The sequence below is a fragment of the Medicago sativa genome, chromosome 6 (genome assembly GCF_051527215.1).
Source record: "Medicago sativa cultivar Bolivia chromosome 6, Bolivia_mono, whole genome shotgun sequence".
Lineage (NCBI taxonomy): Eukaryota > Viridiplantae > Streptophyta > Magnoliopsida > Fabales > Fabaceae > Medicago > Medicago sativa.
This window is the reverse complement of record NC_140754.1, coordinates 8,384,610-8,444,880: the sequence shown is the minus strand read 5'-3', so window position 1 is coordinate 8,444,880 and position 60,271 is coordinate 8,384,610. Positions and strand designations below refer to the sequence as shown.

Below are 60,271 nucleotides of genomic sequence, written 5' to 3'. Positions count from 1 at the left end.
TACTTATTATTGCATTGTACCATTAATTTGTTGGACAAAATTTTTAGAATTTTTGTCCTCAAAGTTAAAAATTTCTTCCGAAAAGTTGGAAATTTTCCGGAAGAAATGTTTTAGGACAGGTGAGGTGTATCATGCCAGGTTATGGAGAATCACCAACATCATTGATGATTTATAGAAGAATTTACGTATATTATATCGATTGTGGAACTCCAAATATAAACCTAGGGCATAGCACGTGTGAGCGAAATGTTCAACCATATGTAACAGTTGCAATTGGTTATTTTTCTATTTAATAATGATAAGTTGTTTCAAACTCAATACAAATGCATAATATTGCTTTACCTAACTCCATAAAGATCAACTACATGAATTATAAGTTCATAAGTTGTTTTAGGAAACGTTGTTCCGTCACTAATGACATTGGTGGAAACTGGAATATAGTTAAGGGAATATTAATTCTGAATGTTAACCAAATTTTAGTCTGACAATTCATTTTCAGATTTTAATTTTTTTAACTTTGGAGTAAATTATGTTGAATAAGTTCATGTGTACTAGTCGTAATAAAGAAATGTTATTTTCTTTCATGCCATTTTTCTCTTGCTTTATCCTTTTTCATCTATCTTTGTGGTCCTTCAAGTTAAATTTTTTTCCTCAACATATTTCCACTTCTATAGATTGGACAAGGTACATATAGCAGTGTGTTTCGAGCACGTGAAGTTGAAACTGGAAAAATGTTTGCTCTAAAAAAAGTGCGGTTTGATACTTTCCAAGCTGAGAGCATAAGGTTCATGGCAAGAGAAATAACAATTCTAAGGAGGCTTGACCATCCAAACATAATGAAATTGGAAGGAATAATCACTTCTCGAATGTCAAATAGCATATACCTTGTGTTTGAATACATGGAACATGATCTTGCTGGCCTTGTATCTCGTTCTGACATTGTTTTCACCGACGCACAGGTTTGTTATCATGTTTTCAGTGACTTCATAGTTCATGGTGCCTAATCTTTTTTCGACAAGTTCAATCTAATTCTATGTGTCCGACACAAATCATCTAATTACATTCAATGTATAATTTTGCTTTTCCACAGATAAAATGCTACATGAGGCAACTATTAAGCGGACTTGAGCATTGTCATGTACGTGGAATCATGCATAGAGACATCAAAGTATCAAATATCTTGTTGAACAATGAAGGTGTTCTTAAGATAGCTGATTTTGGATTGGCAAACTCGATTAGTCCTAATAATAAGCATCCTTTAACAAGTCGTGTAGTAACGTTATGGTATCGTCCTCCTGAGCTCTTGATGGGAGCAACCAACTATGGATTATCAGTTGATCTTTGGAGTGTTGGATGTGTATTTGCCGAACTTTTTCTTGGAAAGCCTATTCTTAAGGGGAGAACTGAGGTAATAATCTCAATTGATGTATTGTTTTAACCAATCTAGAGTGTTGATCTAGGAATGTTCATGGTTCGGTTTTGCACGTTAACATGATATATATTTTTCTTGATTGTATAGGTTGAGCAATTACACAAAATTTTCAAACTGTGTGGTTCTCCACCTGAGGAGTTCTGGAAAAAGACCAAGCTTCCTCATGCAACAATGTTCAAACCTCAGACTAACTACGAAAGCTCTCTTCGAGAGAGGTGCGTTGATTTTCCTGAATCGACCATAGGTTTACTCGAGACTTTACTGTCTATTGATCCGAGCAAGCGTGGAACCGCCTCCTCGGCTCTAATATCAGAGGTTAATTCCTTTGCCTTTTCAATAAGATTCTTGTTTTGTAGTAGAACAATTACCTTCATTATTTTATATCATCATAAATTAAGAGTTGAAGTTCCATTCCAAACATGTAAATTTATTGTGATGTTTAATCATTTTAGTTCAATTGTGTATAAAATAAGGTTTAATTTCTAATTATATGTATCATGGCATGTCCTTTATAGTACTTCAACACTAAGCCATTTGCTTGTAATCCATCAAATCTGCCAAAGTATACACCTAGCAAAGAAATGGATGCTAAAGGTCATGAAGATACATCCAGGTAAATTTTGAGGTCTTTATTATTCATAAAAAAAATATTATCATGTAGATAGCCATTTACATGAATAATAGAAAGGTGCTAAATTTGCTCTACAGTCAGTGACGTACATACGATTGGCCGAACTTTGAAATCAAATATTGAGTGATTTTTGTACGCGTTTTTTGTATTTTTCTACTTTGAACAAGGGTTGATGTTCTAAAAGTATTTGAATCACACTAGTTATTTAAAGTGGATATTTTATGTGATCAAACATCATTTGATCTATGTATTCAATCTTGCCTGGTCGAATAAGGCTTGATTGTTGTTGTAGTTTACTCGGTTATATCTTCCAACAGAAATGAGCATTTTATTTTATAATTTTGCAACTGAAGACTAGAAAATTTCTCACAGGAAGAAGACCAGTGATAAAATGCGAGAGGCTGCAACATCTAGAAGGCAACAAAGACGGGTCTCTAAAGCTTTCCATGACCATAACAATTTTGTTAAATCAACTTCAAAAGAGGTACCACTTATTCATGTGTAATGCTACATCTCTCGAATATTACTCACTGTGATTCTCGAGAGAAACATCTCTCGAGACTAGAGAGAGTACTACTTATATTTACTCATCTTAATTTTTTTGCGATCGAAACGCAGAATATTTCTCAAAATGCTAGAAAAGATGATGGTAAAGCAAATCTTCCAAAGGGAAAAGAAGGAACTATGCACAAAGATCACTCAAAGACTTCAATGGATGCAATGTTAGAGACTTCTCAAAAGTTGAATGTTGTTGATGGTAATGGCTATAGTGTACCAGTAAATGTCAAGGGAGTGTCTAATGATTTTTCATGGACAAAAAGAAGAAAACAAGATGCATCATCAACACTATCAGATGGATCAAGAAGTAAAATTAGTGCATTGGATCCTAACTTTGCAAAAGGCACATATGATTTACCTAATCAAAGGGTTTCCATGGATTTTAATCCTAAGGAACTAATGAATGCACAAGTAAATATAATATCTTCATGATTTAATCATACATGTGCATGCAAATGTTACTTCTTCTTTTTTAATAATAGCTTAAGATATGTATTTTTATATTATATAAGGATCAAATTATATCTTGTTTTCATTACTAAAAACAATTTCAGGCCCAAAAAGAAGAAAATGGTGCATATTGGAATGATGGTGTGCGACGTGCAGCTCGTAAATCAAGGTTTGGAAGAGGTAAATGATATACTTCATCTGTAACAAAATATAAGTAAAATCAACCACTTACACACTTATTAAAATATTTGGTTATTCACATTTACTCTTGTTAATCTCATTTAAAAGTTCAACTTCATTACCTAAATTATGAAGCACATTTTTGGTGTACTATCATTAGATAGGATAAAAAAGTAGTCTATTTTTGCATTACAACTTAGATGTATCAAATTTTGTTTATATTTTATTAGGGAGTGAGTTATTTATTTGGGACAATGTTATAGATACATAAGTTAGTGCACAAAATTTCACCTGTTTTGAAATAATATTACACGATTAGACTTATTTACCTTTGGGACTTATGTTAGGGTCCTATATCGACGTCTAATTTAGTAACTATGCATGCTACTTGTCTCTCTATACTTTTTATTTATTTATAGGGGAATTAGTCACTTTAGTCCCTGAATCGGAAGGGATTCGTCACTTTAGTCCCTGAATGCAGATAAATTGCAAAATAGTCCCTGAATGTAGATTTTGTTAGTCAATTTAGTCCCTGAATGCAAACTTCGTTAGTCAATTTAGTCTCTGAATGTAGACTCCGTTAGTCACTTTAGTCCATGAAATTGACCATGCAGGGACTGTTTTGCAATTTCTCTTCATTCAGGGACTAAAGTGACGAATTCTCTCCCATTCAGGGACTAAAGTGACTAATTATGTAGACAGACACTTCTGATTAAAAGTGTGTTTGGTATTTGACACCAACATGACATCAACATATGTGATTACATTCAATTAATTTATTTTCTTAAAATGTGTCGGTGTCGTGTTTGGTGTTCTTTTCTAAGTTTGTGTCGTTTGGGAGTAAATTAGAAGTTATTGTTGCTTGGATTACAAGTTAACTCATAGTGATTATTGAAAAATCGATTTGTGGTTTACAGATATATGATTCAAGGATCTTATGGGTGGGATGATTCTAACCTCTAAAAGGGTGCTTGAAAGGAAATTATGGCCAATCATGATATTTGTTAGCATCATCTGAACTTTTAGCTTATGAATTGGCCTATCTTGACATCTTGGTGATACACAACCCTCTTTTAGATCAAGAGTTAAACGTTCATATTCTTCTGTCATAAGCTGAATTTACACTAAAGTATAGGATTATACATGTCTCATACCAAAATGCAAAATGTAATGGTTAAAAGAATTGATTTATTTCTAGATTTTTTGTCTCCCAAGTGCATATCTCTTTTTTATTTTTCACATAAAAAATAGTCGTACAAAAAATAATCATATCATTTTGAAATATTTACATTTGGACTATACAATTAATCAACGATAACAAAGAGTTATGACTATGGTCACTACTATGTTTACATGTATCGATGTTTTACTTACAAAGTTGAACTTGAATGTATAGTTTTACTAATAACATCAACCAAGAATGCACAGAGGACTCTCAACTTTTTCCTCAGGGCCGGCCCTAGGCGTAGGCCGAGGGTTCAATGGCCTAGGGCCAATGCCGTTAGGGGGTCCAATTTTTTTTATAGGGGTGAAGTGTATATAGCTAGCCTTGGAATATTAGGGGTATATTTAGAAAAGTGCATCAAAAGGCCCAAACTATACTGAACTGAAGTTTGTTAATGTTTTGGTGTGATTTGCTATATATACTCAAATATTAAACATAGCTTTTTATATACACCTTCCCTACAAAAAAATTGGGCATTTTGTTCCTAATATTGTGCCAAGAAATTTATCATGCAAGAAATTGATGATATTTTATTGAGCCCTTGTTCATAATAATGTGCTTCACTAATTATAAAAATATTGGTAATATTTATTATCCAAGAAATTGGGAGACTCTTCATAACAAAACAAATGATATTTTAGTTGAAAAGGAGCTACTTGAGAAATAAATCTTAATCTTTCCTTAAGACTATCCTAAAAAATAAATTATATTAATGTAGTAATGAACTTTTATGGATTGATCGAAAGCATTGCATAATTGAATTTGATAATGCAAGATTATGTAAGGGACATTCATGATCAAGAAACACGACGCGAGACACAATTAGGATCATGCGGCCCACCCAACTTTTTTTTTGTTTTGTTTTTCTTTTCTTTTTTTTATCAATAATATATAGGATGAGATGCATTTGACACACAATATTTTTGGGTGCCACATAGTTGAGATATTAACCGTCAAAATTAACGCATGTCTCATTAATTTCAGTGAGGCAATTTCTTATCATAAGTGTGATAAAATTATTGAAATAAGTGATTAAGCATGCTTAAATTCCTCATTGGAGGCACACTGTCACAGTGAATTTCATAGTTACTTGTAGTTGTAGCATATAAAATGAGGAATGATGTTCTTGTAACATATAAAGGAGTTCTTGTATCTTTGATTCCTCTAAAAAGTAACACTGGTTTTGTATCAAGTATAATTGTTGCTATGGGTTTAACATTGGAGAATTCTGCATCCAAGAGGCTAAAATTTAATTAATTAAGTGTTGATATTCTTTTTTTTTCCTGATATTATTCTCATGTGCTAAAATTCCAGTCTACTTTGTTTGTGCTATTGTTATCTATTTTTACGAGTTTTTTTTGTTTTGGTTTCTATCGAGTATTTGATTTATTTTAAGATGTTGCCTAAAAAACATATATCTAGTAATGGAAAGCGAAAACAATTGAAATGAAGAGCTAACAAAACCACAACAAAGAGCTAAAAAAAGTTTATGATGTATAATGTAGGGGACCATTTTCTCATAATATGACTAAGGCTCATAAAACACTAGGAACAATCCAGCTTTTCCTTTATCTACCTTGCAATTCAACACATTTTCTAACGTTTGTTTTTTTAGTGTTTGAAGCACCGCCAAATCATAAAATCAAAAGGTTGATTTAAGGAAAAACAAACTTTAAGCACCGCCAAATCATAAAATCAAAAGGTTGATTTAAGGAAAAACAAGCTTTCATATAAAGTTAAATGAATTAGGAAAATAAAAATAAATTAAAAGATTAAGAAAATCAAGGTTTGGACTTTGGAGAATAACAAAGAGAGACTTATGGTGTTTTGATTTGTTAAAGAATAAAGAGATTAGACAAAACAACTCTAATTGTACTTTGTTTGTTTGTAAAATTGTTCCTGGATTGGACAAATCGGGGGACAAAGGACTCGACAAAAACTAAAATTTTGTCTCATACTAAACTACAACACAGCTTTTTGTCCTGAATACAAGTTGCTTAAAATACCAAAATAGCATTTTGTCCGTCAAATGTCGTACAAGACAACAAAAAATATCTGATACCTTAAAATTTTGTTTATACCACTATGTATTGTGTTATTTTGTCCAATACATTTTTTTTACGGATGAAACAACACATGACAACACAAAACATAATAGCACAACACAAGGTAGAACCAATACATGACAAACTTTTATGATATTAAATAATTTAGTTGTCCCGTGCAATGGGTACTCCGACTAGTTGTGTTATTACTCTCTTCTTATTTCTCTCTCTATTGTTTTTATTCCAAAAGTAGAAGGAAAAAAGTTGTTCCAAAAGTTATCTTGGTACAAATATCATTTCTCTAAAGTTAATTTCTTATTATATATGGTTTTATTTTGTTTTCGACATATATCTAAAATCGATTAAAATTTTCAAGGTTTCAAGGTATATAAAGTGAACATCGAAGGCTATTTCTAGATTTACGAAGATAATACTTAGTTTGTACAATCTTAAAACTCTTATTTATAATTTTTTTATGAAATATATTATCTTTTTTTCTTATATTTGTTTTGCTCCTCTAATATTTGTTTTGTTTGTTGTTGCCATAAAGTGTGCATTTATGGTATGACATGTAGTTTTTGTTGTTGTTGATGTTGCATTGAGTAACTTTAAATAATTATTCAATATAATTGTTTGACGATATTAACATTGATATATTGTTGATTAAATATATTAATTATTGTGTCAATTATGTTTTGATATAATGTATGAACATTTCACTTGTTTAAGGTGTTTAATGTAATAATATAATTTTAAAATTATTTTAATTTGTGTTTGATTAAATGCAGTAAGTTACTTTTAAGTGTGATGATTACTTTTAATACAATGTATGAACATTTCACTATGATGATTATATTTTGATATAATGTGCATACTATGTTTGTTTTAATAAAATTGTACGAAGTTATTAACATTGATATGTTTTTGATTAAGTACAAACTATTGTGTTGATTATGTTTTGATATAATGTATGAACATTTTACTCTTTTATCATTGCATGTCAATAGTTTGATATAATTTGATTATTAAGTTTTTTCTAGTTTGTTTAACTAAGTGCAATAAGTTGCCTTTAAATCTGATAAATATCTTTTGATATAGTGTATGAACATTACATTGTGATGATTATGTTTTTATGTAGTAAGCATATTTTTTTTATACAAAAAATAATGGTTATACAACCACTTTCAGCAAGATTACGTGGTTTTTCAAAGAAAAACCAAGATCACATGGAGGACAATATCTCTAAATGAAATACACAACTCAAAATAAACCATTCACTAGACTAAGTATTGAGCTAAAGTTGGTTGCATCATCCATCAACAATATTTAACAACCCAGCTAACACTTCATTCAACTTCAAAATAAAATCAATCAGTTTGCATTTCAAATTAATTTCTACTACAATGTCTACGGCCATAGACTTGTAGATCATGTTTGGATTACACACTTCATAGCCAATCAAACAATGAGAATTTCTCATGGAACTAGCAAGAAAACTTCGAAATGGCTTGAGCACTGGTGCAGAACAACTGAAGTTGTTGGAGGTCTTTAACCTTTTCACATTCCTTCCTCAATTTCTTAGTTGTTCGATTGATCAATGGTTTATTGCAGGGAATCTCTTCATTATGTTTCTTGATAGCTTTCTTGGCAAATGTCAAAAATGATTCAGCAAAGTCATAACTTGAGATCTTGACCCACTTCACAATTTTATTTTTATTTTTGGAAAAAGTTTGAAAGCCTTTGATATAACCGGTGAACAACATGGCTGAAATTATCTTTTTCTTTTACAGAATACTATCGTCATACTACCTTCATTCCTCCGACATTACCCTATCATGATAGCTGATGAAATAAGACCGCTCAACTTATATCCAGCAGTAAGTGGCGTAATTTGTTCATCTGCGAGTCCTTGAAATAAACCCAAACTACAACAGCAATCTAAGATGAAAGTCAAATCAATAGAATGTAAGTTAACAAATTCCATAATAGATTGAAGCATTGAACCCGTAATGTAGGTGTCCTCCGAACAGCTCATGTAATAATCCTCTCAATCTCATTAAAGGGCGGTTTGTCTTTGTTGTAACCACCCCGATGGCCGCAATAATAAAACAAAACTTTATCACTAGTATGAGCTTTAGGTACCATCGCAATCAAATTTCTCAAAATATTGGTAGCAATTTAAATTTTAGAATTATTTCTATCAAGAAGTAAAGTAACATTTTTATGTTTAAAGCCAAAGTATTTCATTGAATCCAACCTAAATCTTATGGTAGCTTCGTCCGCACCTTCCAAAAGAGGATCCTCATTTAGATATTCTCCAACAACCCTCTCCACTAGTGAATATTTCCCGAAACTTATCGGAATCTATCTTATAACAATACCCAGCACAAAGTGAATATTTCTCCATTTCCTGCTTTTGATTCTCGCCAAGAGGCTCTCCCTTTTGTGCTCTTTTTCTTGTTTTTGCCTTTTAGCAAATTCTTTCTAAGAGAAAGATGTGCGCGTTGCAGTGACGAACTTGCCATGAAGATCGAGCGGGAAGAAAAAGAAAGAAGAAACCAACGAGAAGCGCGATCGATTTAGTAAGCATATGATATCAAGTTTTTACTGCAAATGTTTCTAGCATTTGAAAATGTTTGATAGTCTCATTCTTAAGGAGATATTTTAGACGATTACATGAATAATTGTTGGTTTTGATTATATGTTATTTTTGGATCTTAACTTAAAAAAAAACCTCAATGTTTCCATTTGTTTTTAGGGTTGCTGTGAATTGTGATTTTGTATGTTTGTTAATTTATTTTTGGTTTTGCTTAGAGAAATCTTATTGACTTATATGCTTTGTGATAAGTCAACTTGATTTAGTTCACTTGACTTTTCATGCGTATTGCAACTTATTGAGAAATAGTCTATTCAATTTTCTCATGTTTCTTCTTTATTATATGCTTCATAACTTTGGTATATGTTAAAGTATGAGTTTGTGTAATAACTAAGGATGATAATGTTATGAACTAGAGTTGTTTAGCCAACTTTTGTGTGATTTACAATTATGTTTATTTTGAATTACTGTTGTTTTCAATGATTGATTTTTTTGTTATTCTTGTGATTTTTACAATTGAAGAATCATTGAATATGTATAAAATTTCTTTCAAATTGTTTTTAATTCCATTGGTTAATAAAAACTATGTTGTGTTAATCAACATTATAGAAGATATATGTTTGTTGCATAAGTCACACAGTTTTCTTCTTTCTCATATGTCATCACATTATTGTCAGGGACAAATCTACATACACGCACATTATTTTATTTTTTTACTTGGACATAAAAAAAGTGTTTCTTATGCATATATATTTTATATGAATACACACTTATATACTATATTTTAATATATCACAAACTTTGTAATTATAGTGTTTATTTTTCTATAATATAAGAACAATTTATAGTCGAAAGATAATGTCACAGTGCAAAATATAAAAGATTTTAGGATTCAAAGATGTGATTTCTATTTACCTTCCTTCAAAGAATCAACATGGCTCACGCATGCAACTTGCATATCCAAAGCCAATCTTTTTATCACTATTAATCCTTTGAAATTTTGATAATGTTTATTTTTACCATTACACTTTACATACGTGTGCACATACACATTAAGTTCCTTTAAAATTTTGATAATGTTTATTTTTACCATTACACTTTACATACGTGTGCACATACACATTAAGTTCCTTGACGGGATAGGTAGCTCATTTGGTTAAACTAAGAAATTAAACGAGTTAATGAGTTAACGGTACCGGGTTCGAATCCTAGCAAAAGTGAAAAAATGTTATAAGAAATCTAAAAATTGAGTTATGACTAAATTATATAACTAGATACTTTTGAAAACAACTTTAAATACGAAGGAGTGCTTTCATAACTTCAGATGAATAACAATTTATATTATATTTGAATTTTGATAAATCGATTAACATACTAAGAGTTATTATTAAAAAATAATAATTTTGAATTTTGATAAATCGATTAACATACTAAGAGTTATTATTAAAAAATAATAATTATAAACATCGATTTATCAAAATTCAAATATAATATAAATTGTTATTCATCTGGAGTTATGAAAGCACTCCTTCGTATTTAAACTTGTTTTCAAAAGTATCTAGTTATATACTTTAGTCATAACTCAATTTTTAGATTATTGAGTTATGACTAAAGTATATAACTAGATACTTTTGAAAACAACTTTAAATACGAAGGAGTGCTTTCATAACTTCAGATGAATAACAATTTATATTATATTTGAATTTTGATAAATCGATTAACATACTAATAGTTATTATTAAAAAATAATAATTATAAACATCGATTTATCAAAATTCAAATATAATATAAATTGTTATTCATCTGGAGTTATGAAAGCACTCCTTCGTATTTAAAGTTGTTTTCAAAAGTATCTAGTTATATACTTTAGTCATAACTCAATTTTTATATTTCTTATGTGTCATCGGTTTTCGTCAAATAATAACTTTAACCTTCTTTGCATAGTTGATGGCTCATGGACCTTTCATCACATTTTTTTTATTCTAAAATGTTTATAACATTTCACTCATAACAATGGTTTGTGTACAATTAGGTATGTCAATTTCAATGTTGAAACTAGTTAGAGATGTGGCTGGTGTTACAAGAACATGAACATGAGCTATCCACTTCATCATGTCTTGTATACATATTTTTGTGATTTTTCATTGCTTTCCAATATTTTTTATTATTTTTCATTACAAAGTAAACTAGAGTATAAAGAGTACATACTATTTTTTTTACACAGTCATTCAATCATATTACATCATAATATTTCCCTAAAATAAAAGATTACATCATAATATCCCACTAATCACTTTATTGTATGCAATTTTTAAATATCTCAATTAATATCGTGATGAAATTTGATGATAAAATAATTCTTTCCATATTTTTTTCTATGCTATCTAACATGTTTCAAATTTCACTTGAATTTTTCTTCAAAAAAAAATTTCACTTGAATTTTTTTCTTTCCCATTTTCATATTAAAAATTCCTCCCACCTCTTTTTTATTCACGAGTCTTGACTTAAATATTCTCTTATATCAATGAAGATAATCTAATTCCCTTCTAAAGTTGGTTAGTAAGTTCTACAACGTCATGTCACTTTAAAATAACATATTATTGTTTTTTCAAATGGTGAATGTTAATTCTAGGCCTCTTTTGAAAAATAAAGAGTAAGTTTTTTTTTTTTTTTTTACTAAAGGAAACTTAATTTATATCATTAATCGAAAGTAGCTTTAAAATAATCTCAATAATATGATGATTAGTTGAAGAAATTAGTTGAAGAAATGTCTGTCCTCATAGCAGAATGAACAATCGCATTTGTTTGTTGTCTAACAAACTTTACTCCACAATTAGAAAATTAAGACAAATTAATAATAATGGTGGAAACTAACTAATTTCAAAAACACCTTCTTTGAGAGAGTAATAAATATATTTAATCTCGACTCATGCATAACACAATATCCTTTTCAACCGAACTATGCTCACCTAGTTATGTCTAACTATTTATTAAAAGGGTCTTACTAACAAAGTGCCCTAAAGACATTGTTAAAGGAATACGCAAAAAGAAATTATATCTTAAAAATACAAATCAAACACATGTTAAAGTCATAATCGTACAATTTTCAATACAAAAATTGCTACTTTTAAATGCTTAAACAATGTGCCTAAGATATTTGTTAGTAGGGGTGGGAATGAGCCGGGCCGAGCCGAGCTTTGCGTAAATAGGCTAGGCCTAGTTGAAAAAACTAAGGCCTAAGCCTTGACCTTTTACCTGTCAAAGGCTTTATTTTAAGCCTGACCTGACCTTTTTAAAAGCCTGGTCTGGCCTATTAGCCTGTTTAAAAGCCTAGTTTGTGTTACAAATTTCAAACAGAGTCTGCTCATCAATTTTTTTCCTTTCAATTTGTGCAACGTATTTAATATAGAGATAAAACATTAATTAATTACAGATTAAACTAATGAAACACAATTGTAAAATTTATAGATGGATAAAAACTCAAGAATAATCATGTCTGATAACAGCAAAGATTTCAATTTCAAACTTAATCTAATAACTATATTAACCTTAGGTATATTAATATCAAGCCTTAATAGTTCACACAAATATATCAATAACAATGTCATACAAAATAATAATTGTGGTATGAGAATTTAAAGGATCAGTAATTCTTTTTGATATATATATATAAATAATATATATGGAAAAATGTAATATACTCGTATACGGGCCAGCTTGGTAGGCTTGATAGGCTTTTTTATAAGCCTAAGCTTGGCCTAATTAAATTAATAGGCTTTTTAAAAAGCTCAAGCTTGACTCATTTATTAAACGAGTTAGGCCAAGCCGAGTTTTTAGTAGGCCGAGCCATAGGCCCTTGACGAGCGGCCTGACCTATTCCCACCCCTATTTGTTAGCATTTTCTTTATTAAAAACATATGTTGGATCTCACAAAAACTTAACACATTCTTAAGGCTAAGCACCAATCAAAACCCTTGCCTTTCCACTTATTGGTCTGGAACTGTTCATCAACAATGGTATTTTCTCAGAATTTTGATTTATTTTGGATGGGAAAATAATTTTAATAGGGGATGGCCCAATGAAATTACTAGGAAAGGTAGCTGTTTATAGGTTAATTAAAAATTAGTAATTGTCCAATCATAGCTGTTTATAGGTTAATTTAAAATTACTAGGACTGTTTATAGGTTCATCACCACAACCTGCAAAAATCAAATTCATACATCCAGATTCCAAACAACACAGTGCACAGCCATCAAAGAAAAAGCAAAAGGTAGTAATTCTTTTTTTTAGATCTAGGTCAGATCGTGTTCATTTAAGAAATTTTGAGTTTAAAACGAGAAAGTTTGTTTGAAAAAGCAAAAGGTAGAAATTTTGAAGAAGGTTTTTCTAGATCTAGGTTGTTTGATTTTGTTTTTGTGAATTTTGAGTCTGAAAACGTGTAGAGGAGGGGGAGTAGAAGAGAAAGTACAAAAAAAAATAAAAAAAAGGAGCGATTTTAACTCCAGTGCGGCGGCGCCGCCGCGATGGCTCGCCGGCCACCGCACCGGAGACACCTCCAGCCACCACCTTCTCGTCGGAGAAGATAAAGAAAGGAAGGAGAGAGAAGAGACCTTCTCTCTCTAAAAGAAGGTAGAGAGAGAGAGGGAAAGAAAAAATGAATAAAAAAAACCAGTACAACCATTATATACTACTAAACCGAACCGGTTCAATCTTTGAACCGGTCTAACCCTGTCAGGCCCACGCCCCCTGCATCCTTTAGGTCCAATCTGCATCATTTTCTTCTTCTTGCACCCCCATATTACTGCCCGCACCCCCCTTCTCTTTTATTTTCTATTCTATTTTATTTTATGTCTTTCATGCATTTTTTTTTATCTTATTTTATTTTGCATTGCACTCTATTGTTTACTATTATCATATGCATATTTAAATTCTGTCATTTATTTTATTGCATAGCCCTTAGAATATATTTTAGGTCAATGTAAATCGTAAAAAATGAGAAAATTGTGCGTGCGTGGGTCTTTTTCAATAAACTCATTGGTCTCCACAAACACTCAAGAGTTTGGGGCTGAGCACTCGTCAATAGTCCTTATATGAAAATACATAGCGGAGGCAAGATGCATAAACAGAGTAAACATTATACGTGAATTAGAGATCTCATTCTAACTCACGTACGTAAACATGTATGAAAATAGTGTTCTTAATAAAACTCATTAAGACTCGATTCCTAATGCAATATTTATATGTCGATGCATATGATTTCAGAATTAATACCACTCTCCAGAGGGTTGTGGCAACGTCACTGGGGAGATGAGTATCTCACTAATCTGTCAGACTCGATGATCCACATTGGGATAAATTGGTTCCATTCTGGAATACACACCCCGTGCCACCTCTCCAATGTGCACCTCGTGACTCCTCTCTGGTGGCCACGTAACTATGAAATGCATCAGCATACAATTCTCCATATATGCATAAGCATTTCTAATCATATGCAATTTCTCAAATATATCATCAACATATGTAACTCATTATTCTCAAGAATACGACTTTGCATATGTAAACATTTACTCATCTTGACAACCACATATTCTTGAACACGTAAGCATATACGAAGCAATTATAAAGATAAACATCACGTCAGTTTTGTGGAAAAGTATATAAAAATATAGAGGTGTCCTTGCCTCGATTAGCTTTTCCCCCAAACAAATACGTCCTTTTCTCTTCTACCTCATTTAGTCATCAAAGTCCCTCAAGAACTGAATAGCCTTCCCATAGATGATATTCTAAATTTTCTCACATCAATAACACCTCCAAGTAAAGGCCTTTCTTTCTCCTATCACTGATTTTTCCAACTCCCACTCTAAATTTCTCATAATCTCACTTGTCTCTCAAAGTTCACAAAACCAACACTCAAGAGAAAGGAACGAGAAAATGACGAAGTAGGGAGATGATTGCACTTGAGAAAGAGCAAGACAACTTGATCATTTCCTACTCTGGAAAGCCACGATTTTGAAGGTTAGGAATAGGCCAAAGACGGGTTACAGGGTTAATAATAGGCCCATTTCCTACTCTGGTTTGTAGAAGAATGGATCTTGGCAATTAGGCATGACACCAAAATTCGTACATGCGGGTACCCGTCTAAACCCACTCCAATTGGACGAGATTTCTCGCTTTGACTAGGTTTGGATATGAGTTTGGGTTTTTCTCGAGGTTACAGGGATATAGGTATCCACCCCAAATCCTCACCTGAATCCATCCCCGAATGCTAAAAATTACTTTATCGCTCTTTTAATATAAATAAAAACGCAAATCCTGAACCATTTCACGCAATCAGTAAGAATGTCAGTATGTGTTTACATTCACCCGAGTTTTCTCTCTTCTTCCACATCTCACGCCCTCAATCTCTCTCTTCTACATTATAACATTGCCCTATGGGCTGGAAAAACTTCTTTCTGTATTTTAAAAAAATGATTCGCTTTGGATACGTGGATGGGGCGGGGATACTCGAATCTGCCAGAGACGGAATTTCTCATCCCCGTTGGGTATGAGTAGGGTAGTAGGTAAGTATATGACAATAGGGGGCGGGATGGGAAAGGCAAAACTTGTCCCGACCTCGCCCCATTGTCATGCCTATTGGTAATTTGGAGTCGATTGTGAGGCAAGTATAGTCGGACAAAAAATTGTTTCATCCAAAGAATCAAACTCGGGTTCTCCCGAACAATTCGTCGTTTAGTGAAGCTCATTAATCACTTAAGTCGGGTTAATTTAGTTGTTGTAGCTCGTTTTTCAACCTAAATAACATTACTTCTTACAATACAAAAAAAAAATTTATTTTTTGTTTTTAGTTGTGTCAAAACATGTAATGTTTTTAGTTGAATGTTTATTCTATGTTGAACATAGGATTTGGATGTCATTATTATTTTTTTGTTTTGATGTTTTTAATGTATATTTCTATTTCAAAATTTCAGTTATTTTTTGTTTTTGTATTTAACATATAATTTATTTTTCGCTTTATATATGAACTATTTTCTCTTTTTACATTTGTTTGTGCGAGTCAATATTTTTTTTTCTTCCATTTGTACGTGCGAATCAATATTTATCACCGTGTTTTTAATTCAGCAGGGACAATTGTTGATATATCTTGATTTCATTTTTCTATCCTTTGTTTTGCCTAACTATTGGTTTAGTTTCAATTACATTTATGTCGTCCGAGTTTGGATTGATTTATCATATTTGGTTATGCATTATTATTGCAGATCCATAGCTATGGCATCAATGTTACTGGATTAAGTTTGCTTTTATCATGAGAGGTTGAATTGCATTGCTTCAAGGGTATCATGCATACCAATGATTTTATCAAAATATTTACTATTTTATTTCTGCCTATTGAATAGAAAGAATAAATTCATCTATGAAGGTTGATTCAAACTCTATCCGATAATATTCTGCAGGTGTGGGGCAAAGTTTGTTGTAGTGTTCATTTTTCTTTCAATAGCTTATTGTGGAGATATCTACGGTAGATTGATAAGAAACATAAAATTAATATATTGTGTATTTTTGTGTGTGTTTCTGTTTTTTGACTATCCGTGCTTTTTTAAAAGATTATTACATACTTTTTTTTCATATTATATACTGGGAAAATATTTGATATACCTTGGTTTCATTTTTCTATTTTCTTATTACTACTTTAGATCCAATTACGTTTATATGGTCCGAGTTTGGATTGATTTACCATATTTAGTTCTGCATTATTGTTGAAGAGTCATGTCTATGGCTTAAATGTTACAGGATTTAGTTTGCTTCTATCTCGAAAGATTGGGTTTCATTGATACAAAGGTATCGTGTATGCTGATGATTTGTTCAAAATATTTGGTACTTTAATTCTGCATATTGAATGGACAGAATAAATTCATATATAGAGGTTTGCATCTATCTCTGCATATTTGATACTTTAGAATTTGTTTCTCTTTTTCATGTTGGACTGTCTCTGTTTTTTTTTAAGAAGTTATTACAACCCTGTTCTTATTTGTATTTTCGAATTGTTATTTTTGTTTGGACTTTTTTTTTCTCAATGGTGTTTTGTTTGTATAAGGCTTTAGATTTCTACGAACTAATCTCTTTATTTTTAGAGATACATTTTGACTTAGAGTATGTTTTCTGGGGTTGACAATGTATTATGAAATATGCATAAAACACGGTAGATACATCATTTGTTTTTGTGGCTTCGAGGACTCCTTGGATATTGTGACGGATATTTTATGACTTTTGGTGACTTTAATGTGTACGTGTGTTGCCGTAGTTTTTGTATTTTTGCAGCTATTAGTTGTTATCTACAACGTTGCAGAATTAGTTGTTATCGTCGTTTTTATCTGTCTACAGCTGTGTGGAATTGGTCTGTTCACGTTGTTTTCGACCTTAAATAAAAATTAATCAGTCAAGGCTCCAAACTAACGTGTTGTGCGTAGGATATTCCAGCCGTGCGTTGCACGGGTTAGTACACTAGTTCTTACCACAAACAAACAAAAAATATAAAAAAGACAAAAGGACCAAATTGCATAGGGAATGTAAAAAAAGGAAAATGAGTGCAAAACGCTGCGTTTAATTGGCGTCTTCTTCAATCATCGTCACGTTTCTTTTCATTCATTCTTCACCTTTTTAGGGTTTCTTTCTTCACTCTCTCTGCAACTTCGATTTTCTCTCTCTAATCTCTGGTGAGCTCTCTCTCTCTCTCTCTCTCTCTCTATTTTTCCGCTTTTCGTGAATAAGTTATTCGCTTTGATTCGTTGATTTTTGAATCTGGATTGCTTTGGTGATGAATTTGTGAATTTATCATGCAAAGATTTGATTTATTTTTTCGATTTGAATTCATTCAATTCGAGCTTCTGAAGTTTTTTACTCAATTATTGTTAATTAAAATGTGTTTATTGTTAATTGTGTTATTGTAGATGGGAAAAAAAAATCATTGAATTTTGTTAAGGTTGGATTTTAGGTTAGTGTAGAAAAAATTGAAAGAAATTGAGTTAATTGTATAAGATGATGGTTTTTGAGAAGTAAAAAAATATGGTGATTGAGGAGGGTTCATGTTATTGAGGGAAAATTTGTTGTAACTGTGGTGGAAGGGAAAAAATATGGTTTTGAGAAAAGGGTAGTATAAGGTCATTAATGGTCAAAACCTTAGAGGATTTTTGGGTATTAATGCGAGAGGTCCTAATCGAAGAAAGGTGCGAATGACCACAGATTTGTTTTATTTTATTTTCAACTGTCGGCTGGACTGTATTACCTTATTAGAATAAAAAATGAGCAAATTAGGACGTGTTTATAAGGAATGCCTTGCTTGACCTAGTAACGCTTGCCAAAGGTCCCACATGCATGCACCTACCTTAAAGGGACAATATCTCGGTGCGTTACCTTCGCGCGTTAGATTTGCTCTTTGGTGTATTTGATGTGTCGGTTTCCTCGTTTCTGTTGGATCTTATAGTGTATTCTATTGGTAGGTAGAATTTTGTACAACAACTTAACGTGGATTTAAGGTCAAAATCCTGGTGGGTTTATGTGGCATTTATGCGAGAGATGCTGATAATTTGTATATCGAATTGAAGAAAGGTGCCACAGACCTAACGGTTTGTTTTTTTTAACGGTCGGCTGGATTTGTTTTGCCTTATTAGAATCAAAATGAGCAAATTAGAATGGTGGTCTTTTAACAGGTTCCAATTAAGAAAATTATGCCTTGCTCGAACTAGTAATGCTTGCCAAAGGTCCCATGGGCATGCACCTAACTTAAAGGGACAACACCTCGATGCGTTACCTTGCTTCTTTAGATTCACTCTTTGGCGTACATGATGCGTTGATTTCTTCTTTTTTGTTACCTCTTCTATTGTATTTAAAATTTTGTATACCAACTAAATATTAAGAAAAAGTATATTTCTTGAGTTGTGTATCAAATGCTGGCAATTATGAGAAGATACTTTCTGTGAAAACAACGGGCTTTACGTGCTATACTGTAGCCTAAAAAAAAATGTATATTTATTTTGCTTTCTGTGATCATTGTTGTTTGCATCTCTGATTATATACATTGTTTAAGATAGTCAAAGTTAAAATATTCCCTTAAGGCCTTAACTCAATAAAGTAAATCATTAAATGTGTTTTAGAACACGATCATAACTCATCCCTTATTAGAGGAAAATTATGCCGTGGACAGTGGACACCAATTAAATTTATTGGCATTTTTTAATCACTTTGCGTATGATCCTTTCATTTATGTATTAGATTTCATATCCAATGATGGCTTCAATCTGTATTTTACACATGTATCTATTTTCATATGCGTCTGAGTCTGAGTTTCATATTGTTTCTTTCTGAATTTTCCTCTAGATTTTGAAAATGGATGGATCTGCTGGACCTGGTGGTGGAAATGTGAATGCATTTCTACGGAACTATAAAATGGGGAAAACACTTGGAATTGGCTCCTTTGGCAAAGTAAAAATTGCGGAGCATGTATTGACTGGGCACAAAGTTGCCATTAAGATTCTCAATCGCCGGAAGATAAAAAATATGGAAATGGAAGAAAAGGGTATGGGCATAACTATGACTCATACTCTATAAAATTGCAGGACTTGATTTTAATTGTTTATAGTTTCTTCCATTATTTTTCTGAAATTTTTTATTTTTACGTTCAAAAACATATTTTGTGTGTATTTGGAGATTGATAATTGATTTTCTTAAGCTATAGTTTTCAAACTCTGTTTTTGCTTCAGCCAAGTCTTGATTGATTAAATATGCTTATAGTATTTTTTTCTTCAATCTGTTGCAGTGAGAAGAGAAATTAAGATTTTAAGACTGTTCATGCACCATCACATCATACGCCTTTACGAGGTTGTGGAAACCCCAACAGATATTTATGTTGTGATGGAGTATGTGAAATCCGGAGAGCTCTTCGATTACATTGTAGAAAAGGGTAGGCTACAAGAAGATGAAGCTCGCAGTTTTTTCCAGCAGGTATAATTACTTCTTTTGCGTACTTGAGAAGCTTATACTTGTCATGGAGTATTTAATCTAACTTCTACTTTAAATGCAGATAATCTCTGGTGTGGAGTACTGTCACAGGAATATGGTAGTTCATAGAGACTTGAAGCCTGAGAATTTACTTTTGGACTCAAAATGGAGTGTCAAGATTGCTGATTTTGGCCTGAGCAACATCATGCGTGATGGCCACTTTCTTAAGACAAGTTGTGGAAGCCCTAACTATGCAGCTCCCGAGGTTTGTACGTCTACGGATTTTAAATTTTAATTGAACAAGTTATTATTGTTGATGTTCATTTTGATAATCTACATTTCCTTCCTCCTATGATTCTTAGTTCTTGGTCAAACTGTTACTTTTTGTAGGTTATCTCTGGGAAATTATATGCTGGACCTGAAGTAGATGTTTGGAGCTGTGGTGTAATTTTATATGCACTTCTCTGTGGCACTCTACCTTTTGATGATGAAAATATTCCCAACCTATTCAAAAAAATAAAGGTAATTTTTTTTACTTTTCTGTTTTGTGAGTTTGCAAAGACCAGTAGATTTTATTACCCACCACTGCCATGTCATATTGATTGGATTTTGGGTTTGGGCCTAACTCATCCCCTGTTGCGTAGATAAGTCTGTTTTGAGAAACAACACTAGGTTAAACACTGAATCAGTATATTACTAGTACATTATTAACTTTTGTTAGAATAAATAATCCTCAATGACCCAAGTCTATCAAATATTAACAACACCAACAAAAAAATAACTGTATTAAACTAATTGAGGTCAGTAGCCACAAATGAAGATGGATTAAAGGAAAACAAGTGGGAGGTAAAGAACCATCAGTGCCATGGTTAATAAAAATGATGGGAAATGTTAACAAGTACCCTTAAGGCATTGTTTAGTAACTTTAAATAGTAAGTTTTTGTCAAATTTTGTGAAATCAATGCATTGGAAATTGGAGTTTTTGACTTTTTTAAAGAATAATTTCTTTATTAGGAATCCTTAAAGAGTGCCCTTAGGGCACTCGTTAACAAGACCCTAAAATGATCATCAAACTTGCGAATTAACTTAGAGATGATAGAACTATAAGATGCCACAAATCGATTCTACACATCAAAAGAGTCGGTTGTTTTTTGCTCCTTTGTTTGGTAAAGAACCATCAAGTGCCATGGTTAGTAAAATGATTATCAAACTGTATATACAATTTCATATTGTATAAATTTTATTTCTCATCAAATTAAATTACTCAATTTATTAGTATAATTTTTTTTAATTAATATTTCCTTGTAAGGAATATTTGTTTTTTTTAAGATATCTTTATATAAATATATTGATATCTTTACATTAATAATATTTTTATTTGTATAAATATATCATCTTCTATTATGGAATAGTTATGAACTAATCGTTGTATTTTTAGATATGTTTATATAAATATTTTGTTTTTTTTTCTTTAGTCACATTAATAATATTTTACGTTTATAAAAATAGAATCTCCTATTATGGAATACTTATCAACTTATTGTTGTCAATCAACTCATACAAATTTAGTAAATAACATGCATTTTTGTAATTTCATACATAATAACTAAAATTATTTGCATTTAATATGAATATGTATTTTCAAATTAGGTCTTACATGCTTTCGAATATTATAAAGAGAAGTGGGCCCCATCAGCTTTACTTCTCTCTTCTCTATTTCTCATCTAACCGAGAAAGAGAAAATCACTATTTCTCTTGTTTCAATCTCTCTTCCCTATTGACTCACATGTTTGAGGAGGTTTGAAAATAATTACCCTAGGTTGTTCATTTTCTTCAGGCATGCCTAAAATTACAACAGTTATCATTTTACAATTTCCAATTACAATAGTTTAGTGTCTTACAAAAGCCCATAATGCAACAGCTGAGTCATTGACAAGGCTCCACAGTACACCTTTTTTCTATCCTCATGAATTAGACAATAGAGAAGTGTTATTTGAACAATCAATTTGGTGACAACTTATTTGACAACCATATTTTACAAAGAAAAAAGTGGTATTGGCACGGAAACCATAGCAATAGAGAGATAAAGTAAAAAGTTATGTGAGTATGAGAGAGTTGTTGCAAAAGTTGTCACTAAATAGATGTTCAAATATCATTTCTCTAGACAATAAACATTAATCTCCAAATTGCAGAACTCAACTCCAGAGATACATCTAAAATCTCACCATATATCCATCTGCAAAGGAGGTGAGTCATGGCATATTGACTCTCAACCCCATAACTCCCTACACAAACAAGAACAGAACTAGAAAACACAAACAAATCCATTGTTGCCTGTTTGCAATGAGCCCAAGAGGCCATTGAGGTGAAAGAACCCAAACTTTACCAAGCTGAATCCATCTCCCACAAGAGGAACCCACTCCCACCATTCTTCAATCTTTAGTAATTTTGAACCTTTTGATTATTTTAATATCTCCATCAATTTTGAAATTGTTATACTCTGTTGAGTTCTGAAATTATCTTATATGATCGAATGAATTTTTCCATCAATTTTGAATACTTTTGCTATGTTTGTATCAGTCTTGCTCTGCCTTGTCCAGTCCAGTCCAGTCCAGTCTAGTGTTTGTTTACAAAGTATTTTAATTTATTATTTGGTTTTCTTCATTTCTGAGTTAGAAGATTGATTGTTTTATATGCAGTTTCTTTTCTTTTCTTTTCTTTTCTTCCAATTTTGGTTTTCTTCATTACTGATGAAAGGGGGGTCTTCATCATCCTCTCTGGTCTTATAATAAAAGGAGGCATATGCTCCACACGGAAGAAAAATTGGGGAAATATGCCAATGTTTTTGCCGGTTTCTTTCTTTAGCCTATCAAGATCGTGGAACTTATACCATTCTACTCATCTATCGATTTTGCACTAATTTCATTCCACAATCTCATGATTCTTTTCTGCCTGAGCTCTGATGCATGATCTATTTTGCTGTAGATATTTCATTATGTAACATAGTTCAGTTCTATGTTTAAAAGTGCACCATTAATAATAACTTTGAATTAACCCATTGGATGGCTTTTTTTTAAGAACCCCATCACACAAATTAGGTTTATTATTTATCTCTTCAATGATGCTCTTTAGAAATAGTTTTTATTTTGCTTCTGAAGTAGTCCTCTTCTCATTTGTTATAGGGTGGGATATATACTCTTCCTAGTCATCTATCTCCTGGGGCCAGAGATTTGATACCAAGGCTGCTTGTGGTGGATCCCATGAAAAGGATGACCATACCTGAGATACGCCAACACCCATGGTTCCAACTTCATCTGCCTCGATATTTGGCTGTGCCACCACCAGATACACTTCAACAGGCCAAAAAGGTTTGTGTTTTTTTTGAAGGGTTCTGCTTCCTTTTTGCATTTCTGTGGTACACTAGAATTTCAATTGGTTTTGCTTGTTTTTTGAAGCTCATAATTACACGTGTTGCATATAATATGGTGCTTGTGTTAACTAGTCCTAAATTTTTTCAACCAATGTCGTGATTTTGCAGATTGATGAGGAGATTCTTCAGGAGGTGGTTAATAGGGGATTTGCTAGGGAACCATTGGTTGAGTCCCTTAAGAACAGGGTACAAAATGAGGTTTGTCCCATTCATTTTCACATAGACTTGCCTGCTTGCCAGATTGCTTCTTATTACTCACATCGATTTATTTCAGGGTACTGTGACTTACTATTTGTTATTGGACAACCGATATCGTGTCTCCACTGGCTATCTCGGAGCTGAGTTTCAAGAGACAATGGTCAGTTTGTTTTCTCTTCAATTACTTAACAATTTCATTAGTTGTATGTATTCAGTCATTTATCTTATACCTTATCTTATAGTTGATACGACACATCTTTAACTTACTTTTAAATTATATCCCCGTGTGAAATATGCAGCAATCTCAAAATTGCTTGTATACTCTAAATAGTACTCCCATATGTAAATTATGCATGTAAAACTTATATTTAGCTTGATCATAGTTGTTTATGTAGTTTTTTACCATGGAAATTGTAGGTTTCCTATTCTTGATATTTTATTTCGTTCTCTACATCTTTTTAGATCAGGACTATGCAAAGGTCTATAATTTTGGTTTTATGATATGACTGCTCAGGATTCTGGTTTGAGCCGTATCCACTCCGGTGAAGTTGCTTCTCCAGTCGTTGGACACCGCTTTCCAGGGTATATGGATTACCAAGGAGTAGGAATGAGGCAACAGTTCCCTGCTGAGAGAAAATGGGCTCTTGGGCTTCAGGTGCAGCATTTTACTTGTTTGGTTTATGTCGAAACTGGATTCTGTAACCATTTATTTTGCTTGGCATCTTTAATTTACTCCACCATCACTAGCAACAATTTGTGGCTTTTAATGAAATAATTGTTGGATGTTTGTGACTGTTTCAACTTTTGAGGGTGAATTATCAAATTTATTGATTGAAGGTGTTACTTATGTGCTTCCTATTTTTCACATTGGGTGTAAACACATGACCTTATTGGTATTAATCTGTTGTCATTAATAATAGTTGTCATCTGAAAAATTGATGTTTGGCATTAATCTATTGTCATTAATAATAGTTGTCATCTGAATAATTGATGTTTTGACGTACGTGTTTTAATAGTTACCTGTAACTGATGTCTTTAAGCTGTTGGTTCTGTTTTTTGACATGTGACAGTCTCGAGCCCAGCCTCGTGAAATAATGACCGAGGTCCTTAAAGCTCTGCAAGAACTGAATGTCTGCTGGAAAAAAATTGGACCCTATAACATGAAGTGCAGATGGGCCGTAGGCATCCCTGGTCATCATGGAGGAAATGACAGCATTATTGAGAACGAAGCTGTTCCTAGGACAACTGTAGTCAAGTTTGAACTGCAGGTAGTTATCCCGATAAACCCTTATCTATGTTGCATTTCGATTTAAACGAATTGTTTAATTACCAGTGTGGTATTAACTTTTTCATTGTCATTCGTTGATGCACATGATCATCCAGAACCCTTTGCTAAACATTAGTAGTTTGAACCCCAAGTTGAAGGGTCTTAAAAAAAAATTCTTCCTCCAACCTCCTATTTTTTTAGTACTATGACAATTTGATTGGCTTGCTTAAGTCATTGTTGGCTGTTGCTATATTTTGGTTCCTTGGGCATGCAATCAAATAATTTCTTATAGGAATATTGTGTTTTGGAATCTATTAGAAAAGAGGCCAACTCGCATTTAACCAGGATTGAACTAGTTGTCCATGTAGCCCCGGTACTTTATATTGAAAGTGTGTCTGGTGTCCAACGAACTAGTTGCCTATGTAGCACCGGTATTTTATATTGGAAGTGTGTCTGGTGTCCAACTTGTGGCGGTGTCTAATTCTATCACTTTCATTTTTTAAATTTCTATTGTTTCTTACGTGTTAGTGTTATGTGTCATATTCAGTGTATGAGTTGATGCTTCATAGTTAGTTATTGCTTCTCTGTTTACAGGCTTGCGAATTATAATGCTAACAGGAAAACAATTACACACTTCATAGCTTACTTTTATGCCTGAAGATTGATATTCTCTTATAAGTTTTCGGTACTTTTTTCATGAACATTCTCAAACCTCTGTTAATATCTTTTACAGCTGTACAAAACTCAGGAGAAATATCTGCTTGATCTTCAAAGGCTTGAAGGACCTCAGTTTCTTTTCTTGGATCTTTGTGCTGCCTTCCTTGCGCAGCTTCGTGTTCTGTAGTGTGAATATAGTGCACTCACATGAGGGACTTGATGTGAATAAGCTTATGTTGTACATATAATTTCCCTTTCAGTATGGGCTGAACTTATATCTTTGCACTTTTTAGTATACCTCCAGTTTTTAATCGGTTGATCATGATTATGGGGCAATCCTATAATTGGTATTCACTTCCCTTTTCACAGTGAATTGTGTTTTTCGATCCTGTGAATCTCTGGGAATTTATTTGAAAAAATATTCCTCATTCGACAGTTATTTATGGCATTGAACCTAATGTTGTAATTGACTATTTATTACCGGGAAGCTGTGGGGTTGTTTGCTTAATCTGCGTCGAACATGAGCTTGCAGATTAGCTTTTTCTCCCCACTCGCCTTGCATTACATTGCTGGTATGCTTATTTAACTGCTCATATTTGTTACTTTTATTATTGTTTTTTTTTTTAATAAAAAACTTATTGGTAGAATGCTTTTTTGGTTGTGATTTGTAATTATTTTATGATCGACAAGTTTTAAGTATTCATCATGTCTTTGATTCGATTTAGAAGTTTGTGTATGGATGAATGTCTTTGGAGGAAAAATTTATCTACCAGGTATAAAATTGTTCAACATTTTTTTTAGGGCTGATTAGATGTTTGTATACCTTTTTTGTGTATTTTTGTATGCTATTATTTATGTAGATATTAGATGTTGAGTTGTTAAACATTTTAGAATATCGTTTTTTTTAGAATGGTTGAATCACATGGGACTTGTTTAACAAAGTTACAAAAACAACGTAAACAAAAGAAGAAACTAAATTTTTCTAATTAAAAAAAAAAAAGCTAAAATTTTATGACAAAAGAACTTGTATGGTTAGTTTGTTTTAATCAAGGGAAGAATCAGAACAACAAACATTATAATTAGAAAAGTAAATAAACATGAACAACGATGACTCGTTAGAATCAACTGTACGTCCTTATCCTTATTAGTTATTACCTGAAAATAGACGCAAGCCAATTAGAAGAAAGAAAATATTACTTTCTTTGTTTTCTTCGTATGTTATCTTTGTTTATTACATAACTGTTTTTTAGTTTTTGTTTTTCTTCATATTACATGTGTTGGTCCCTTGAAAAAAGATTTTTATTTGTTTTTGACTTGTGGATTCTTCCAATTTCTCACTGTTTCCTCAAACTCAATAATTTAGTTTCTATCTACCAATTCCAAGTTCTACTTTTCCTCTACAGGTACTATACTCTTATCAGTTCCTTCCATTTTGTTAATTTCTAATCATAATATGTTTGTTTTATCTCTTGGTTAAAGCAACTGTAATTCTTCAAAACTTTTGAACTCTAGGCTAGATTTTAGGTTAGGAATCAAGTTTGATGATCCATTTTAGACTTTACAAGAAAACTGACCATTTTATTTAGCCTGTTTGACTATTCAGTGAATTATTAGATTCAATTGTAAACTTATTTTATTTAATTATTCCCATATGAAACTTATTATGCAGAATTTTGAGCTGTTTGTTTAATCTTTTGAAAAAAAATAATTTTTCAAACTATTTTTTTAATACAATTTGTTTGATCACAGTAATAAGAAAATTACTCATCTGACTTATGAGATTACTAATTTCACTACACCAACAACATTCTCACTTATAATTATAGTTTTTTAGAAGCTAATTGAGAATAGTTTTTCCCTTTAAACACATATTGATAGTAATACGATTAACGCTAATTTAGAAAGAGTTTGATTTTGATATATTGTTAAAAAACGTCTATACACTCAACAAATCATAATCAATCATTTATGCGACTTCAAAGTAGTTATGATTAAAGTGAAACACTTTTAATGATCTGGTCATTATAATTGATTGACATTGTAAAATATAATTTTCATTGATAGTGTATATATCAATTCAAAAATATTTTGATGCACTAAGTGCTCGTTTGAAACCACGAAACATTTGCTCTAAATGTGCGTCTGCCAAGAAGGCGCTACATGTTGTGGCTTCTCCATTTTCATGTCTAAAAGTGCATAGAAACGTGATATTCAAGGTGCAAACGGGCATCCAAACACCTACTAAATTGGTAACAAGAGTTCTTTTTTTTTTTTGGTAGATGACAAGAGTTCTTTTTTAATATAACAAAAAACATGAAAATCTCTTGTTCTCTGATCATGACAAATCAAGATGATACATATTTTTTTAACGACAATTGTTTCAACAATAAATCTTATGATGGGCCGTGGATCAAATAATCGACCATTTTATCACTTTATTCTTTAATTCTGTCACGCACTAAATATCTATTCTAGTCAGCAATGAAATGCATGTCTGTGAAAGTCTTAAATCTATTTTGTATGTGTACATTCATGTTTATGTGTTTAATTTTCATTAATTTTTCCTCCCTGAAATTTCCTCTAGATATTGAAAATGGACGGATCAAATAGCATTGTTGGAGGAAGTGTAGGCATATGTCTAACAAATTATAAATTGGTGAAGACATTGTACAATTGGTCCTTTGGCAAGGTGAGGTTAGCAGAGCATGTATTGACTGGTGAAAAAGTTGCCATATATCTCATTGATTGCCGTTGGACAGAGAATGCACAAATGGAAGAAAAAGGTACTATGTCATTTGTATATCAACAATTTTCAAGTCGTGATACGTTGACCACTATAGATGGTAAACACCTCTTCTACCACAACACGCAAATGTGATTCGTGGTTATGTGGCCCTCACCACCCCATCTAACACTCTCTTTCACATGGGTGAAATTACTAAAATATCATTTCACATGTGGTGTATAATGAAGGTAAGGAAAAAAGGATGTCAACATAACATTAACCTTTTCGAGTATGGTAATTATACTCACTATTATTGTAAAAATATTATGCATTGTCCAAACATATCTCATCATAATAGTGTCAATAGGTTTTGAGAAGTAACATTGTGAAGTACCAATATAATGAAATATGATAATACTATTTATGTATAGTTATTAAACATGCACAATCAATGTTCATCTGTTTACATTGTCAATAAATCAGAAACACCTTATGAGCACTAACAATTTAATTGTGGAGTTGATTTTAGATGCTTACAATATTTTTTTTTAAGATTTCTTACAATATTTTAATTCTTCAATTTGTTGCAGTAAGAAGAGAAATTAATACTTTAAAATTGTTAAGGCATCCTCACATTATACAAGTGTATGAGGTGATAGAAACCCTAACAAATATATATGTTATTATGGAGTATATGGAATCTGGGGAGCTTTTTGATTATATAGTAGAAAAGGGTAGGTTGCACGAAGATGAAGCGCGCAAATTTTTTCGACAGGTATAAACTCTACGGATTTAGATCCTCTCCATCGTTCTCCCTATGACATGAATGGTGGACATTTGATCTTGTTTGGATAAACAACTTAATTAAGTGCTTATAACATAATCAGATAATCTCCGGGGTAGAGCATTGTCACAACAATATGGTGGCTCATAGAGACTTAAAGCCTGAAACTATACTTTTGGACTCAAAATTCAATATCAAGATTACTGATTTTGGCTTGAGCAACACAATGCGATATGGTCAGTTACTTAAGACAAGTTGTGGAAGTCTTAACTATGCAGCTCCTGAGGTTTGTATTGTTTGATTTTAAAGAAAAATTGGATTGTAATTTTATAAAAAAAAAAAATTGAGGTAATTGTTTTGATCAAACTATTATTTTTCACAGGTTATCTCTGGGAAGTTATATGATGGATCCAAAGTAGATATTTGGAATTGTGGTACGATACTATATGCACTTCTATGTGGTGCTCTTCCTTTTGATGATGAAAATATTCCCACCCTCTTCAAAAAAATAAAGGTATACATTGATGATAATAATAATAATTTTAATATAATTAATTAATTTTTATTCTTATTATTATTATTAATTTTTTTTTTTAAAACTCGATATCTGATCCAAGCACCAAACAATCAGAGAAGACCAATCCCACAACCCACTTGCGAGGCCCCATTTAAAGCCAAAGCAAAACTTTGTATGGACTTGTTCATCGAAATTGGCATCAGAGGGAATCAAACCCGAGACCTTGAGAGGAATAAACTCCAAGATCTCAAGCCAACCCTAAATGGATAATTTTTTTAATCATTATTAGCATGTTTAGATAAAAAAAATTATTATTAACTTTTCTTTGAGAGGATTATTAACATGTAAGGTAGTTCAATTTTGTGTGGTTAATTGTGGTATTGATACCTTTGAGTACTACTTATTTTATGAGAATCCCTTTATTCCAATGGAATTTGTCTCTTCCATTATATTGTCAACAAAGAGATTTAATTATGTTTCTGTGTTCATCTTTACATAGGGTGGCATATACAACATACCTAGTTATTTATCACCTGGTGCTAGTGATTTGATTACAAAGCTGCTTGAGGTGGATCCTATGAAGAGGATTACCATACTTGAAATACACCAACACCCTTGGTTCCAAATTTCTATGCCTCATTATTTGGCAATGCCACCACCACTAGATAAAGTGCAACAAGCCAAAAAGGTTTGGTTTTTTTGACTTATTTTCTGGTTTTTAATGCTTTTCTGATTTTTTTGTTCATGATCATTCTTGTTTTTTTTTTTTTTTGTGTGAAGAAATGATCACTCTTGTTTTAATATTCAGTTTTGTATTTATAGTAACAATGTGGTAATTGCTTTATAGGCTATTAGGAGTTGCGATCCAATCATTGTTTTTTGGATCGGAGCATAACTCTCGATTGTCTTATTTTAAACTAGATACTTCCCATCATGGGAAGGTTATGGCTTACATATTGGTAACAATTTTGACCATAATCAAGTGTCTAAAGTCCATTACAAATTGATCAAACACCGTAGGACTTAAGCATCATCAAACAAATCAAAATTAACATTTACTAAATTTAAGAAAACGTAAAATCATAATCGATTGTTGTCCACAATAATTATTAGAAAAAATATAACAATGTGCTGAACCAATTGTAAAATGAGGCTAAAAAGTTTCATGTTTTGTTGGATTTTTCAATTTCTCTTTTTATTTTCCTAAAAACCCGTTCTTTGGCTTGTGAGGTGAAAGTCTACTAGCAGCATCACCAGACAAGCTTGTAAAGATTTGCTCTCGATGTTTGGATGAAATTTTTTATACATCAACTAGGTTTTTCCCAAGAGAGGTTTGTTTGGCATTGCATATTATTTGAGTGTTATCCTTCTTAGAAAGAATTTTACTATGTTATATATAACTTATAAGCATACTAATGTGTGGTGACATTGAATTTGTGATTTTCAGGATACTAATTTGCTAGAGTTTGAAAAGATTCACAATGGTGACAATGATTCAAACATGGTGACAAAGACCTTAGAAGGGAAAATTTGAAGCTTGTCATTTGATTGCTATGTTTGGTTATGTTTGTAACCACTTCGAAAGAACTTTTGATGATAACAATGTATAAACAAAAACATACTATGTATATTCCAAAAAATCTTAATATCCTTAATATTTAAATGGAAAATAGTTCTGCCCCAAAGCCCTAACAAAACCCTAGGCATCCTCTTCAATTTTGTACTGATTTTAGGCATGGAGGGAAAACCCTAGGGTTTGAAACTGAGGGAATGACAATTTAGCCCTTAGGGTGTGTTTGGATCACCAAAGAAAGTGAGAGGAAAGATTGTAAGAGGAAAGATTGTCAAAGGAAAGAAAGTATGAGGAAAGTGAATGGAAAGTGAGATGATTGTTTTAGTTGTTTGGTATGAATGAAAGTGAAAAGAAAGTGAAAGGAAAGAAAGTTATAATTTTATAAAATGACATAAATGTCCTTCTATTAAAATGAATATGCATGTATATTTTTTTTTCAGAATGAATGCATACATACATATATATATATATATATATATATATATATATATATATATATATATATATATATATATATATATATATATATATATATATATAATATGCACACAAAAATTGACGATATAAAATAAAAATAAAACAACAGCGTAGCCTAATTTTTGTTATCAGGATGGATATAAAATTGAAGCCTTGTGACGCCAAAAGCAAATTAATTGGTAGTAAAAAAACTGTAAATTAATTGGTAGCAAATTAATCAAAAGTGAGGGCTATTTAGTAAATTACACAAAAAAGATGGCGGCTCAACCTTTCTGCGCAGTTTAGAGGAGAAAGTTTTTTTGATGTGGGACCCACCTAAAGAAAACTTTCTTTCCTATCTGACAGTGAAACCAAACAATGGAAACACGAATTTCGATGAACTTTCTTTCCTTCCTGCTTTCTTTCCATTCATCTTCTCTAGAACCAAACAATGCCTTAATGTATGCATGTGCAGTGTAATGAGTACAATACAACCAAATTGACCATTTAAAGAGATAAGTACAGCAAAATAAACCAATAATATAAAATGGGTCACGTGACCCTCTCCTCTCACAACAGAACTTCTTCTCTCTCTCTTCTCATAACCAGCTTCTCTCTCTCTCACTCTCTCTCTCTCTCTCTCAAAACCCATCTTCTTCCTCCTTTTCCCAAAACCCATTTTCAATCTTTCCTTCACAAATTCAAACTCCCTCCCTCTCTCTCTCTCGTCCTCTCTCTCTCTCTCTCACTACTCATGTATCGTGCGGAAACGGAGACGGCAAGCGGAACCGAAAGAGATTCAGTGAGTCATTGTGATAATATCTTCCCTTTGTTCATGAGTTCAAAAAATGATTGATAGTGTTTGTGGTAGCCAGAGCAGAGAAGATGAGAGGGAGGTTAGTGATCAGAGAGTAAATGTATGGAGGATATGGGGTTAAGTCTCATGCTATCTTCTTTAATTCCTAAAAAAATTCAATTATTTGGGGTTAATTGGGTGAACTTCCTGAGAGAAAAAAAAAAAAGGGTGATTCCACCCTCTTTTGTAATTCTGTTCTGTGGTTTTATGATCCCCCCTACAATTTCAGTTTTGATTCCCCCCATTGGTGTAGGATTAGTGACAATTTATGTTTGGTTGCATTGTGCATTTGTTAGCCACTGACTATCATCACTGTTTTTTATTTTTCACTACAGGTTGAAGAGGATTTTGGTCATGGTAATTATTATTAAAACAATGCACCACTCTTATGCTAATTTCGTCAATAGGGGAGAATTTGTTTCTTCAATTTTTTTATTGTTCGTGACCAGGTAAGATTTTGGAATTGTATTCTCATTTATTTTGCTACTGTAATTTGAGTTTAAATTGAGGACTGTAATTTTAGTTTTTGGATTTTTTTTTTTTTTTTTTTTTTTTTTTTATGTTTTTAACTATAACTATTGTTTTTGTGTGCGATTTTTTTTCGTTTGTTGGAGGTTAAGATGTGACAAATATGATACGATGTTTGATCGTTATTCTCTGTGATAAAGATTTTATTGTAAAATTTGAGACTCAATTAATTTTACATATGACATGTGCAATTGAGTTTCAAGGTTTTGTAGTTGGATATTAGTTATTATTGTTTACTTCTTTATATATGGTCCTTGCTTAAATGATCGAATTTTATTGATGCATCCGAGTTTGTCGTTATGTTATATGGCTTTTGGGAGGTTGTAATAAATATGCAAAGTAGAATGGAAAGGTGTTTTATTTGGTTTACAGTGAACTTTTGTTAAATCAAGCTTGCATAGCTTATGCGGCATCACAAAAAAATGCTTTTGGTTTTTTTATATCACTACCAACTATTCTGATTTGTGTTAAAAATCTTTACTTATTTTCCAAATTCATTATTTCACTCCTCCTTATAATTTTTCTCTCTATAAAGGCGTTCTGAAAAGCATGACAGATATTAAACGAAACTCTTCAGAAATGAAGTTTTCATACCAACCTGCATATTATTTTCCTTCTGCTTCAATCATTTGATCTTTTTTTCTTCTTCCTTTTCATTATTTTAGCGGGTTGAATCATTTTGGAAGATTTGATTTATCATTATTGATTTGTTCTTAAATGAATTTGCTGACAGTTAGCTACATACGAATCTTTCAGAGCGACTATGAAAGTGAAGTAGGTCGAGTGATTGCTGATCGAATTTATTGAAATGTGAATTGGATGGATTGAAGAATCAAAGACTGTAGCAGAATGTGACTAAAAAGATTACAAATGCAGTGTTTATTGATTCCTTAAATGATTTTCATGTAAGGATTTGATGTTAACCTTTTTTTTCTTCTTATTTATGTGATTAAATAATTTATCTGAATTTGTTTATGGTTTCTTCAGTTTATGATTTTGCTCCTGTAATTTTCTTTTTAATTGTATTAGTCCATCTTATGTTTGGAAGTGAATTGAGAATTTAAATAGTAGTTCTCCTAATTTTATATATCATGCTTGGTTCTCTTGGTAGTTTTGACGAACATGTTTGGAGGTTAATTTCTATTTGGCCATTGTTCTTGGCAGAAGATGGAGTACCACTATTGAATGCTCAAATGTATTTGGATATGGAGGACAAAGGGGAGATACCTGAATGGTTTCCTTCTCCAATTTTTCAGGTAAACAAACAAAGGATGCTTCATGCTTCCATTGGTTATAGCTCTACACTTCTAATTTGTTATGTTGTAATAGCATGTTTATAAGCATAGTGATAGTAATATAAATTATGGCACACAAACATTGAACACGACAGTGACACTGACACATAGACATATTAGTAATAATTTGCGAAAAGAGAAGTGTTTGAATGTATTGCATGCATTGGTGTCGGACACTGACATAAGTCAGACATTGAACACAACAATGCACAGACGGACATATATATGTCAATAATAATTTAAAAAAATAGAAGTGATTGAATGTATCCACGTAAATTGGTGTCGGGCACTAAAATGTGTCAGACACTGTACACGTCTTCAATATCAAGTCTCGGTGCTAGATAGAGTATAAGGTTGATCATTTCATATATTACTGTTCAGGAGCTTTTTGTAAAGCTTACCAGAATGGCAGGCATTGCATCAGAAGGTACAGCAAAAGTTGATTTTAGAAACTTAATGGTAATAGAATAAAATAATGTTGTTTTTGAGACCAAGTCAAGTTTTTGATAAATAATTGGACATGGAAATAATAGAATGAAATAACAATGATCGAAATCTCACTTAGGTTTTGCATTTTTCTCTGGCCTATATTCCTTTTTTTGTGCATTCAAGACATATCACAAAATTTGACCGAATTCAGTCCCATTTTCTTCCAGATTTTCAAATTAACTTCAGTTTTCTTTTATATATTTTGGATGAGTACTTATTTGTGTGGATTTATTGTTCCTTGGCTTGCTAATATTGTTTTGTGAAATGTAATTTTGGTTGCTTTGTCTGTTTTCTATGGCTATTGTTTTTCATCTCCTCTCAAGGTGAGAGGAAGGAACTATAGTGCCTTCCTCTTATTTGAAGTTATCTTCTTTTTGACGACAAAAAATCGGATATTATAAAATACAATACATTGATTATGTGAAATTTTATGCAGTTAATTTGATTTTACAAACCATTGTTGTCAGTTTATTGCATGCTGCTCCCAAACCATTGTTCGATTGGGGTGAGTGGTGGTGGCTGTTATAGGTGCTCTTTTTGCGGTGTTTCTGCTGTTTTTTCTGCTGCTTTTTCTGTCCTGTTTTAGCCTCTGTGTGCTGCTGTGTTTAGGCTATCTTTGTGTTTCTGTTTCGGCTGCCACATGATAGGAGAGGTGTTGACAACTTAGGGGCGCTGTGTGTGGTGTTTTTAGGTGTTTTTCAGCAGGTTTTTTCAGGCTGTTCCCCTTCTGTTTTTGCAGTTCTGCATGGGTTAGGCCTGCTATGCTGTTTAGCACATCCGCGTGTAATGGCTGTTGTCCCATTAGGACATATAGATGTCAATAATAATTTAAGTAAATAGAAGTGATTGAATGTATCCATGTAAATCGGTGTCGGGCACTAAAATGTGTCAGACACTGTACACATCTTCAATATCAAGTCTTGGTGCTAGATAGAGTATAAGGTTGATCATTTCATATATTATTGTTCATGAGCTTTTTGTAAAGCTTACCGGAATGGCAGGCATTGCATCTGATGTATTTGTGTGAAGGGAAATATTTGCAACTATTTTATTGATGAGACTTGCAGAAAGCAGTGATATTATGGCTTTTTGATTAAGATTTTTGGGCTGACGTTGAAACAGGACAAACTGTTTTGGGTCCTCTCGGCCTTCAACAGGTATATGAGTTCATAGAGTCAATTTTTTGTGATTTAAAGCATTGTTGGTGCTAGACAAAAAGCTTGGGTGTTGTGATATCTTAGGCGCTAAATATAATCCTACTCATAGGTTTTTTTGTCTGCAAAGCTGCATGTAAGCATAATATCGTCTTGGTTATATGTGATATCTTAGTTGCTAAATATAATCCTACTCATAGCCATAGGTTGTGTGCTCAATGTAGGATACTTATACTTAGTTGCTATACTTATTACATTCAACAATGAACAATAGGTTGCTCATATGTCGTGTGCTCAAGGTCAGTCCTACCTCTAATGATTTCATTACTTGAAAATAACAGATGATCAAAGGACTAATAGCAGATCTCTGATTGGCTTAATGAAGGTTTCTTCATTGGATTAAATTTTTAAAAAAGAGGACAAAAGTTTGTCATTGGTTTAAGCTTATGCATTATAGTGACTTGAAGATTAAATAATCTTTATAGCTGGTTTATAATATTGTAATGATATGTTATTATAGTGTGCGCATGAGGCCATACTCTATAAACTCCTAATATGCACATAATTTTCCACTTTGTGTAGCTCAAATCGTATTCATCATATATAGTGTGTGATCTGTTAACATGTATCTACTATGAACATTGATATATAAATGCTTTATGTGGTCACACTTAGAATGTTACCATATCAATGCCAGATAAATAATGAGGTGTTAACTGATACTCTAATTGTAACTGATATATAAATGACGAACAATGTGTTCAAGATAGCAGTACTTTCATTAATAGCATGTATTTTGAGCCTTTCAAATTGTAAAATTAGGCTGCTAACAATGCTATATCATTATTTTTGAACCAATAAAAAATGTCCCTAATAAGGAATCCAACATTACTATTATTGCCACTAATTCCTCATGCTCATAACTTTAATCTTTTGAAAGTATAATTTTAGCCTAGCCCACCAGTCCTGCAACTAATACTAATGTTGGATTTTATATCAAGATAACATTGAGTAGACTAATATTAAATGCTGCTCAGAAGTCTTTTAATGATGTTTGCATAAGCATTAAAAAAAAATGATGTTTTCAATTAGTCGAGTTCAACTTGCAGTGTTTGATGATTTTCGTTTATGTTGTGCAGCTTTCAATTCTACCAAGTACTTGATACACATTTTTGAGCTCTACTGTCAGCAATAGCTTTGTTATAAGCTTCCATATAAATACAGTACTTTGTATTTCAATAGATATCTTAGAGTTTCTATTCTCTCGGTCGCTAAAGATTTAGAGTTGATCATCATGTATAAGATAGGTAATTACAAGATTGTGATTGACTTCACCTGATAAGGTTATTTTGGTCATAAGTATTTTGGTCGTGAGTTGATCATCATGTCGTGTTTGTAATGAAAATTTCCTTTTGTTGTATTTTATGGTGTTTTGGCTTATTGTAGTCCTATAATGTGCTCTTTATCTACCCGTGCGACAGCACGGGACGCAATCTAGTATAATCCAAAGGTACATAATGCATACCCAAATTTGCAAACCCTAAAGAAATAGGCGGGAATTGTGCTTCATTTATTGCAGATTTTGAAATTCAAATCTCCCACCCAAAGTCAACTGTATCTCATTGTAAATGACAAATAATTAATGTCATCTATTTTCAATATTGGGTATTGCATATCTATCTAATTAGTCGTTAGGAACCATTAGTCTGACTAACCCTTCTCTCTCTCTCTCTCTCTCTCTCTCTCTACGATTCTTCATCTCTCCCTCTTTTCTCTCACCCCGTTCTCCCAATGCCACCGTCCACTCCTCCGCTAGAACCATAGCGGAACTCCGCCGTATTACCACCACCACCCGTGACACATCCATTTCATTCAACACCTGATTCCATCCTCCTCTCTGCAATTGATTTCAAACCCCAAATCCCCTTCTACCTCACCATCGTTGGAGACCATTATAGGGCATTCCAATACCCATTTTCATGGCTACTTCTTCTCTCTTTCTCCACCAAATCCTTCCTCACGATTTCCTCCATCTACGAGACTCTGTTAGCTCTCTCTCTCTCCCTCCCTCTTTGTCTCTCTCACTGTTATGTTAACTATTTGATTTATCTTTTGTATTCTCTCTTATTCAATTCATTTTTGTTCTTCAAGAACACTGGTATGAAACATTGAAACCTCAATTGGTCCCTTTGGGATTAACCTACTTTTGTATTTAGATGTGTTGCTTTATCGATTGAGCCTCCGCTGCTTTTTTGTTTGTTTGTTTCGGTTAGCCACATACCTCTAATCTCCAGTCGTGTAAGCCATCTTTCCCTTTAGATATTCTATTTATTTCAATTTTCATTTTTGTCCACCTTCCACTTTTGTTTGTTGTGAACTTCGGGGTTTAATTGAATTTTTTGTTATTGTTACTTCAAACTTCAACAATCGATAGGTTATTATAATTGTAAACTGTTTATTGTTTATTTGTTTAACTATCATTGGAATTGTATATTGTGTGTATCTATCTTTGGTATTTTTAGTCTCTGTTACTAATTCTTTGTTACTTTATATAACTGATGCAGCTAGATTGGTCTTAAATTCATTGCATTTGGGTTGCATTTTTCTGGGATTTGATATCAACTATCACTTCTTGATTTGATCTTAGTCATATAAGCTAATGGAGTTATAGTTTATGAGAATTTTGATCTGGGGCTGGTGGCATAAATAAGGTGTTTTCACACAGAAAATTGTCAATGGACTTTCATACTTTGAAGGTAATATGTCTTCTTCGACTTTGTTGTCTCTATGATTTTCTATCCTTTAGGTTTATGTTATCTTCGATTGTGTTGTCTCTGTGATCATATTTTTTTTATCTTATGTAAATTTATTCTAGAAACACTTGACAAATCATCTAGAAGGATGGTGAACACAACCTATGGAGGTTTTTAAAAGAAATATGTAAATCACAAAGGATATTACTACTAAAAAGTGTAACATACAGTGAAGAGGTCAATATGTGTCTCAATGTAGTGACTTTACTGAATTACGTTGAGGGTCCAACGTTGTATAATGAAATTAAGACTCTGGACAATTTCAAGTACGACAGCTTTAAAGATGTGTGCTTTGCTTTGGGTCTATTGGATGATGATAAGGAGTTCATAGACGCGATTAACCAAGCAGCTCAATGGGGCACCGCTGGTTATCTTCGTAAATTGTTCGTGGCTCTCTTAATTTCAAGTCAGTTCTCTCGACCGGAGGTTGTTTGGTACAAGACCTGGGAGCATTTGAGTGATGATGTTTTAAATCGACAAACACGTATTCTACGTGTCGAAGGTACATATTATAACCTTCTAAACTATATGTGGACTATATCTTAAGAAATGCCTTTCTTTATTATTGAGGTTTCATGTGCAAGAAATTGATATTTATAAATTGACAGTACGGTTATATCAGATAATTTTAATGATTTAGTTGGCGAAGTAGTACAAAATATACGACCATGCCTATCTGATTTTTTACGCGCACATGAATTTGATGATGTGGTATTAATTGCCAACTAAAGATTATAATTGTTGAACCATGTTATTATTGTTATATATACACGTATCTAATATTAGTTTTTTTACGTGGAGCACAGTTTAATAACAGTCTTAATAATAATATGTCCTATACCAGAAAGCTCCAGTTATGAGATGTAGGCTGTGGTATGTGAAAAATAACTAGCGGTATGGCTCAGATTATAATCAACGTGATTATTGCTGTTCTTATAGGATGATAGCAGGTCGTGCTGCCACTCAATATGAAACTGATCTGATTTATATTATGAAGCTTTGTTCATGTGATTTTTATATGGTGATTTTTTTAATGTCTTATTCCTTATTGTTCCCTGCAAACATGCATATTTGGTGTTGGATGACCATCAGTTGCGAATTTATGCGTTTGCAGAAATTGAATTATTGTTGCAGACCCATGGCAAAAATATGGAAGAAGATTATCCCATGATGCCTCAACCTGATGTGTCTTTGATCCACCGAGCTCGCAATAGATTGATGTACGATGAGTTGAGGTATGACCTGTGTTGTATAGGTTGGTGGGTGCTGTTAGCAGCTTCTGTTTGTTCCTGCAGAGTCTGCTGTGGACAGCCCAGGTCTGTGTTTGCGTAGCCTGCTGATGTTGGGGGAGTAGGTGATGTTCATGGTAGGTTTTTTTTAGTTTTTGTGCAGCCTGCTGCTATTGGGGGCGTATTGTTGTTAATGGAATCAATTAGTCACCAATTATATAATGTCGATTCTATTTGCACTTGCAAAATTTTGATTAAGTTTATATGATTGCAATGAAGAGAACCAATTGTAATTTAGAATCAATGGTAGTAATTTTAATATGTCAAGGATTGGAAAATGAATTTTAGATCCCCTTCATTGTCTAAATATTTTTGTTTTAACTTTCATTTGTATCAACTAAATGATTTCATGCCATCTTATACATCTTTATTATTTGAACTTGAAAAGTGTAATCGCTGCTATAATTATGTTGAGGAATGCATATTGATTTTTGGATATCAGTGGGATCTTTTAGTTACTTTTGATTTATTTCTTCTCCGATTTGAAGTCCACGTGCGACATAGTGAAATAAAGAAGCGTTGAAATTGTAAATTCAAGTAGTAGTTGGTGTGGGATGCTTGAGTGTGTGGCCTGTGGGTTGGATGTTTTTGATTGTCGCATTTTTTCAGCTGCGCATGTGATGCCTTGCTGTTCTGTTTTTGCTGGCAGCTGTTTTTTTCATGTTCCTGTATTGGCCTGCGCTTTGAGTGTCCTTTGGGGTGGTTTGTTTTGTAGTTATTATATTTGGGAATGCCTCTTTATGCCTTAGCAACTGGGGGTTTTGTATCTGTTTCTTTCAACAACAATCTCCTTTTCTCAAGGGGTTGTTAATTTTATATATTGGCTGTTAAAAAAAAAGGTTTTGACATTTAAAGCTAATTAAGAAATAATGAAAAATAAGGCCTACACATGCCGGTAAATAAGACATATATATAATCAGAAACACTGTATAATTTAGATACGTTGACACCGATAATAATTTAAGAAAATGGTAAAATTCATTACAATTTTACGTGTTGATGTTGTGTTGGTATTGGACACGACACACCAAATATGAGAAGTATGTGCTTCGTATAAAGCACTAGAAAAGCATGTAAAATGTTGAATCTCTTCTTTTTTTTTTAACCAATACTTATTCATATATATTATAGTCAAAATTACCATATAGTTCAAATAATATACCTAAACTCTGTGAAACAAGCGTTTTATATTATATGAGTCATATGACTAAACCATAGCAGAACTCTGCGAAACAAGCGTTTTACATACAAACATTCATTATGGTAATTTCCAATGCATCCATTATCTCAAGAATGTTATCATGTCATTGTATATAAAATCATGACTGATATCATGGTAGCTATGCGTAAAGTGCAGCTAATATCCTAAATAGCGGCGACTTAACAACTGATGCAGTTTTTTTGTGCAAGATAAATTCAGAAAGCATTGGATTTTTCATTTTTGTCTACCTTATAATTCATGTCATTGTATAAAAAAAACATTTGTGAAACCAGGTTAGCTATGCGTAAAGTGAAGCTATTATCTTAAAAAGCGGCGACTCTAAAACCATTGCAGTTTTTAGGCTATTTGTAACTTAGTATGTGCATGAATATGCAATTGATAACTCAATTCATCGCAAGAACGTTGCTCCAAAATCTCATCTAACTAGGATTTCCCCATTTGCTCATGGAAAATTTGTTATAGCAAGTCGTATAGGCCATCCTACATTGGACGAGTATGCAACCCCATAAGCTAACGAGAATCCATATAGACGTATGTGCAACGATGAAATGAAGGAACCTTATGTTTGTGAATCAGTTTCGGGTATGGTTGGAAGCATTTTGTCGATTCTTGCTAATTTATTATTATATGTATGTTGATTGTTTTTGTCTAAAATGTGTTATTTGTGGCTGTACACTTCAAATGTTGTTTACAGAGAAATTTTCCGCAATGTACCAACATGAACTCAATTTTAATTGTATTTTATTAGTCACATTGTACTGGTACTAAAGCACCTTTTTTATTTATTTATTTGAATGATGTATTTGCTGTCAATATGACCCGTGCGGCAGCACGGGTGCAAGGTCTAGTAAAAATAAAAATAATACTATGTAGGAGTTAAGATGGGTTTGGTTATGGGTGACATAATTAGTATGAATCACTATTAAAATGATCTATGATGGTCTAGTTCACTTTTGGCCAACCACAAAATTTCTGATAATATCTACATCGTATCTTTCATATTTACAGTGAGTCAGAGTATCGAACTTAGGTCATCATATTTACAGTGAACCATAATATCGAACTTAGGTCATCAAAGTTGAAGAGCAAATTTTCAACCAAGTAATTTTAGGATAACTGACGTCTCTGCGTCATATTTTTTTTACACTATCTTTGACCTCACCATTCTCAATCAAACAGTATAATGCAATGAGTGGCCCCCCGTGAATTCTAAATCATGTTCATCATTTAACATTTGTGCTATTAAGCTTTCTCTTCGTGCTCCAAAATATGACTTTCTTAATGTTACGTTTCTATATATGTGTTGAAGATATACAATCTGTTTCATGTGATGGTGGATACAGTTTGACATCATTGAATGGTAAAAACCAGTTTAACTTTGCAATATTGTGTAACTTGAAATGTTAATTAAAGTACTTTTGGAATATGACTTAATCAAAACCATAAAAATGTATAGAACTTCAGAAAAACTTTGGATTTAAAAGTGAAACCGATGAATTTTTAAAAAATTAAATAGGCCCCATAAAAATCTCCATATCTCAGAGTCACTTTTGTAAAATGAAAATGATTTAAACACCTTTAACTTTGCACTTCAATTATGACTAAAAATAGTGTTTTAAACCCACCCGCGTGATGGTGTGACAATGACTCTCGCGAAGGTGTCCAAAATGCAATAAATAGTAAACTAGAGAGATTTTATGATGAGGTTTAAAACTAATACGAGGTTTAAAACTCGTCTTTATTCAACCTAGAATTTCGGTTTTTTCAATATAGTAACGGAACACTATTTCTTTTTTTTTTAAGAAAAAAATAATCTATGCTAAAAATATATTTTTCATAAACCCATGTAATTTACTTCGTTTTTGGTATGACTCATCTAGTTGAAATTAACTAGAGCCTTCCTTCCAAAAAAAAAAAAACTAGAGCCTATTGGAAAAACAAAGTTAACTACTGTCACATTTTTTTTTATACTAAACGATTAACTTATTTTATCATCCACAATATTGAATTATTGATATACAAGTCCCAATCACCAAAAAGTGTGTATGACATTTTATGATTAATAAAATACATGGAGCTAAAAAATTTCAATTATTATAAATTTAGAATTAGCACTTGCAGACAATTTCTCCATCGTGTGCTGCTTTTTTTTATATTCTCATGAGGAGAATCAATTGCTAGCATAACAGAATATGCTTCATCTTTCTTAGAAATGATCGAATAATTAGAGAGTTGTTTAATCATTTTTATAACAATAAAAAGAAATATCTTAGATATAAGTTTGACTTGATATGCAGGAGTAGGGCATGCTAAATGGGTAAATGTATCCAAAATGAAGATGTCATTGTTCAATGCTCTTCTCCCACGTGGAAGCCAATTGAGGAATCAGGGGAATCCATTTCACTAGAAGTTTAGAATATAATTAAACTTTTTTTTTCTCTCCCTTTTATGAGTGACAAACACCATCTGGAAACTCACATACAATAATGAGAAGATCATATGTTCGAACTCGGATACAGACACATAAAATGTCCAACTTAATAATCTCAGTATATAATAAATGACAAAGACCTATATATCTCTTTTTGGCTTACTTATAGTCGATGTAGGACTAACAATTCACACTCGAACTCCAACCACCCCCCACCCCCCCCCCCCCCCCCCCCCCCCCCAAAGCCTGAATCTTCCACATCATTATACTTAATCTATTACACTTGGATCTACTTCTACCGCCCCGCCAAATGACATAACCATGATTTTAATACCACTTGTTGAAGAGTTCGGGGGAGTACCGAAAACAAAAAAGAAGCAATGATCATGACCATTTAGAGACCTTAACAGTACATATATCAATTAAGCAGCATTTGTTTGTATCTTCTTTGGGGGTATGTATAGCAATTCTTGTATGAACTAAGTGTCTACAGAAACAAACAACCTACCTAAAGTTAATGAAAACAATAAATTATTGTCAGTTTTTGTTGTTTCTAAAGCTTTTAATTGATTGTTCTTATGCAAAAATGATTGTGATAGAGCCTATATCTTGATGCATGAGGAAACTTCCTCAAATGATATTTTTAATTCATTAGAATTTGATGGTATAAAAATAGAAATATTCAAACAAATAAATAAATAATTAGTTCTAATCATGTGAAGCCCTGCCTCATAGTTTCATTCTCTACATGAACTAACTCTCTTATACTTTTAAAAGTCCTAAGATTTGTGCCGCTGGCGAAATAATAAACTTGTGCTCTTTTAATTATTTGAATGTCTTTCTTGTATTTTTTATTGTAAAAAATTCATTCATAATCAAAGTTCTTTAAAAACATATTTTCAATAGAATTAATCAAAGCGATTTATAAAGAAATATATCTATATAGTACTAACTGCTACGTAAAAATAATAATTTTGGTACCACTACAAAAATGGTGTCCTGGACTGCAGCCCTCCGTCCACCTTCAAGGCCACTCTGTCTAAAGTCATAACATATAACTTTAGTGATGAAACTGTAAGCCATCAAATTGAAACACAAGCACATTATTTTGTCATATATACAAATTAAGGTTACTGCATGAATTTATATTGGATAATAGTTTTGGTTAGAATGCCAATGATGATGAGATAACTTTTTATGAAAATTACTAAAATGTATAAAAATTATTTCAATTCAAGTTCAACATCTAAGAGATTCTATTTTTTTAATATGCAAATGTTAATTAGTTAGTGGTTATATTAGTTTTTAGAGTTCTAATCCAAGACGTGCTATTTGACACTCATTCGGCGTCTTTTAACTCACAAATCGAACTACCTACTTGACTCAATGATACATTGATACTTCTAAGTTTTAAAATGAATGAAACTAAAACACTTCCATTAGAAATTAGATATTACAAATTCATGATTCGAATCCTGGACCTTTTGCTTGAAACTTTCTCGGTGTCTCTTACCTCACCAACCGAGTTAACTACTTGATTCAATGATACTTTTTAGTTCCAAAAATGAATGAAATAACATACTTTCATTAGAAATTAGATAGTACAAAACAAGTGTTACAAATTAGATAATTGCTTAGCAATTAAGCATACATTGATCACAAATGAAAATGACATTACTAATTGAATGAACCATTTTCAAGTAAGTTAACAAAACAAATAGGAGGAAGATCAAGTGAATTCCAAAGAAAAAGATCACCATCATTACTTGACAAACAAGAAGACTCCATTTCAGTTGAAGTTTGATTATTATTTTCTTCATTTTTCTCATCCACCTTCTTCTTCTTCTCAAGTTTATTTTTGTTACATGCTTCTTTGAGATTGTTCAATTGATCAGAAATTCCTCTTCCATTATTGTTTCCTGATTCAAGTTTCAACTTCAAGCATTCAGGTATTCCATTGAATGCATAAAGAGAAGCTGAAAATTTTCTCTCATATTTCATTCTCTTCATAACAGCTCTAATCATTGAAGGCTCATCACAAAAGCTCTCAGTCTCCATTTGCTCTTCCATTTCCTCAGCAATCTCAAAAGGTGAGTAGTAACTAGTTGGAGCAATATCGTCGAGAAACCGAAAATCAGGAACATCAGCACCTACATCATTATTGACTTCCTCTTCACCATCTTCTGAATTGCTATCACCACTTGAAGTTTGTCCTACATTGTTTGATTTAGATTCCATGTTCATTTCATCCTCCTTGCAGCCATTGTTTTCGGTTAAACACGATTCAAAACTACTTGAAATGTAATCAAATTGTGCAGTGTCATTGATCAATTCATTGTTGCTTGTGCTATAATCTTCATGGTCATTAAGGAAATCAGTGAATTGATCAATTGAGAAATCTTTTGATACTTCTCCATATGCATCCACTTGGTTTTGCATCTCCTGGTGATCTTGATCATTGGCTCGTTGTTGCTCCCTACGCTCCCCTTGACTTCCCAACATGGAAGTGTATTTCGACGAAGAAAAGGAAGAACAAGAGTTATTCATATTCCTTTCTTTAAGTCTTTGAAGGAGGAGATTGGTGATCTTTGAAGAAAGAGCAGGACTAGTTGAAGATTGAGAACAAGGCCAGAAATTCGTGCGAGTGTTTGCGCCGCGAAGCAAACAAGCAGCCTCATCATAAGCTCTTGCAGCTTCTTCAGCTGTATCAAAAGTTCCTAACCAAACTCTTATCTTTTGAATGGTATCTTTTATCTCAGCAACCCATCTACCCGATGGCCTTTGTCGAACGCCAACAAATCTCTTTCGGACTCGCCTAGCTCCTCCGAGTGATGCAGCTTCTTTCATCATATCATCCCAAACCATGCTTCCTTCTTCAACTGCTTCAGAAACCTTTCTCTTCCTTGCCATTATATGAACTCTTTTATGCTCTTAGTGTGATTTTTTTTTTAAGGTATTGTTGAAGTTTGGTTTTGATGTTTGTTTTGAGTTGGTTTTGTTGTGCTTTTATATGTGAGGGGAGAGTGAGTGAACCTTAAAACTAGTTAAGTTTTTGAGCTGAATAAGTCATACTAGTTAGTTTTATTCATCTGTTTGTTTATAATTTAGGCTTCTATATCTAAACATTTGGCAGTTTCTTTGACTTGGTAATTGGTGCAGCTTGTTTGACTTGGACAAAGAGTATTACATGGATTTCTGATGTGAGGTTTTATGTGTGAAAGAGAATAATTTCATCATATTCTGTGTCAAATTGTGTGATCTATGATCTTTATCTAATTTTAACAAGGTTAATTTTTTTTAGTAATAACAACAAAATTCTATTGATGCTTAGTCTCAAACTTAGGTGCGATCATACTGGTACAAATGCGTATGAAAAGACTGAATTGGAGAATTATTTAGGTACGATCATACCAGTACTAATGCATATGAAGATACTAAATTGGAGAATTATTTATTTAGGTGCGATCATATTAGTACTAATGCATATGATCTTTTATGATCTACTCTTATTCTATTCTTGGTTTGTCATTTTGTCCAAGGTACACCAAAGGAGATGTTAAGACACAATACTATATATCTATCTATTATTAGTAAAGACAACAAGTAAAACAACAAGAATGGCCTAAAACCTATGGGCTATTGGCAGGAACTAGACTGCTTAACTAGCTACAGCTGATATTTGGATTTTACCTTGTATAAATATGATTGCCTATATTAAACTTCTTGGCACTTTATAGATTTACTATAGGGAAAAGAAAGAAAGTAAAAAACAAAAAGTACATGGAAGATATTTACTATGGCTCATACTCATAAAAATAGAGAATACATCAAGTGTAAGAGAGTTGAGGGGTAAATTCGTAATATGTACTATGGTATTTAATCGCAGTCTATATTAGGTAATTCTAAGTACTACATAATATAAAAGTTATAGCAGTCACTCTTGTTTTCGGAGTTGTAGACACAATTAATGAAACTTTATGATCAATTATGAATTTTTATACACGTTTGTTTATCTGTTTTCTATAGAGTTGCGCTTGTTTTATGATAGATTGAAGATATAGTAAGGTATAAGCAATGATTTAAACTTTGGTTATTGCAATTGAAGCTCTTAAATACGTATGTTGAGTTTTCTTTCAAAAAAAGTTAAGTTTGGTTAGCTTTAGGTTAATATGGATTAGCTTCTATCTTACGAGAGCTTTTCAATAAAAATAAATTTATGATACTTAACTTATGAAAAAAATCTTTTAAAGCATGTAGATATTCATGAAAAAGTTAAACAGAGAGGGTTGTTTCAAAAATTAAAATGTACAAGGCTACAAGCTAACTTTAATTTACACAAAGGATAAACTATTTAGAGACTTTCTTTTCAGCAATTGATCAAAACTTGTGATCGGTTATGATTTTTTTTTGGGTCAAGTAGTATAACGGTTAGAGCTCACACATTTTAAATGTAGAGAAGTGAGGTGTCCGAGATTCAAACTCTGATCCCTGTATATAATATATCCCTACCAACTTAGTTAAACTCACAAAGATGTTAATTATGAATTCTTATGTTTGTTTATTTATCTGTTTTCCACAGAGTTGGAAAACCTTACTAGAGCTCTTCAATCAAAATGAGTTTGTTATTTTACTTCAACTTCGAAATAGTCCTTCAAAAATTGTAGATATTCATGAAAAAGTTTGTTAATTTAAGCAAGAAGTTGTTCTTTATTGCACAATGTAACACCTATACTAATACTAAATTTATATCGAATATTTCGCATGCGCGTTAAACTTAGTATTGGATACATTAAAATTACAATTATCATAAAAAATTGCTCCGGACAACATAAGATTACTCGTCTTAGACATCTGAAAGAGTACCATTGGCGTGTACATACATAAGTCGCATTGTGTGCAAAAGTACCACTGACGTGTACAAAATACATACAAATGACAATCTTATACTAGTACAAGACAAGTAAACATAAATCGTCCAACTTCTTCTGCTTACGAGCAACCTGCGCATCTGAAAAAAATAAAGGGATTGGGGTGAGACAAGATGTCTCAGTGAGTTCCATCTATCCTAGGCTATTTACCGTTCTGTTTTGCATATCTTAACGATCAGGGAAAAATAAAATTGTAGTTATGAGAATAGAAATGATTATGAAAATAAAAATGACGATAAAGAAAAAAATAAAGGGATTGGGGTGAGACAAGATGTCTCAGTGAGTTCCATCTATCCTAGGCTATTTACCGTTCTGTTTTGCATATCTTAACGATCAGGGAAAAATAAAATTGTAGTTATGAGAATAGAAATGAAATAGAAATGATTATGAAAATAAAAATGACGATAAAAGCAATCAACGGTTGATTGCATCAATTATTTGCCATCAAACATTGGCTACAAATAAAGTTACATACTCATATTATACATTAGTACTTAAAGACTAAAGAACTCTTTATACTATTCTATGTGGGACTTATCTTTTTAAGATATAAAAAAAACACTACAAAAAATAACAAACTCACATATTTCAAAACCTTAAAAAAAAAATGAATATTTTTATTTTGTGATTGAAAAATAGTTTTATGAATTAACATCATACCAACAAAACAAATCTTCATAGTTATTAACCGTTAGTGAAGTCACTTTTCACCTCAAAACAATCTGCAATCAACCACAAACAAACACACAAATAAATGTAACTAATATTATATCTTTGTGCTAGTCATTGGTGATGAATGTTAAGAAATTCGGTTACTCCAATGCCCTACCATGTCCCACCATAGATAGACATCATGCCAAGTTCAACTTATTTATAAAATTTTAAATAGTCTCATATTCTTCAAAACCTTTTTGCAATTTCGTCATCAAGCTTTCATTGATGAATTAGTCATGGTTATAGAATAATTTAATGTGCAAACCTTTTATGGGATTTTCGTCATGGATCGTGACATTCATGGACCAACATAACAAACATTAATTTTATATATTTTTTGGTACAAACAATCATTAAACTTTAAAATATGAAATATTGTTAATTGATGCTCATAAACTATTTGACACATCTAACTGTAATTTTCTTTACACATCTAATGTTACATTTCTCTTTTTTGAAAGAGATAAAATATTTGATTATTTTTTATCTCTTATTTCATTTACAAATTCTCAACATATTTAAGCCCATAATCCCTTTTTTATTTTCAAACTTTGATATTTTCATTAAAACATAACATTTATTCCATTTGGTGTCAATTTGATTATTTGGTTGGACTTTAAGGAATCAAATATTTTCTTTAATAAAACAAACGCAAACCTCTGAAGAAGCATGATTGTAGTCTTATAATATTACTAATATTTTTTTAATAACAATGACAAAACTAATAGTAGAATAGGAATGAATAAATAAAGATGGATGATGGTGACTTTTGAAAAAATGAATCGTACTGCATTGTTACTTGAAATGAGACGCAAAACAATTAAAAAAAGAAGTTAGAATGAGATTAAGATGAGACAAACTTGGCCTTTTTGCTGTTTACTAGTATTCATTTTATTATAACATTGATATCAACTAATAATATTATTGTCTCATTATTTTTTCAACTCTCAATGCATCACCAAAAACATCCTATAATATTAAACTCAAATGAGAGAAACTTTCAAAGTAACAAATTTCTTATGTTTCTTTAAATAATCTCATTATTTTAATTTTAGATAAACTCCTACGAGTTTACAATAGTAAAACGAGTCGAGGTAAACTTTGAAGTTGTAAAACCTTGAGTGGAGGGATTTGTCTAACAAGGTGTTTATCACAAAACTTTTTTTTTTTCTTCCCAAAGGCTTCATCACAAAACTCTTAAGTGTCTAATTTATTGTCCCAAATAAGTGCATAGTTTAAATTTTAGAATTTCAAGATTGTGATTTAAGTACTTTTAAAAGGGATTTTGTCTATGGATATAAATAGAGCAGTAAATAAAAAATGTAAATATATACTCACTGTCACGGGTCATAGATGATTGAGGCAAGTGAAAAACAAAATGTGTGATTCTCATTTTGTGTTTTGAATTCTTTAACTTACAAGAAACTCTCTTTATCCTTAAAAAAGAAAAAAAAAAACTCTCTTTATCGTTACAACTTTTTTTTTTTTTGACAAAATCGTTACAACTTATTAGTAAATAAAATTTGTCTCTCACAACTTATTGATACTACTCTCTTATGATTTCATTTGATTGAATAATTAATCAAATAAATTAATAATGCATTTATTTTATTATTTTATCTGATTTAATATACAAATAATTAATGTAATATAGTGGGCCTTATAAATTAAATCAATGGCAATGACTTTTCAAACACTTAGTTTCATTTTTTTTTTTCATATACAACACAAAGTTACAAGTTAAGTGGAGAATGACTAAAAGCAAAACAAATGGAGAAGGGAAAAATCTCAATCACATTAACTCTAAGGATGTATGGCTCTGCCATTTGTAATCGTCTCAAATCATAACCTTGCAAATGCTTTTAAGGATTAGAATATCTTCAAAATTTTAAAAGCTAGCCTCAATATAGGTGAAAAAAAATCCAATTGGGTTGACCTGATGATGTTGGCTTGGGATTTTGAAGGGTGTTTTTTCAAGGTTTTAAATTCGATTCCCTTCAATGTTAAGTTTGGTAGACTAATTTAGCTTTTTCAAACAAATATAGATGCAAAAAAACTTCATTCATGAGTTTCTTTTTTATTTTTCCCTTTGATTTGAACACTCTTGGAAAATAAAAAATAATTTTCTATTTTTCAATTCATTTTCCCTGCCTTATCTAGAATCCGAAGTGGTCCATGCCATTAGAAAAAACTAACATATAAAAAAATAAAATAAACTAAGGTATATTCTATCTATGGAGTCTACTTCAATCAACTACCAAAGAAGGAGACAAAGTCATTCAAATACTGACAAATTTTGCCTTTATGTCTTTATTAGTTTATTTAGTTTTCTATGATATCCACCCCTTTGATATTACACCCTCCGGTCATTAATATAAGCAAAACTCTACTTTTTAGATTCATTCAATTAATAATATATGTAGTCTTTATTATAGGCTACATACATCATTTATTAAATGAATCTAGAAAGTGGATTTTTGCTTATATTAGTGACCGGAGGGTGTAACTAATTTAACACCTCTCCCCACATAAGCAATCTATTTTGTCAATGTTTGATCATAAGTCTTGATCACAAAAAGGTGTATGATACAAGTAAGAAAATAATTGAAGGAATCAATTAATTTTCAAATACTATTGGAACTATTCTTGCCAACAAATCCCTCAAAAGTGTGTACTTTCTTCTCTCTTATATTTCTACTTTGAAATTGTTCATGTTTTTATCCCAATATTTCATGTAGTGAAAGATCATGTTTCCAAACTAAAGCATATGCTTTGAAATAAGTAAATTATTCATCGCATTACTTTATAATATATTCGTTCAAATTTAAAATATCAACATAAAATAAAAGCAATATATTTTGGATTTCACAGTTGTAATAGAACTATTACCATAACTAAATTAACTATGCGCATATCTTGAACCGCTCAAGTAATTCTGTTCAAATGGTTAATGAAATTGTTCGGATGAATGACGTTCAAATCATAAAATAATCTTTAGTTATTGTTTTCTTACCTATTGAGCAACAAATTACTGATTGCACCTCTTCCTTTAGAAATTTGAGGGTGAAGATTAAAATAAAAAGGTATAGATATTAAAATTAAACCCTAAATATGACTAAATTTGTGTGGAAAGCATTGTTTCAAAATGAAGAAGTCATATTTTTCAGAAGAAAAAAAAAAATGAACAAGTCATGTGCATTTACCTTGTCAAAAAAAAAAAAAGTCATGTGCATTTAGCAACAACATTTACTCTCCTTCTTCCACGCGGAAGCTTTCTAGCAAAACAATTGTCACAATTTTAATTGAATAAAAAAAAAACTAGAAATTAGAACATACATATAACCTTATATATCCTTAAAAAAAATTATATATATATTCAAACTGCCAATATATAAATTTAATTTCAATTAGGCATCCTACGGAATATTCTGATTATGAAATATTGTTAAAAAAATGGGGGTCTTAGACATGAGTCATGTTGACGTGCAATTTGCAAATACATACAAACTTTGCCTTTATGCTGTTGATTAGTGGTTTCCCGTTTTAATAATGCCATTGATATTTTACTAACGTCACTGCATCCTTTTCTAATTTTAATAAGAGGTATGTTATTTGAACTTTGAGCAAGACTTATAGGCAGCGGCGAAGCTCGCAAAAAATTTATGCAGAGGCCAACTATAAAGAAGAATTTTTTTTTGAAAACAGACGTATAAAATATATTTTTAGCCCCATAAATTATAATTTTTTAGGTTTAGTCTTTAAAAAAATTATTCAATTTTTGTCTCAGTTTTTTAAAATTTTACAAAAAATGTGTTTTTAGTCTTGAATTTAATCTCTAACTAAAAATTAAGGACTAAAATTAACAAATCTTAGAAACTTAACATAAAAATCACTATTTTAAAACGTTGGGAAAAATGCATTTGAAGAACCCAATTTCATCAATAACTGCCTGTTTAATAATAGATTAATAATGTCTTTTCAAATGTAAATAAATGTTTATTTGCAAGAAACTCATTGTCCATTTAATTTGTCTATGACTATTGTCTTGATAATTTTTATTGTTGAAAAAGGTTTCTCTATTGTTGTTATTGAGACATAAAGTATCAAACCAATACAAATAAATCTATCAATTTTGTAGTAGTTTTTTTTACTTTATTATTTATGCTAATTTTTGCAACTAAACTTGTTTGAGGTAGTTCAATGTTTATTATTTGGGGTAGCCGGATATAAATACATACCGACTAATTCAAGAATAATATTTTTTTTGGGGTAGCCAAGGCTACCCCTCCCTTTTGAAGGGCTACGCCCCTGCTTATAGGACAACCAAAGATCTGCATATATATATATATATATATATATATATATATATATATATATATATATATATATATATATATATATATATATATATATAGAAATAGACATTGATACGAAAACCAAAACAATAAAAAAGAAAGCAAAGATACAACATGAGTATAAAAAAGAAAGTTGTCACAAAGTTTATAAAATAGTTTTACAAATATCATTTCTTTTATTCTTTTATAAGCAACTCTATGATTAATCATTCATAGCCAAGAGAGATGAAGCATATTATTTTATGCTAATATTAAATGAATATTTATGGCTCCAACTATTTTATCACTCACATCATATGTCATGGACATTTTTTTTTCTTTCTGATTGGGCCATTGGGGTCTATGATCAATAAGCATAAAAAATAGGATTGCTATCTTCAACATTTTTTTTTGCGTAGCACTAGGAAAATTGTCATAATAGGTTGCTAACACAACTTTAATAGCTCAATAAAATTGTGTATATAGTTTTAGTCAAAACTTTCAACATTTCCTTTAAACACAAAAAAAGGTTATGCAATGTGATTACGCCAATAGACATCATGCCAAGTTCAACCTACTTAGAAAAATTTAAATAATATCATTTTCAAACGTATTGAGCCATGAATCTAGTGGCTCTTCAATGTTCATACCAGCATTCACTTCAAAAGTGCTGTGAAAGTGACTCAAAATGGATTTTTGGATGTGCCAATTCGGTGGCCGAAGAAACGATTTTGCTCAAGCTTTTTCAGCATTCCTTACGGCTTTTTTCAGTGGCCGAAGGGAAATCGGTGGCCGATTTTGCAGCAGGAAATAAAACAGAAACATATTTACGGGCTCAGATTTGTTCCAGTTTTTTGAGGATACTTTTACTATAAATACAGACCTTGTATCATATGAAACCTTGAGATAGAGGGGGGTTGAAAACAAGGGTTTAGAGACAAACAACAAACTAGGGTTTTAGAGAGATTTCTCTAAGTGGGAGACACTAGGGTTGCGATTGATTTACCTTGGGAAACACTATTAGTATTCAGTCCTTTGGTCACGAGAAGAGATTGAGACTTTGAGTAGAATTAGGTATGAAGACTTATTCTTGTAACTATTTGATATCTCTTTTGTAAAGTTACTCATCATTATAGTGGAACGGAGAACTGCTCTCTCCCCAGACTAGGTCAGTATTGGACCGAACTGGGTAAACAAATTTCGTGTGTTCTCTCTTTTTATTTATGTGTTGCTTGATTAATTTGCTCCACACATCAAGTATTTTATTGGTGTGATTTTTAATGAATTCACAACAAAAAGATAAAATAAAGTCAAATTGTGTGTTTATATATCTACTTTCCTTAGAGTTGGACATGTTTTCTAACCTATCGAATATATGGTAAGGTCTAAGCAATGGCCTCAACCTTGTTCAACAAAACTCATAGCCATTTTTTTAAGTCAAGAAAGTACATATAGTGTAATTATATAATTATAAGTATTAAAAAAATTACAAACTATAAAGTCTAACCTAAACCCCAAACTTGAACAAAACTCATAGCCATTTTTTTAAGTCAAGAAAGTACATATAGTGTAATTATAATTATAAGTATTAAAAAAATTACAAACTAAAGACAAGACTAACCTAAACCCCAAACCACCTGGAGAGGATTGTATTATTGTATTATATTTGCATAATACAATCACAGTGATGGAAGGGTTAAGTTTACTCTTTTATATATGTTTACAATTTGATGTTACATATTTATATATAAAGATTCAAAGATTCTCCAAATTATTTGATGTTACATATTTATATATAAAGATTCAAAGATTCTCCAAATTATTCTATGTGGGACTACTTAACATTTAAAATATAAGAAAAAGTAAAAAACACTAGAAAACATAACAACCCCTCACCTATTTCAAAGTTCAAAAGAAACAAACTCACCTATTTCAAAGTTAAAAAAAAAACAAAGAAACTAAAAAATTAATTTTTTGAACTAATAAACATCATGCCAACAAAACAATCTTCACACTTATTATCATTTAAATAATTCACTTTTCACCCAACACAATCCATAATCAATCAAAAACACTCAAAGAAATGTGATTACTCAAATGTCCCACCATAAGCATCATGCCAAGTTCAACCTACTTAGTAAAGAAGCATGTTTCTGCTCAAGCCTTGGTTGTGTGTGAAAATGCTATCAATTATAATTCTTTTAATAACAATGTTAATTAGATGGAGAATGTAAAGAGTATCCAACCAGATCCCTATATCAGTGGTTCACCAGCCACTAGATCCATGAATAATCTTTCCAAATTCTTCTTTTTGATATGCGACTCACCGGCCGCTCGATTCATGAATCCCACCTTATTCTCAAACCTGGTGGCTGGGTTGATAGGCACATCTTTGTCTCGTCATTGATGTTGAAGGTTAAGAAACGTGATTATTCCAATGCACCTCTTCCATCTTTTTCTGTCAAAAAAAATTACACAGTGACTTGAGTTCATGACAGAAACACAGAAATTTCTTTGCCAGCTACTTGAGTACAAGGACAGTATAAAATGACCAATACGCAAAATAAGAAACATGAATGTTGTCCATATCACCCAGTTAATAATCTTGTTCAAATTGCGCTATGCTATGGCGCAACATCGCCCCTATAACTGTTATTTAATAACACTGATTAATATCATTTCTCAATTTCAGTCATAACATATAACATTCAGAACAAAATGAACCTAATTCATTCACCCTGGCCAATGCATTTTGTAAAACACTTACACTTGAGATATGTGTCATTGTTTGTCATCAAAAAGATACCAAACATGTGATTATATTGAATTGTGTTTTTTAAATTATTATCGTTGTCGTATAAGTGTTCATGTGAATGTGTCTGTGCTTCATAGACAACACATACTGAAATAAGGAACAAATTATCAACTAGTTATGAGCAGATTCATTACAGGTATTACTTAAATTTTGGTATTTTTACTATCATAATTAATAAGGCTAAAAAAAAGCACAAATATGATTAAGATCAAAATGGACAAGTTCATAATCAATATGATTCATTCATTCAAATTTTTAAAAAGTGAACATATATTTCATACTCAATCGAAAAAAATTCAAGGTCTGTGACAAATTTAACCGATCAAAAGAATGAGAAAAAGTGATCAAGATCGATACCAGGATAAAGCATCGCCAATGTTCACGGGAGAGAGGCGGAGATCACCATTCGTGCAGCCTCATAATAAGCTCTTGCAGCAACTTTTGTCATATCATCCCAAACCATGCTTCCTTGTTCAAGTGCTTTTGAAACCTTTGGAAGTTTCTTCAACTTTGTAATTGGCAGCAGCTTGTTTTACTTGGACAAATGGTATTACATAGATTTCTTCTGTGTGATTTTATATGTGAAGAAAATATCTTTATCATATTCTATGTCATTAGTGTTATCCCAAATGTGTCACCATAGAATTCGAATACAATTTGAATTTTGTAATAGACTATAGTAGTCACTCTAGAGTCGAAGACATGCACATAATTGAACAAACTTTGTGACTAATTTCCTTGTTATATTGTGTGTGCGTTTGTTTATTTGTTTTCTTTAGAGTTCGATCAACTTTTTTAACATGAGATAAAGTAAGATATAAACATGGATGCTATTTACTAGCTCATATATATATCGAAAAATAGACATTGGCTCCGTTTGTTTAAGCTTTTTTTTCAAAAAAAATCTATTTTTTTCCTTAAAAAAATCACTTTTTTCATTTTTAAGTGTTTGTTTAGGATTTTTAGAAAAATCATTTTATCAAAAAAATCTATTTTGATCCTAAAAGGAAAAGCTATTAGAATTAGCTTTTCTCAAAATCTATTTTTTTCAACAACAAGGAGATAACACATGTACATGTTAAAACTCATTTTTTTTAAAAAATAGATTTTTATGGGTAGTAGGCAAACGAAAATAGTTTTAGATTTTTTTAAAAATCTCTAAAAAAAAATCTCTAGATTCTTTTAACCCAAAATCTATTTTTTTTAAAGCTGAAACAAACACACTCATTCAGAACAAACTGTGTTTTCTCTTATGTGATGTGAAAACACAGTTTGTATTTTATAATCGTAAGTATTCCATAATAGAAAACTAGAGTAGTCTCTCAATAGACGAAGACAAAGAGTAGCTAACATTGGAAGAGTTGCATGTCACTTAACTTCTCATTTTTTTTAATGTTCTGCTTTGTAGTGACTTTGTTCTCAATTTGGAAACCTACAAAGACTAAAAATAATATGTACTATAATGATATTAACAACTTCAACTAGCCATGTTGTTTTCCTATGAGCAAGGACCTTTTCCATTGTTCAAACCCTAAATCTACTATTTCAAATATATTTGTTGTCTCTTATCTCGCCAACATTTTTCTTATTTTTTACAGATAAATGTTAGTAAATTAGTAGTTAAATTTTCAACCATTCAAACTCTAGATCTTCTATTTCAAATTTATTTGATGTCCCTTATCACGACAACCATACTACCTACCTTAAGACTTAATCCGTGGTTATCTTTCCTTTCATTATGAATGCCAAAGGAGAAGGCCATGCATTTTGTTAGCTTTTGTAATGGCAGCAGGGCCGGCCCATAGCCCGTCGAGGCTGGGCGACGACACCGGGCCTCCAATTTTTTGGGGCCCAAAATAATTTTTTTTTTTATGTAAGGCACGAAAATAATGGTTATATATTCGTTAAAAGCAAACTATTTCAATCTGTACAGCTTGCTTTAGTGGCGTGGCAACTTTTTGTTGATTGTGAGGTCATGTGTTCAAGACCCACCAAAGACCAAAGTGTGTTTTCTAATTTTTTTTTTTTTTGTAAAAAAACCAAAGTGTGTTTTCTAATATTTTTTTTTTGTAAAAAATGACTTATTTATTTTTTTTGGGGCCCAGAATTTAATTTTTTTTGCATCCCTTATAAAATTAAAACCGGGCCTATGAATTTGTTGAGACGGCCCTGTTATGGCAGCAGAAGCAATAAGCACAAAACAGAAATTAGAGGAAAAGAAGTGAAAGAGAAGGGACAATAACAATGTTTAGTATGCTGCAATTTGATTCATACCATCCATACATCCTTTTTACATATTTATAGCCAAATACTTAGTAATGACTCAGCCTATGCTTAGCTGATGTCATATGACATAAACCTACTTATCTTGTGCAGATAACCTTACTTGTGCAGCAGAGTTTTACTTAACAAAACAAGTTAAAATGATTACACACATAAGCAATTAAGTAACATAATTAATAAAGTATTCAGAAAAGTTTTATTGGTCAATTAATCAACACTCCTCCTTAAAACTTTTCTGGAATACTCCCAGCTTGCTTCTTAGCTCCATGAACTTAGCACTAGGAAGTGCCTTCGTTAAAATGTCTGCCAACTGTTCTTCAGAACTGCCGTGCTGCAGTTTTACATCTCCATTTTGTTCAGCTTCTCTTATAGCATGAAATTTGACATTGATATGCTTTGTTCTTCCATGTTGAATTGGATTTTTGGCAATTGCTATAGCTGATTTGTTGTCACACCATAGCACAATTGGTTCCTCTTGTACATGATTCAAATCACTCAATACCTTTTTGATCCAAATAGCTTGATTTGATGCAGCTGCAGCAGCAATATACTCAGCTTCAGCTGAGGATTGAGCAACCACATCTTGTTTTTTTGGAATTCCATGAAAATACGCCACTACCAAGTGAAAAAACATAACCACTTGTGCTTTTATAATCATCAACAGATCCAGCCCAATCACTATCAACAAAGCCTTCAATCTTACCATATCCTTTGTTGTACCAGATACCAAAATCAGTAGTACCTTTTATGTACCTCAACACTCTTTTGCCCACACCTAAGTGTGTTACACTTGGTGAATGCATGAACCTTGAAAGCAAACTAGCAGAGAACATCAAATATGGTCTAGTTGCAGTCAAGTAAAGAAGACAACCAATCAAACTCCTATATTGAGTAACATCTGCCTTAGCATCTCCATCAGATTTTGAGAGTTTTTCATTTACAGCAAGAGGTGTTGAAACAGATTTACAACTCTCCAATTTGAATTTTTTAGCACATCATTAGCATATTTCTTTTGTGAAAGAAATATTCCATCATCAAGCTGATGCAATTCCATTCCCAAAAAATACTTCATCAATCCCAGGTCCGTCATTTCAAAGACCTGCAACATGCTCTTCTTAAACTTGTTAATCTCATCAATGTCATTACCGGTAATCAACAAGTCATCAACATAAAGAGAAACTATAATTCTCTTCCCATTGCCACAATCTTTAACATAAAGTGTAGGCTCATTTTGACTCCTCCTGAAATCATTTTGCAAAAAATGTGAGTCAATTCTGTTGTACCAGACTCTAGGCGCCTGTTTCATAAACTTCAGCCAGAGATTTTCTCTTTAGAATTGGGGAATCAAATTCAGCTATCTGATTTTCATCTTCATTTGTTGTATGCTCTTGTTTGTCATGAGCA

The 60,271-nt window shown here is 31.9% G+C and overlaps 4 protein-coding genes and 1 long non-coding RNA gene across 7 annotated transcripts in view; 4 read left to right on the top strand and 1 right to left on the bottom strand.

Annotated features, from left to right (window-relative positions):
- LOC146912537 (cyclin-dependent kinase C-2 C-like) overlaps positions 1-4,448 on the top strand; it is a 5,091-nt gene extending 643 nt beyond the window's left edge. The window contains exons 2-9 of one of the 2 annotated variants that reach the window (XM_085722110.1): positions 675-959; positions 1,091-1,408; positions 1,520-1,747; positions 1,948-2,045; positions 2,436-2,547; positions 2,682-3,032; positions 3,176-3,251; positions 4,169-4,448. In XM_085722110.1, coding sequence (XP_085578236.1) covers positions 675-959; positions 1,091-1,408; positions 1,520-1,747; positions 1,948-2,045; positions 2,436-2,547; positions 2,682-3,032; positions 3,176-3,251; positions 4,169-4,176 — 1,476 coding nt within the window. In that variant the 3' untranslated portion in view covers positions 4,177-4,448. Of the gene's footprint in view, positions 1-674; positions 960-1,090; positions 1,409-1,519; positions 1,748-1,947; positions 2,046-2,435; positions 2,548-2,681; positions 3,033-3,175; positions 3,260-4,168 lie in introns of those variants that run through there. The other variant, XM_085722111.1, reaches the window with a different exon arrangement.
- A 13,295-nt stretch (positions 4,449-17,743) lies between these two features.
- Positions 17,744-26,308, top strand: LOC146912536 (SNF1-related protein kinase catalytic subunit alpha KIN10-like). Its single transcript, XM_085722113.1, has 11 exons — positions 17,744-17,828; positions 19,489-19,687; positions 19,928-20,112; positions 20,192-20,374; positions 20,500-20,631; positions 23,292-23,477; positions 23,648-23,737; positions 23,814-23,897; positions 24,252-24,392; positions 24,808-25,005; positions 25,738-26,308. Exons 2-11 carry the CDS (start codon positions 19,498-19,500, stop codon positions 25,846-25,848), a joined length of 1,500 nt encoding a protein of 499 aa, XP_085578239.1. The 5' UTR covers positions 17,744-17,828; positions 19,489-19,497; the 3' UTR covers positions 25,849-26,308.
- Positions 26,309-26,909: 601 nt separating this feature from the next.
- On the top strand, positions 26,910-31,335 carry LOC146912535 (SNF1-related protein kinase catalytic subunit alpha KIN10-like). The gene is made up of 8 exons (XM_085720745.1): positions 26,910-27,064; positions 28,246-28,444; positions 28,977-29,161; positions 29,274-29,456; positions 29,553-29,684; positions 30,187-30,380; positions 30,925-31,018; positions 31,135-31,335. Exons 2-8 carry the CDS (start codon positions 28,255-28,257, stop codon positions 31,219-31,221), a joined length of 1,065 nt encoding a protein of 354 aa, XP_085576871.1. The 5' UTR covers positions 26,910-27,064; positions 28,246-28,254; the 3' UTR covers positions 31,222-31,335.
- A 953-nt stretch (positions 31,336-32,288) lies between these two features.
- LOC146912534 (uncharacterized) lies at positions 32,289-36,708 on the top strand. 2 transcript variants are annotated; one of them, XR_015016738.1, is made up of 6 exons: positions 32,289-32,649; positions 32,908-33,021; positions 33,857-34,005; positions 34,265-34,356; positions 35,886-36,041; positions 36,380-36,708. It is a non-coding gene; the product is annotated as an uncharacterized LOC146912534 (long non-coding RNA). The 2 variants fall into 2 exon arrangements; XR_015016737.1 differs by lacking the exon at positions 36,380-36,708 and having other exon boundaries at positions 33,834-34,005; positions 34,777-36,221.
- Positions 36,709-45,358: 8,650 nt separating this feature from the next.
- LOC146912533 (uncharacterized) lies at positions 45,359-47,002 on the bottom strand. Its single transcript, XM_085722112.1, has one exon. The coding sequence runs from the start codon at positions 46,701-46,703 to the stop codon at positions 45,471-45,473; it is 1,233 nt and encodes a 410-aa protein (XP_085578238.1). The 5' UTR covers positions 46,704-47,002; the 3' UTR covers positions 45,359-45,470.
- Between the last annotated feature and the right edge of the window lie 13,269 nt (positions 47,003-60,271).

Bases quoted from the DNA above. Each gene is read 5' to 3' on its own strand.
- LOC146912536 (XM_085722113.1), top strand. From the start codon at position 19,498: ATGGATGGATCTGCTGGACCTGGTGGTGGAAATGTGAATGCATTTCTA. The intron at 19,688-19,927 runs GTATGGGCATAA...AATCTGTTGCAG, and splicing joins TATGGAAATGGAAGAAAAGG to TGAGAAGAGAAATTAAGATT. The intron at 25,006-25,737 runs GTAGTTATCCCG...TATCTTTTACAG, and splicing joins TAGTCAAGTTTGAACTGCAG to CTGTACAAAACTCAGGAGAA.
- LOC146912535 (XM_085720745.1), top strand. From the start codon at position 28,255: ATGGACGGATCAAATAGCATTGTTGGAGGAAGTGTAGGCATATGTCTA. The intron at 29,162-29,273 runs GTATAAACTCTA...TAACATAATCAG, and splicing joins CGCGCAAATTTTTTCGACAG to ATAATCTCCGGGGTAGAGCA. The intron at 29,685-30,186 runs GTATACATTGAT...ATCTTTACATAG, and splicing joins CCCTCTTCAAAAAAATAAAG to GGTGGCATATACAACATACC.
- LOC146912533 (XM_085722112.1), bottom strand. From the start codon at position 46,703: ATGGCAAGGAAGAGAAAGGTTTCTGAAGCAGTTGAAGAAGGAAGCATG.